This window comes from Acinonyx jubatus, chromosome E1, assembly GCF_027475565.1.
Source record: "Acinonyx jubatus isolate Ajub_Pintada_27869175 chromosome E1, VMU_Ajub_asm_v1.0, whole genome shotgun sequence".
NCBI lineage: Eukaryota > Metazoa > Chordata > Mammalia > Carnivora > Felidae > Acinonyx > Acinonyx jubatus.
Genome location: NC_069397.1, coordinates 35,208,354 through 35,277,712, shown reverse-complemented (window position 1 = coordinate 35,277,712; position 69,359 = coordinate 35,208,354). Strand labels below are relative to the sequence as shown.

General features: G+C 57.6%; 1 protein-coding gene and 1 pseudogene across 1 annotated transcript; both read left to right on the top strand.

The window, feature by feature from the left end:
- The first annotated feature begins 37,305 nt into the window (after positions 1-37,305).
- On the top strand, positions 37,306-56,949 carry NGFR (nerve growth factor receptor). Its single transcript, XM_027034033.2, has 6 exons — positions 37,306-37,514; positions 44,380-44,521; positions 47,936-48,295; positions 51,924-52,176; positions 53,769-53,929; positions 54,586-56,949. Exons 1-6 carry the CDS (start codon positions 37,440-37,442, stop codon positions 54,885-54,887), a joined length of 1,293 nt encoding a protein of 430 aa, XP_026889834.2. The 5' UTR covers positions 37,306-37,439; the 3' UTR covers positions 54,888-56,949.
- Positions 56,950-68,250: 11,301 nt separating this feature from the next.
- On the top strand, positions 68,251-68,743 carry LOC106985159 (60S ribosomal protein L23a-like; annotated as a pseudogene).
- The last annotated feature ends 616 nt before the right edge of the window (positions 68,744-69,359 follow it).

Sequence of the window (69,359 nt, the reverse complement as noted above, 5' to 3'; positions counted from 1 at the left end):
GGGTCCCCTCTTGTGCCCTTGGCTGCACAGCTGGGCTCTTGGTTTAGATTTTCTCCCGGGGCTAGGCAAAACGTCAACTCCCTTTGTCCCCATGCTCATCATCCTTTGTCACCTTGCCCATAGGGCCTGTGGTCCTACCTCTCCCTGAGAATGAACTTCCCCCCACCACACGCATTCTTTTCTCGTCCAGATCTCCCTGCACTTTCATAATCCTCCTCCTCCTGGAAGTCCTCCCTGACCTCCACTTCCATGTCACTCGCCGCTGGCCTGGGTGCAAAGTCCCCTGAGCTGACGGCTGTCAAGCTGCCATCATCCTTTCAGTTAGAAACGTTTTTGAGGACAGGGACCCTGTCTTTTTGTCCTGGAATGTCCACTCCCTGGCTCACAGCAGGGCCCTGTGGAAGGAAGGACCCAGAGGGGAGCACTCAGCTTGGGGCTGGGGGCGAGTGGCCTTGTGTGCGCTCGGCCAAGCAAACGCTCCAGACCGTCAAACTCGCCCGCAAGCACACACGCATCCAGACAGCCCGGCGCGGACACATGCACCCGCGAGCCAGCGCCCTCTCTCACGCTGCAAACCCCCACATGAGGTGGGGGGTGGGATGTGGGGGAGGAGGCGGAGGGGGCTGCCCTCCAGATGTTGTTGGAAATCCAACACGTCCCCTCCCCCCCTCCCTCTCCCACTTCCCGTTCCATTTCCCCTAAATATTTACTGATTTTTATTTACATTCTTTGCCCGAGGTGCCCGGCCCCTGTCAGGTCCCATTTGCTGGGCCTGCTTCCCTCCTGCCAGCTTCCCCCCTCCTCCCTCAAATCCGGAGCCGGGAGTTGTGTGTGGTTGGTAACAGCCTCCTCCTGGCCTGTGGGTGTTGGGGGGCGGTGAAGGCAGGGGCCTGGCAGCTCTGGGCAGAGCTGTGGGGGGAGGAGGGGGATTGGGGACAGGAGCAGCTCACCCACACATTCCCGCCTGCCCCCAGTCTGGGATTGTTTTAGCCCCCCCCCTTTTTTTCACAGGGACTTCTGGAAAGGACTGATGGATGCCAGATGCCAGGAGCACTGGCACCCAGGGAGGACTCTGAAGAGAGAGGAGGGAGCGCTGGGTCAGACGTCACAGGGCGTGGGGCAGGCGTGCTGGGCGACTACTCCCGAGCTGACCAACCACTCTGGGCCGCCTTACCGCCAGCCAGCGGATCAAGGAGCTTGAAGAAGTGATTTCCCGCTCTGTTCTCAGGCTCCCGGCCCCCTTGGACCCTGCCCTCCTCTTAGCCATTTCATCCATCAGTATGGGGCACCTACTACGTGCCAGGCACTGTCCCAGGTGCTGATTAGACAGCAGCAGACTGTCGTCCCTTATTCTTGCCCTGTGGAGTCCGCTTTCTCGGGAGAGAATGAGCGGGCTGTAAGTGCCCCGGGGAGGAAGAAGCAAGGTAAAGGGAATGGAGAGTGCACTGGGGTGGGGGGAGGGCTGTGATTTTAAATAACACCCTCAGGGGAGGCTTCCTGGAGAAGGTGACACCTGAGCAAAGCCTTGCTGGGGGGGGGGGGGCGGCCAGGAGGAGGGAGCCGCCTGAGAGCATGGTGAAGTGTTAGAAGACTGGCGAGGAGCGGTGGGAGTCAGGGTGGGTGGAGACAGGGCATGAAGGCAGGGAGCAGGGTCTCTGGTTTTTGTCCGAATGACATGGGGGCCTCTGGAGGGTTCTGAGAGGACAGTGATATGACCGGACAGATCAAGGTGGAGGGGTGATTCCTACCCCCCTTGTATCCTCCCTTACAGTCTGGTCACCCCACTTCTCCTTGCCGGCTGCCTTCTGCCTCTCAGCTACTCTGCCAGGCTGCCTGTGGCTTCCAGAAAGTTCCTCTGCTCCAGAAAGCCCTCCAGGATTGCTCAGGGGAGGCTGCCAGGCTCTGTCTGGGCAGTAGATGGCCTTTTCTTCATTTCTTCCCTTCCCATAAGAGAGATGCCAAAGAGAGAGATTGTGATCCCCCCCCCCCACTCCCTGGGGCAACCCAAAGACCAGAGTGGATGAGTCGCTTTCCCAAGGTGTCTCCTCCAAAGGCCACTATCCTGCCTCCCATGAGCCCTGCTCCTGTCACCCCAGGTTTTTCACGGATGCTCCGTCTTCTCTTTTCTTCCTTCTCCTTCCCACTGGGTCTGTGCCCTTTCGGCAAGGGACTGAGGTCCCCCCCTCCTCTGCTTTGGCATGGGCCTGGGGAGCACCCTTTCAAGGGTAGCACTGGGCTCCCAAGGCTGAGGGCCAGGCCACTGAGGGGGAGCAGCCGCAGCGGGGACTGTGGTAGGATTCATTGCTCTAGCTGGCACCCTCTTCTGTACCCAGTCCCTGGATACTGCCTGCTGTGTAGCAAACTCTGCTGGCGGAGCAGAGCGATGGAGAAGACGGCGTGGCTTCCCCAGCTAGACCCTGGGAGTTAGCCCCAGGGCTCCGAGTCCCTGGTCCTAGCTTGACTACCGCCTACCAGATGGCTTTCCACCAGGGACTTCCCTCATCCGGGCCTCACTCGTTCAAACGGCAACTGTTTATTGAGAGCCTGCTATGTGTCAGCCACTGCATTAGCCTGAGGATACAGAGGGAGCAAACACCACCTGGCTCTTGCCCCCACAGAACCCGCAATCTTGTGGGGAGCAGACCTCAGGTAAATGGCCACGCCGATGCGGTCAGAAGGACAATGGTCATCAGTGCAGAGGAAAGGGAGAATGTAACGCCCTGAGAGCATATACGGAGCGTTTGAGCAGCCAGGGAAGCTGAGGGGCTTGCCCCAGGGAGGTGATGTCCAAGCTGAAACCTGAGGGAATAGAAGAATAGCCCAGGCAGAGAAAATAGTCCACGCAAAGGCCCTGTGGTAGGAGGGAGCATGTCCAAGGAGCTGCAAGAAATAGACATGGCTACAGTAGAAAGAACAAAGGGAACGAGAAGAGTAAGAGGTGGGCAGAGGCTGACCGCGTGGCGTCTTCTAGGTCATGTTTAAAACCAGATCTAAGGACAGAGGCACCCACTTAGCATTGCAGGGTTGTGTTGGGGACACAGGAGCATCTCAGGTTGGCTGTGGATTGGGGGGTAAGGAGAGGAGAGGTGGGGGAAACCTCGTCAGGAGGTGACGGCAGGGGTCCAGGAGAGGGCTGATGCTGGCTTGAACTAAGCGTTGGCAAAGGATTCGTAAGGGGACGAGGACGGTGTCGAGGGGGAGTCCTGGATTCCTGCCGTCAGGGTTTCCCACCTGTAAAGAGGAAAGACGTGGCTCTACGTTCTCCTGGCAATGAGTGAATTCGTGGAGGCAAAACGTCTCCTCCTCGGGAAGGCACTGGAGTGAACTATACGAACAGCGTAAGAAAACTCCCCTCGACCAGATAGTTCTCCCCTGGATCTACCCCGGGGTCCTTCAGGCTACCCATCCCCCTGCACAACCCTGCACAAAACTGCAGTGAGCATGATTTCGATTAGACTGCTCACTGCCAGCAGGGCTAGAGCAATAATGTGGGTAAGAACCAGAGGCAGGGGATGAAAGAGAAGACAGGATCCAGGCAGAGGGCCATGTGCCAGGAGCGCGGGAGACAGGCTGTAAACACCTGCGGAACAGTCAGGATCCGGTGGAGTTGAAGGTCTCTGAAGCTGGTGCTGGCTTGGGACCCGGGGGAGCTCAGGTGCAGGAAGCTTCGAAGGATGTCGGTACTCTGTACCTGCAGAAGGGGCGCTCTCCGGAAACCTGCACAGTCTCATCGGTGTTGGCCCCCCTCCCAGAGGTCCCCCCACCCCCATGAGATGGAGGGGATAGAGCATGCTCAGGACACAGGAGGGTGTAGATACAGGAGCTGGGCAGACATACAGGGAACACTCTGGTGTCATGCAGATGATCTGAGGGGTCTTTCTGGAGGAGGGGGAGGAGGAGGGGGAAGGGGGAAGGAAAGGGGAGGAGGACGAGGTACTCGGAAGGGGTCTGGGGACTGGATTCGTCAGCCCCGTCTGGCCCAGCTGGGAAATGCTCATTTAAGCTGATGGGAGTTGGGTGTTTGGTGCCCTTATCCCCCCTCCCATGCAGCTCCTCCGTCCAGAATCCCATCTTGCCTTTAGTTCCCAGCCCCCCCGCCCCGTTCCCCGTGAAATGATCATGGGCTCATCACTCTGCCCCCTCACTACTCTTTCTTCCTCTCCTACTCTAGCTGTTAGCCTTCTTGGCTTTGGAAGATCCGCTTGGCTCCCTGCTCCTCCCCTCAGCCCCAGGGGGGCCCATAGTGAACACCTGCTTGGTTGCTGGTGCAGGTCTGCCACGCCTTCGGTTCATATACTGGCATTTGGGGAGAGGCTGCGTTGTTCCGGTCTTCCCTGAGCACTGCTCCACTCAAAAGAGCCCCCACGAGGGACCAGCCTTGGCCTGCAAGGTACAGAAGTTCAAGTGCAGGAAGGATTTCCTGGGCCGTGAAGGAGGACAGCTGAGCAGCTGGAATTCGGGGAATCAGTTCATGTGCACCCTGCTGTGTGAAAGGTCCATGGCTGAGGGCCTGGGGGGGGAGGGTCAGGGTCTCAGAGAGGACGAAGGACCACAGTGACAGGCCGGCAAACAAAGGCTGTCAGCTCCATGCAGCTGGCCTGGACGTTTGCACTGCACCGTGAACACAGCACCTGGCCCAGAGGAGGCCTTCAGTGAATTCCTGCCGAGAGAAGAGAATCTTGGTTCCCGGCTCAGCTTCCCATTTGCTTTTCCTGAACCTGTAGTTCCCTATCTACAAGATGGAGTAGTAACCCCAGTACTTTCTGTCTCGTCACATTGTCACGGGGAACAAATGGAACAACGATGGCAAAAGCGTTCTGCGAACACGATACACAGGCTGCAGCCCAGCACCATGCCTGGCCTGCGGTGGTGGTGGCTCGGTATTGAATAAATGAGCAAATGACTCGATCTCCACCAGATGTGAGCTCCACGTAGGCAGAGACCTGGCTTGTTTTTCCTTGGCATTATTTCCCCAGTGCCTGGCACACTGTAGGTGCCCAATAAATATTTGGGTCGAATGAATGAATGAATGAATGAATGATACGACTTAACCCTACCCTGGGAAACTTCTAGAACTTTGGAGGTGATGAGACAAACCACAGGGCCATGAACCCAAATGGCTTTGGAGGCATCAAGATCTCGGTCTGAACGCTGACTTCACCAACAAGGTTGAAAGCGGCTGTTATTTCCCCATTTTACGCAGGAGGAAACAAGCTCAGAGAGATTGTGTGACTTACCCAAGGCCCCACAGCTCCCAGTAAGTGAGGGGATCAGGATGGGGGCCCAGGATTCTGCCTCCAAAGCCTGTGCTTTTTCCTACCATAGAAGGTTCTTGCTGTAGCTGGTCCGTTGGGACAATGCCTCTATGACTGTCTACTTGACAAGCTGGAATAGTCTGTTGGGGGGAGCTCTCCTAATCGCATACCATCTCAGAGACCCCCCCAGTTGGGGACTGCTGGGACCAATGAGAGGCCAAGATCTATTCAGGGTGTATCAGGTCCAGAAATGCACACACTTTCCCCATGACATCCGTGTTCAGATGCGGAGACAACATATGGAGGGGAGCTGTTGGAGGGCTCTCCTGGCCCAGGGTCTCTGTCATACCCCCTCAAAGCCACACCTCCTCTCTGGCACCCTGGGCCAGTGCTGCTCCCTGAATGCTCCCTGAGTGCTTCCTTAGGCAGGGCCGGGTCGTGTCACAGCTGCCCTTCCCCTCCCTGAATGGACTTGGGGCTTTACCATTCAGTTCCCTGCTTCCCCAGGTATGTTTCATTGAACTGTATTTTGGCTGTTGATAGGTATTTCTTGCAAAAAAGATGGTGTGTGACGGCGTAAGTTTGGGAAGCTGTAAACAAACTGGAACCTTGCAGGACTTCTCAGGGCCTTTATTGTGCTTATGTTGGACTGTGAATCTCCGAGGGGCGGGGAGTTCCAACAAAGAGCATTTTCCCAAGCGTGCTAGCCCCCAAACTCTTTCTTCAGGAGCATCTCGTGGGATTGGTGTGCTCCTGGGCACACTTTGGGGATTATTGCTGTGGCTGTGAAGGGTCCTTGAAGGCTTTTAAGCAGAGTTAGAGGATCCGATTGGTGTTTCTCGGAAGACCACTGGGTGGACCGCGGGAGCCAAGACAGGGGCTGAGGAAGCCCTTAGGAGGCTGAACTGACAGTCTTCGAAAGAGGAGCCTGGGGGCGCCTGGGTGGCTTGGTCGGTTAAACGTCCGACTTCGGCTCAGGTCATGATCTCACGGTCCGTGAGTTCGCGCCCCGCGTCGGGCTCTGTGCTGACAGCTCAGAGCCTGGAGCCTGTTTCCGATTCTGTGTCTCCCTCTCTCTCTGACCCGCCCCTGTTCATGCTCTGTCTCTCTCTGTCTCAAAAATAAATAAACGTTAAAAAAATATATATAAAAAAAAAAAAAAAAAAGAGGAGCCTTGTCCGTGTCCGCCTGCTGTGCCAAACTTAGGTCTCTGTCCCCAGTGAGCTCGCAGTCGGGGTGATGTGGGAGAGGCCAAGGTCCTACCAGGAATTCCGGGGCAGAAGATGCTAAGTGCTATAAGCACCTCCGATCCAAGAAGACTTCCTGGTGACTTCCTCAATTGGCAGCCCAGAGCTCTGGCCGCGCTCCTCTCCTGTCTCTTTTCAAGAATCAGTGAATTATTTGAGATGAGCTCAGAGGGTCCTTTGCTGTTTTTTCACCTTTACTGGGGGAGGGGGGGGCTGATGGTCTCCGCCTTCATCCCCCAAAGTACCATGGAGTCATGCTACCTCCTCACTGGGACACAGAGACCCAAGTCATGAGACTCAGGTCTACGGCGTAAGTGGCAACGCCTAGTTTATTTTTAGTCTATCCTGCTGGCAAAGGTCCCGTCTCTTGGCACCGAGGCCAGCTTAGATGAGGCCAGGCTGGGGCGCAGGGCGCAGTACCACCAGCATCCTCCCCTCTCCCCGCCTCTGCTCTATCTGACTCCTGCTCTGCAGCTCCAGTTCATGGGGAAATGGGCTAATGCCACACCCACTCCGGCTCCCCAGGCAGCTACCAAGTCCCCAGAAAAACTGGACAAAAGCCTAGACTCCCTTCGCCATCCCTCCCAAGAGCCAGCATAGGGGACTGGGAGTTCTGCATAAATCTCAGATCCAGCTTGGGTATTTGTCCAGCTGTTGTGGTGGTTGGGGTTCCCTGGATCTCATGTAGACAAGGGGTACTTGGGTCTTGTCCTCCGATCTGCTGAAATCCTCGAGCCCCCTCCTCCTTGAAGGTCTTCTGTGGGTTCACAGTTGGAAGCATTAGAAACTCCTTTTCCACTCTGTGCCTACAGGCTGAATTTGAATGGAATCCCTCCCCCAAGCTCTCCTCTCTCTTTGGCACTAACCCAGAAAACAGGTCTGTTTTCCAGCGCAAAATCTGATTGGGTCACTCCCCTCTTCAACAACCTTCAGTGGCCTCCTATTGGCTTCAGGATAAAATTATCCTTAGAATGACATAAAAAGCCCTTGGTCATTCAGCTCCTGCTTACTCTTGAAGCGTCTCTCCTCCTTCTCAGCCACTTTAAGCTTCAGGTATTTGGATTGAGTGAATGAGTGAATGACGAGACTTGACCCTGCCCTTGGAAACTTCTAGAACCTCCGAGGTGATGAGACAAACCACAAGAGCAATGACCCCAATGAACTCTTGGCTTCGGAGGCATCGAGATCTGGGTTTGAATCCTGAATCTCGTTGCAATTGCCCCCCCACAATTCCATGGTCCACCCCTGTGCCTGGCTTTTTTTTTTTTTTTTTTTTTTCTGCTTAGAACAATTTCCTCCTACTGGTTTACCCAGCAAATTCCTATCTGGCCTTCAGGTCTAGGCTCAAGTTCTAACTCCTCTGTGAAGCCCTTTCCTGTTCTCTGAGCATTTCCTATGTATGTGCCAGGCCCCTGTGCCAAGCATTCTCTGTGCACCACGATTTAATTTTTCTTGTGCTTCCGTGTCTGTCGTCCCACCGAACTGTCAGCTTCTCAAAGGCAGGGGACAGAGGTGGGCAGTTAATGCTGGGGGAGGAAGTATGGAAGAACTTGGGGGCGGGGCTCCGCAGGGCTCCCCACCCGAGCCACCCCAGCCCTGTGTAGTTAGTAATTCATTAGCAATTAGTTACCGATTGCTGCCGTAACTAATTACCACGGATCTCATGGCTTAGAAAACATACACAGGTCAGAGGTCAGAAATCTGAAATGGGTCAGCAGGACTGGCTCCTTCTGAAGGGGAGAATCGTTTCCTTGCCATTTCCAGTGACTAGAGGTTGCCTGCACGCCTTGGCTCCCGGGTCCTCGCTCACACCCCTCTGATAGCTGCTCTCATTGCCACATCTCTGTGACTCTCCTGCCTCCCTCTTTCCCTTATAAGGACTCTCGTGATTATGCTGAGCTCTGATATGATCATCTTGGATCATCCCCAAAACAAAATCCTGAATTTTTTTTTTATTAAAAAATTTTTTTTAATGTTAATTTATTCTTGAGAGAGAGGCAGACAGAGACAGAGTGTGAGTGGGGGAGGGCCAGAGAGAGAGGGAGACACAGAATCGGAAGCAGGCTCCAGGCTCCGAGGTGTCAGCACAGAGCCCGGCGCGGGGCTCGAACTCATAAACTGTGAGATCGTGACCTGAGCCGAAGTCGGACGCTTAACCGACTGAGGCACCCAGGTGCCCCAGCAAAATCCTTCATTTGATCCCATCTGCAAAGTCCTTTTTGCCATGTAAAGTAATGCCTTTACAGGTTCCAGGGATTAGAACATGGACATCTTTGGGCAGGGGGTGGGGGTGAGGGGGCAGTGCCATGATTCTGCCTGCTCCATGCTGGAAACTGAGAATGGGTCAATTTGGGAAGAAGGAAAGTGTTTGGAGTCTCAAATGACACCCCTGTCTGGCCTGAGTTTCCTCATTTGTAATCAAAGGAATGGTGCCACAGGGTCCCTGATGTACTCTTGGGGACATTTTATGAGCCCAAGATTCTACCTCTGCGGCAGGAGAGGATGAGGTGGGAACACTTCCTCCTGCACAGGTGACATCTGCCCATTCAACTTTGACTCTGACTTATCCTCAAAACCCTCCCCCCCCCCCACCTGCCTGCTCCCGAGACCATGGCTGGTGCCAGGGACCACTCCTTCCCCGGTGCCCTTGCCTTCTTTTCCTGGGACGGGATGGAGGGCTCTGTCTGGGTGCTCTGTGTACCCATGGAGCCCCGACACATGGCTCAAATGGGGGCGCAGGCGCCCCCCCCCCAGGTCAGTCAGGTGCCCTCAGCAGGCAAAGCCACAGGGTTAAAAATGGCACTGCTTCTCACTCACAGCTTTTTCAGGGAAAGGTTAGAGAAATTTAACTGGGAGACCAAATATTTGCATATAGAAGGCCACGGGTGCCTTACGGTGTAGAATACAAAATTGGCTAGAATTTTGGAAACAAAACTGGAGAACTCATCGCGGGACAGCCACTGGAGGAAAAGCTGGAGGAAGCAAGGCAGAGGTCCCTACTGGGGGGCCCTGGAGAGGCTGCGAGGAGGAGTTGAGAGAGAAAACAGGTGTATGTTGCGGGACAACCGGGAGTGAGCGAATAGAGGAGATTAAGGGCAAATCTGTGCTGCGTGGGGCCTGGGGGGAGGCGGGGGATGAGGAAGATGCCCCTCCCACTCTCCCCATCTGTTGCCCCTGCTTCGGCCTTGGCCTCCCCCGGCCCTTCCTCCAGAGCCTTCACCGGGACCTTGTGCAAGAGAGGCAGATGTTTCCAGATGAGGCCAGATGCTGAGACTCGGGGAGCGGGTTGGCCCCTGTGGGCTCGGAGGGGTGGGGGGGAATGAAGGAGGTACAGGAAATGAGCGAGGAGGGAGTGTGATCTCTAGCCAGGGGTCTCCGCTAATCCTCACCACAACTGGGGAGGCAGGTGTCAGGTCCGTTTTTACAGATGAGTCAACTGAGATTCCGCACGACCCACTTTCCCGCCCCACCCCTTACCACTGAGTCCGCCCTTCAGACGGATCAAGCACTCAGGGCCCTCCTGTAAGGCCCCTGTCCCTCTCCTAGTCTCACCATAGACCCTTCCTCTTTACCTTTGGCCCTGCTGCTCTGTCCTCACCTTGCCTCCTCCTCCAGGAAGCCCACCTGAGGCCTCCACTCAGCTCTGTCCCGCTGGACTGCCTGTCCCTTCAATCTGTCAGCCTAGATGTGTGTCCCACCTGCGCCCTCCCCATCAGACTGGGAGCCCATTATGAACTCCAACTGCCCCTCCCATCGGATCACCTAACTCCTCTGAGGTTGAGGGAGGCTCACTTACAGTCCCCGTTGGAGGTGGGGGGGCGGGCCGGTCACCATGGCAGGCGACGGGCAAGAGGAGAAGTACAAAGGCAGCCGCCTGGGGCCCCAGATGAGGTGAGAGCCTTGGCTGTGTCCCAGCTCCATAAAGAAGGATGTTAACGGCCTCTTAGGGAGCAGGCGAGGGTCGATCAAAGGGGTGTGCGGGGGTGGGGGGTGCTGGGCTCACTGCTGAGGGAATGAGGGAACGGCTCCTTCCAGGTTGGGGGGTCAACCCTGGCACCTCCTTTCTGCCCCAGCAAATGGAGTATCTCATCCTAGGAGGCTACTGATTGAAGGAGAATGATTTCTTCCAGTCTCCGATTCCTCCTTCCTGCCGGGGTCTTCATGATCTCGACTACCCCCACCGGGGTCCACCTCTTCCCCTCCCCCACCCCGGGGACACCCAGCAGTGGCTCCTGAGGAGCGAGAGAGGGCTCGGGTGGTATCAGCTGGGAGAGGAGGAGGGGAAAACATAGGAGGTGGGGCCGGCTTACCACAACCTGTGCCCCCACCAGCCTGACTATGAAAATCAAAAGCAGTCGGCCGTCCTGCTGGCTGACTGACTCAGAACCGGGATCTGGGAGCAGCTGGAAGGCCTGCTTGAAAGTAGGAAATAGGGAAACAAACGGTGATTTGGGGAGGAGCCCAGGAGAGCCAGTGTAGACACCCGGGCAGAGGCTCAGATGTGGCAAACAGGTGGGGTGCGGGGGGGCTGAGGCTGCCAAGGCCTTGGTGGGACCACGGGATGAGCCCATGCCAGGCCCATGGTCCTCTGAGCCGGTCAAGAGCAACCTGTTGTTTTGCACATGAGGAAAGAGACGCTCAAAGACAAACAGGGACTTCTTCAAGGTCACACACCCCTGAGTCAGCGGCAAAGCCAGGACCAGACCCCAGGTTACGATTTGAGGTTGGTGGGGTGGGAGGCCTTGCCTCCAGAACCATGTGTTGATTTGAGGTTGGTGGGGTGGGAGGCCTTGCCTCCAGAACCATGTGTTGATTTGAGGTTGGTGGGGTGGGAGGCCTTGCCTCCAGAACCATGTGTCTGCTTGAAGGCGCAGCAATGAAATTTTCTTTAGTTTGCTTATGAGGTCTATGTTCATTGCCCTCCCCCCGCCACCCCATGAAAGTTGGCGCAGAAGGCTGCCGGGCCCCACTCTATTCATTCCCAGGGACTCTCCATGCCCCAGGTCTTTTCCTGTCCCCTGCCTCTGGCCAGACCATTGATTTCCACAATTAACCAAATCGCAAGACCCGAAGCCCTCCTCTCAGTGTGTGCCCGCCCTCCTCTCAGTGTGTGCCTGTCGGGCCTTCTCTCCAACTCCCCTTCTCCCAGGAGCCACCTCCTGGGACAGTTGCTTGTCTACTCTGGGCAGCCCACCCCCAAGGTACAGCTTTTGCTTCTCATCTACCTACCACCTTTCCAGGGTCTTCCGCAGGCCATGGGATCATGAAGCGATACATTTACACAGCCTCAGCGCTGGAGGAGAGAGAGAACCCCAAGCAGGCTCCATGCTGTCAGCACGGGCCCCGACAGGAGGCTCGAATCCACAAACCATGAGATCGTGACCTGAGCCAAAACCAAGAGCCGGGCGCTCAGCCCGCTGAGCCACCCAGGCGCCCCTGGAAGGGGTTTTAGAAATGTCATCTGTCTCTGCCCATACCCTCACTTAACATAAGGACCCGGAGGCACGCAGAAGAGAAATGACCTGTCAAGGTCACGAACTTCAGTTCCGAATCTGGACTGCCTGACTCCAGTCTGTGTTTTCTGGTCCCTGTGGTTCTCCAGATTGGGTACTTGCAGTGACAGGGGTCACATAGATCTTGGCCAACTCCCAGGATCGCCTGCCTTCCATAGGACTCCTTTAACTGGATGGTTTTTTCAGCTTGGGAGCCAGGCCAGAAAAACAGGAAGTTGGAGAATAGAGAAAGAGGAGAGAGAGGGCAGTCCACCCATCTATCAAACCTTTATTGACCGTCTCTGATGTACCAGACCCTACTGGGGAAGCAGAGCTGAACAAGCCACGGCCTCTGCCTCTCAGACGAGGAGGGGCAGACCCCCGCTAACTGTGGTGCTGGTGTGGAATCGCCAGGCTAGCAGTTTGAGCAAAGTGCTGTGGGAGCACAGAGGAGGGAGCACAGCACATCCTCCTGGGGCAGGGCAGGGGAGGCTTCTCGGAGGACACGTACCTGACCTTGGAAGGGGGAGCACAAGCGTGCCAGGTGGAGATGGGGGCATTCCTGACAGAGGGACAGCAGGAGCGAAGGCCAAGAGGAGTGAAAACCTGGGTACGTCCTGGGGACATGAGCCACCCCACGTGGCCATCAGCTCACTGGCTGTTGAGAAGGAAGTGGGTTTACCCAGAGGTGGGTTTAGAAAGGTATGCTGGGCCTGCTGGTAGAGGCCTTGTGATGCTTTATCTTGAAAGCAATGAAGAGCGAACCTGTTTAAGGTAAGAAGTGGGGATTAGCGTGTATTTGGGGAAACACACTCTGGCAGCAATATGGAAGAAGGAATTGACTGGGACGCCCGCTGGAAGAGTTCTGGAACTGTCCAGCGGAGAGAGGCCCAGGGCCCGAGCCACACAAGTGTCAGACAGCTGGGAAGTGAGGGCCCAGAGGGGGCCCATTTCATACAGAACGGATTCTACACTCACAGACCTGGTCACATATGGAGGACGAAGGGGAGAAAGGGGGCAATGTCTCCACGTTGCTGGCTCGGGCAACCAGTGACTGAAGGCACCTTTTACAGGAGAGTGGGCTGGGCTGGGAGGGAGGGACGGATAATGAGCTTTGAGTTCGACACATTGAGTTAGAGGGCCCTGTGGCACAGCTGGTTGGCGACAGCAACTAGGCAGCCGTCCAAATGAGGCTACGTTCGGGACAGAATCAGAGTCGGGCAGCTCAGAGGCCGTATCTGCTCACGCGCTGAAGTCAGCCAGACGGGGGTTCAAATCCCGTTCCCGTGTTCTTGTTCTGGGACCGTGGACAAGTCTCTGAACCTCTCCAAACCTTAGTAGTCTCATCTGTAAAATAGAGAGAGGAGTAGTGAAGATCAGATGAGGCCCGGTCGTTGGCCCGCACTTGTCACGTGGCACCCAAAGTTCTGGATGTTTCCCCCTCCGCCTGCTCTGTCTCCCCCGCTGCAACTTCCAGTTCTCCAACCGTGATGCTGAGTGTCCCCATAGAGGGCCCACCCTTCCTCCTCTGCTGCTGCCCAGCCTGGACTCCAGGCCAACCATCGCCAGAGTTCAGCTTTGGGGCTTCAATTCAGCCTGCTGGGCTCCCAAGAGCCCAGGGAGGCAGCTCTAGGCCCTGGCAAGGCTGACTGGGTGTGTGGTCCACTACAGGCTGAGTTGGGCCCCTGATAAGACCTTTATCTTCTGTGGGCTTCCTCTTCCTCCTCTGTCACCGAGGGGCGGGTTTGGGTGATGGGGGCTGACCTGGGTCATCCCTGAAACTGGGTCCGGGGCAGACAACGCCGGATGTAGCCCTCTGTCCCCGGAGGATGGAAGAGAGGGGCCGGGCTCTGGGGTCACCTGCCAAGTCTTTTCTCAGGTCTGACCAGGTGGGCTGGAGGGGTGGAGGGGGCGCGTCTGGGAGCGTCCAATGCCCTCGTGCCATGCAAATGCCATGCAAATGCCATGCAAATGACTGGCGTGCCCCGCTGCTTTCCCCCCTCCTCCCCCCCCCCCCCCCGCGGCTTCCACGACGTGAGGGTCTTAGCGGCTCTAAGACAGAGGGTCTCTGGGGAGGAGGAGGCCCGTCCGGAGGGAGGAAGGACCCCCGCCCTCCCGGCCAGGACCCCACTTGGGTGGGTGGGGGGAGGGGCGAGCCGGTCCGACTAATGGGCTCATGATTCATCGCTGGGCTCTTGTCTGCGCTAATTGGCTCTGCTGGCCGCCTGATTCATGGCAGGGAGCCGGGCTCTAGGGGACCCCGGTGTCCCTCCCCCGCCTCCCGCGCAGGATGGTTGCGTGAGGCTTTTAGACCCAGGATCCGTTCCAAGGGACTGCTGCCCGGCCATCCATCACTGCTGACAGACTGGGGCTCCAAGGTGGGGGGCGGGGGCGCCGGCACCGAGCTGCCATCTGATGTTTCCGACCCCCCCCCCCCCACCTCCCAGCCACCGAGGGGCATCGGAGGGCAGCAGGCCGTTGGCCTTGGGTCTTAGGGAGCCACGCGGGGTATTCAGGCAGGTGTGAGCGGTGGGGGGGGGGGTGTTTCTAGAGGAGGGGAGAGAGGATGCGGTGGGAGGTGGGAAGGACTTTGGGGGCAGGAGAAAAGGCCGCGGAGGCATGTGAGGGGGGGCCGGGCTTGAAGAGCAGAGACTCGCGACACAGGAGTCTGGTGACTGTGAGCAGAGATCTGTGGCAACAGTACTGACTCCGAAGCTTCCTCTGAGGCTGCCCGGAAGAAGACTAAAGATACCTGAGGCTTTGAGACCTTCTGGACGACCTATGGCAAGTCGCTTAACCAGTCTGAGCCTCCACGTCTTAGGACCTTTAGAAGAGAATCATGCCCAGGCGTGGGCACTCATGGGAAGCAACCTCTGGCAGGGTCTTCGTCTAGGCGTCCAAGATCCCCAGGAGTAGTGTCTGTCATTCATTATAACCTCGATGACAAAAAGTATACATTGGTCCCTGCCCTCCCAGGTACAGGGATTGGTGGGGGCTGTGCTCCCTGAACAGGGACATCTCCCCCCCACCCCCCACCCTACGATCTCCGCCAGAGCATGTCACTGCACAGTTTTTTCAAGCTCTCCAAGGCCCCTCATGTCTACGCCCCTGCATCTGGGCAGAGGCAGTAGAAAAGGCCACACCCACCAGGCTGAGGGGGAAGCAGCTGTCAGCCCTGACTGTCAGAAAAGGGGGCGGGGGTAGTTCAGGGTCAGGGACTGGGGGCTGGAAGGAGCCTAGCCGAAGCTGAAGGAATACCTCCTGCGGGATGAATCCATGAATGAACAACCGTCCCGTAGCCTCCGTAGAGGGAGGCCTGGCCTTGCAGCAGGAGATGAATGGAAAACGGTCCGCAGCGAGGCGCCACCAGCCTCGTGTCTCCACTCCTCCTTTTGACCCGCAGCCACATCCAGGTGTCGGCAGGGCCTATTGGCTCTACTTCTCAGCCAAACCCCGATCGGGCTTTTCTGTCTGTCCGGGCTGTGGGCCGGACGCTGCCGCCAGCGGTGGGTCCCGTCTCCCCTCCCAGCCTCCGTGCTGGCACCTGTAATCCATTCTCCATTCAGCAGCCGGATCTTGTAAAGACATAAATCAGATCTCATCGCTCCCCTACGCAAAACTCTCTCGTGGTTTTCTCTCACATTCAGCAGAAAATTCAGCCTCCTTGCTTTACCTCATGAGGCCCTACGTGATCTGGCCCCCGGCTACTTCTCTGACCACACTCGTTCTGGCCTGCTTGCTCTGGCTCAAAACCATTCCCATTTCAGCGCCGTGGCACTGGGGTTCCTTCCGCCCAGAAGGCTTCCCCCCCCCCCTTCTGCACGTGGCTGACTCCTTCTTGGCCTTCAGATGTCAGCGGAAATGCCACCGCCTCAAAGAGGCCCTCCCTGACCATCCCATCTGTCGCAGCCCCCAGGAACTCCCTACTTATCACGACAATCCATTTGTCTTCGAACCCTTAAAACTACCTGATGAATTCTCATTTATCTGCTTGAAAATCTGTCCTCCCCGGGGCGCTGGGGTGGTGCAGGTCATGATTAGTGAGTTCGAGCCCCGCATCGGGCTCGCAGCTGAAGGATCCTCTGTCTCCTCTTTGCCCCTCCCCCGCTTGCGGGCTCTCTGTCTCAAAAATAAATAAACATTAAAAAAAAAAAAAAATCTGTCCTCCCCCAGAGAGTCCGGTCTCCTGAGGCTTCCCTGCTCCGGCTGCTGTGTCTCCGGGATGTCCGGGTCTCTCCCAGCATTCCAAGGGTTGAAGGAAGGACTCACAGGGCAGGCCTCGCCACCAGCTTTTCCTAATGGAATATTTTTCTTTTTCTGTGTGGAAATATTGTCTGCCTGATGTCCTCCCCCGGTAGTTGGACGGCTGCCCCTCTCCACCATCCTGCTCACGGCCACCTTCTCCCTCCCCACTCATCTCACCCCACTGCCTCCCCTTGGCAGGAAGTCTGGGGTCAGAGCTGCGGTGGGGGGGGGGGGGGAGGGGAGGGGCGATCGCGGGAGGGTGGGGTTGCCCCTCCCCCCACCCCGAAGGGCTCCGTGGCTTTGTAATGGCACAGGTGGTTTGTGGGTTTGTGAAGGTAGTGAGGAGAGACATCCCAGCAGCGTCTGGGAGTCTAGCACCTTCCACCACACCACAGCCTCCCCTGCCCCCAGGGAGGAGGAACAAAAAGAGGCTATGTCTCCTGAGAGAGGATCCCCATCCCAGCGGGGGGGGGGGGGGGAGGGGGGGTTGGGGGGGTGGCTATGCCCAGCAGGGTCACTGCCGCTAGGCCAGGAAGTCCCTCTAACCTAGCATCCATCCACTCTGCAATTTGAGCTCTCGAGTGACCCTCTACTCCTCACGTAGGATTTATTACCCTCCCCCCCACCCCCGCTGCAGAGGAAACTGGAGGTCAGGGGTCAGGAGAGAGGAGGCCAAGTTCATGTCCTCAGTGCTTAGAAGCCGGTGTCCACGGGGAAAAGCTCTGATTTACAATTAGCAGTGGGGCCAGACCGGAAAAACACAGCCCCATTTTCCAGATGGAAAAACTGAGGCCTGGAGTGTTCACTCTACCTGTCTAAAGCCAGGGCGCCAGTTTCCTCCTGCTGCTCCTCCCTCCCCCTTCCTCTGGGGACTCCACCTTCTTCAGGCTTCCACCACAGACCCTGCTGGGGACCCCGCCCTGACAAGGGAAGCCCCTGAGATTTCTGTGCTCCCTCTTCCCTTCCTCCTCCCTCTCTCCTCCTTCCTGAAGGAGTGTGGTGACTGTTAACCCCGATGAGGGCCACTGCTGCCTCTGCCTAGTGCTGGCACCTAGGGAGGGCTCCTTGCCTCTGTAGCTGACTCAGTGGCACCCCGAGGCAAGTGTTGTTCCTTCTCTGAGCCTCAGTTTCTCCATTTGCGCAGTGAGTTTGCCTTTTGTGAAGTCCGTGTGACTGCGGTTTGGGAGAGGGAGGTCGATGCGCTTGACGAGGGGGTGGGGAGTAGTCATAGAGGGGAGTGGGGTGGAGACTGTCCTACCGTTCTGAGACCTGTCACCGTGGCCACTCTCTGCCCTACCTTGCTGCATTTCTTCACTGACCCCCCTCCTCTCCAGGCCTGCCCTGCTAAGCGGGAGAGGAAACCAGGCAGAGGGCTTATGGAGGGAAGCGGCAGAAGGACCCTAAATCACCCCCCATCTTGCTCTAGCTGCCAGCCAGTGACCTTCTCTCCCTCACCACCGTCAGCTGGAGTGGAGGCAGGAGGCGCGGCCCCGTACTGGGGGCTTCCACTTATTGGGACGCCCAGTCCCTGTCCCTTTGCTGTGGGATCCATAGGCACAACCCCTGCCCTCGGGTCCTTTTGAAATGAGAGGTGTCCCCGATCTCAGACAGCTCTTGCCCAAAGTCTACGGATATCAAGACATGAAGGCTGATGTTGCCCCAACATCAGGAGGGACTTGGCACCCGCCCCGGCTCCCGGGGGGGCTCAGAGAGGGTGAGTCAGGGGTCTGAGACCACCCTGCGAGTGAGCCACTAAGGCTGTGGAGGGTAGGATAAGCCCACTCTCGGGGAGCACCAGGAAAGGGGCAAGAAACCCAACAGGTTGAATTTCCGAAAAACGCACCAGGATCACGCGTATTTTCCCCAGCCATCCTAAGTGTGGTTTTAAATGGAAAACACAGCCCATCAGGGCAGAAGCGTGTTTAGATGAAGCGAGCCCTCTCCCTTCCCCACCCGGCTGGAAGCTTTATTTCTGCTGAGGCAAACATGTGATAATATTTATTTCACAGGCCCGGGAGGCCTGACTGTCACCCCTCCCCTCCACCCAGCTGGGGGCATGAAGATTTAGGTTTCCCCGGTCCGTGGTTTCTTCTCCAGGAGCTTGAGGGTGGTAGAAAGTTGCCGGGGGGGGGGAGGGGCGAGGGGTGTAACCAATGGAATATCCTAGAAATGGCAGAGTGTGATTTCATGTAACTTCCTCCTTATTCTCTCCTAGATCACTTAGTTGGGGGGGGGGGGGGGGGGACATTCGCTGCCATGTTGGGAGAACACTCAAGCAGCCCAAAGGAGAGGCCCAGGGGTCGAGCGGCTGAGGCCTCCAGCCAACAGCCGGCGTCACGTGAGTGCGCCATCTTGGAAGCTGGTCCTTCAGTGCCAGTCACGCCTTGGGATGACTGCCGCTACCAGAGGACATCTGACTGGGACCTTTCAAGAGACCTTGAGCCAGAACTACCCAGCTAAACGTCTCCCAACTTCCTGACCCGCAGAAACGATGCGAAATAATACGTGGCTGGTCTTGTTTTAGGCCTCTAAGTTGTGGGGTACTTTGTGACGCAGCAATAGATAACTAACGTAGCCTAACAGTCCCTTTTCCTTCTGGTTTGGGCCGCCCCAGCAGCTGCCTTCCTCATCTGTGAGCTTTGGGTGCCCCTCTCCCAGTCTTGCCACTGGGAGGCGTGGATCGCCCAGCGTTAGAACCGGCCTTCTTTTGGCTTTTGTCCCCTGTTAGTGTTTCCCGTGAGATTAACAATCAGCTGGGACCCTTGTTTGTTTGTTTTTTTTAATTTTTTTTTAACGTTTATTTATTATTGAGAGACAGAGAGAGACAGAGCGTGAGCAGGGGAGGGGCACAGAGAGAGGGAGACAGAATCCGAAGCAGGCTCCAGGCTCCGAGCCATCAGCACAGAGCCCGACGCGGGGCTCGAACGCGCGAACCGCGAGATCGTGACCCGAGCCGAAGTCGGACCCTAATCGACTGAGCCACCCAGGCGCCCCTGGGACCCTTGTTAAAAACATTTTGTCCCCCTAGCGGATCTGGGTCACCCCCAGAGAGTCCTCAGGACCCAGCAACTCTGGAAAACTCTAAGCTGTGTAGAAGCTTCTTATACAGCCCATAGCAGTGGTTCAATAAGTATCTTCTCAAAAGTTGTTTCTACTGTTCGCATGTTCTCCATCGTGAACACACCTGCCGGGGGACACGCTACGTGTTAACCTGCTTACTTCTCACTCCTCTGAGGTGGGGGGGGGTGGGGTGGGGGGTGCCAGACAGCTGGGAACCCGGCTCCTTCCCTCTCTGAAGCCGACCCTAACCACTCTCCCGGGTGAAGCCCAAAGTGTCTGGTGTCCCTCAGGAGCGCCGGCGGACCCTTCCCTTGCTGTCATACCAGTTCACCCCACTCCGGCTCCGTTCCAGCCAATAGGCAGCGAGGCCACCGCCCCTGTGCCGGGTGAGCTCAGCCTATCCGCCAGCGACTGCCCCCCCCCCCCGCCAGGTACTCCCTGCCTCCACCCCTCCTCTGCATCCCAACCAAACTCGTGGCTCCCTCCGTCAGGAAGACTGCCTGGGCTGCCCCTGCCTTCTTGCCCACTGCTTCTCTGTTGCTGCCACGCCCACCGGGTGCCTCAGTCTGGATGCCCCACCCCACCCCTGTCTTTCACAGGGGCCAGGGACTCCTCACTGGGTTTACTCAGTTCAGACGCATTCGGTTAATCTGACCCCTAGCAGCAGATGAACTCGGGGTCAATCGCTTGACTTCTCCGAGCTTCCGCTTCCCCGTTCGTATATCTTGCCCCCCTGCCCCCCCTGCTTGGGGTGAAGGTTTGATGAGATTGTGACTTTGGAGAGCACCCTGCAGATTATAAAGTGCTGTGTAAACGTGAAGGGTTGGTAAGTATGAGCTTTTTCCAACACCTCCTCTGCCCACCCCACCCTGCACACGTTATCACAGCCTTTGCTACCGTCCAGGGGTTACATTGGTCCCCCCCCCACCCCCAAATCTGTGCTTGTGTTGCTCTGTTGCCTGGAAGGTTCTGGAAGGCTCTTCCCCCTTTCTCTCTGCCCGGCTTGCTCATAGTCACCCTTCGCAGCCCAGCTCAAGTGTTTCCGCCTCCATGAAGCCCTCTGCTTCTCTCCCTGGTGGGATTGATGCCTTCCATCCACGGCATTCGTGGGTGCCTTTACTGTCCTTGTCACCATGCGTATGTCTGCTTGTATGTCTGCCTGCCCCAGTGGACCATCTCATTCACCTTGGTATATATGCATGCAGCAGGCGCTCAATAAATGCACGTTAGCTTTGCATTCCCTGCTCTCTGTTCCAGTCCTACTTAATAGCAGTTTGCTGCCCTTCCTAGCTATCCACAGACACTTCCTCTTCCAGATGAGTCTTTAGCATCCACTCCCTGCCTCCCCGCCCTCCAAAATCTTGATCAATTACCTGCCCTCCGCAAAAAGAACCAAAATGAGGCATGACTGTGGTCTGGCGCTGAGCCTCTCTCCTAGGGCCTGGGACAGACAAGAAAGGCATGGGGAGGGGTGCGGGTGGGTAGGAGGCTCCAGCACCCCACCCCCCACTCATGGGGAATTGGCTTTGGCTCCACTGCTGTGGGGAGGGGGGTGGGGTAGGGTCAGGGTTTGGTTTTCTGGCATTTCATTTATGCCTTGGAAGTTGGTTTGGGCTGTCAGGGGATCTGGGGAGGGGAGCCAGGCTGGTGGCAGGGGGTGGCTCCATGAGCAGTCTCTGCCATCTCATTGGCTTCTTCCCTGCACTGAAGGCAAGATCAAACATCAAACGCAGCCGGCTGGTGCCTGGGCTAATGGAGGGAGCTGGGCAAGCATCTTCCAGATGTGTGCAGCTGTTTTCTCCCACTCCCCGTCCGGGTCTTGGATTGGAGACCCATGTCAGCTGCTCCGTGGGTCCCAGGGCCCCGGGTTTGGGGCTGAGGGGGCTGGCCTCCTCCTCTCCCACCCATGACCACAGTTTTCCACTGACAGAGTCTCTCTCACCTTCCTCCACGCCTTTCCTTCTTTCTAAGGAGTGTTTTCATGCCCTACCCACCCGGAAGTCCTTCTTGCTGTATAGCCTACATCTTTCCTGATCTCAGGGACTATCTTCTGGGACTGGACAAAGGTTGGGGGGGGGGGGAACTCTCTCAAGCAGAGAGGAAGGAAAGGGAGACGCTCTGGATGATTCGACAGGGGGAAATGTGGGGAGATAATGAAATATGTGAAGCCCAAGTTAATTTGAAAATGGGAGCACTCCACTCCCAGGCACTCAAGCAGTCAGGGAGGATATCAGCCTCTTAGCCGCCCGAGTCCCTCTTCCCAAATGCTATCAGCTTCTAATAAGGATGTAATACAATTGAATCTATTACGAACTGAATTGTTTACAGAAATTTACCCAGCTGCAGACATGGTCAGGGAAGACTGGCCCAGTGGGAAGGCAGGAGGGCTGGAGAAACAGATGAGGAGCAGGGAAAGGAACGGCGGACGATGGAGAGATGGGAAGGGAAGGGGTAGAGAAGAACAGAGGAGAGGGATGCAAGGAGGAGAAGGAAGGAGGGACGGTGTCTCGGGGCGGAGTGAGGCAGTCCTCATCGCTCCGGGCGGCCCCGGTACCATGTTGGTGAGAGAGAGCTGTGTGCAAGATGGGCCAATGAGCCTCAGAGGGACAGGCTGCAGTGACACCTCGCACAGGTCCAGGTAGTGGCCGGGGGGGCGGGGGGGGGGACACCATGGGCGGGGCTTGCGGCAGGGCAGAGTTTCCGGCATTCGTGCAGAGACACGGATGCCTGTGGTTCGACTGTGTGGAATGCTTCTGCAGGAAGGCTCATGGGACTGAGCGGGGCAGTGGGCTGGCTTTTCTGGATCTAGGACTCCCCAGGTCCCTCTGCTCTACATCCTGTTGTACCTTTCCTTGGCTGCCTGCTGCCTCAACGCTCGCAAACACCGGAGAGATAAGCACTCGCTTATTCATTCAAAACGAATGCAAGCAAGAAGCAGGTGTCGGGCGCTGCCCTAGGTACTGGGGATTCACCAGCATGGCGCCCATCGTCAAAGAGCTCACGGTTTAAGAGGCAGAGGTAGGGACAGATGTAGACATAGCCCAGGACATTAGGACGGTAGGAAGAACCACAGAGCCCCATATGTAATAGGTGGCCACGGAATATGAGCCTACCTCCAGGAGCAGAGAGGAGGAGGGGACTCACTGTCTGTGGAAGCTGGCCATAGCACAGAGGGGCAGCATTTGGAAGATCTCAGGTGACTCTGAGCCCCTTGAAGGCAGGGGGCTGTGCCTCAGTTCCCCCCCCCCCCCCCCGCCTTGGATTCCACCACCCAGTTCCTGGCACAGAGCAGGAGCGCAGTGACAAATTAATGATGCGTTAGTCAGGAGCTCTTGGGTTGTAAGTGACAGAAAGTCATCGCAAACTTTTTAAGGGAAAAAAAAAAGGGAGAGAGAATATTGTTCAACATCATGGAAATTTCCTGGAGGAGGCAAAGTCCGGCAAAGCCAGGCACAGGTGCTACCTGTTGTCACTGAGCACCTCTTGCCTCTGTCTTCTTCTTACATGAGCTTCTCTCAGACCATCTCAGTCAGGCTTTTGTTCTTAGTCAGGGTCTCCCCAAGGGATGGTAAGAAGGCTTACAGTAGTCTAGGTCAGCATCCCCAGCACAAAGAAAGCACTTCTTTCCCTGTAGTCCCAGAGGAAGCCCAGGACTGACTGTCACTGGGTGGATTCAGTGATATGCTCATCCTTGAGCCAATCACATGACAGGGGCATTGTATACACTAATTTACCAGGTTTGGGTCATAGGACCCCTCCCAGAGTGGCCAGGGGGGTAAAAGCAGAACGAAGGTAACCCTCTCCCTACAAGAGAGTTGGGGAGAGGAGATTTCCCATAAGCTAAAAAGAGCAAAGTGGTGCTAGGCAACAGGTGGCCGTGAAGAATGAATACATGAATGATTGGATAAATGAATTGGGCCTTGAAGGGTGAATAGGAGTTCACCAAGCAGTGAGAAGAGAGAGGGTCACCTTATACGTGTGTGTATACGCACAGAGCCTGCTTTAACATTCTCTTTTATTTTTGTTCCTGGCTGCCCATCCATGTCTGTTCCCATCTGTGTGTTTGGAACATTCTGGAAGCCCCAGAGGGCAGGCATGATGTCCGCCACACTCCATCTGGGCACTGCCCAGGCCTGTCCGTTGAGACACTTAATTAGGGCTGTTTAGGCTCTGTGGCCACCCTCCCCTGCAAGCAGGGTGCTCTCCTCCTCCTCCAGCAGATATGGGCTAGGCCAGGCCACCAGCCAGTCCTGGACGAGCAGGTGGGAACAGTGAGGAGCCAGAGACACAAGACGGGGAATGATGGGGAACCCCCTGCCCACAATCTCTCCTGTTCATCTGGGGGTTTCTCCCTGTCCCTGACGGCATCGGAAAGTCCTTAAACAGCCATCTGTGAATTGTAAACACGAGAATCTGACATGAAAGGAGGATTCTTAAAAAAGGAAAAAACACACAATACAATTGCTCCCTTCTGGCCCTTGGGCGCGTGGCATATTGGGTCGCGTGAGTCGCGATTCTGCTTTTTCCCACTTACTCCTCTCCCTGGGCTGCCCCTTGCTTGCCAATCACGGCGTTTGACAGTCGCTTGAAGTTCATAGAGGGGCGTGTCTTTGACCTCCCCGACCCTCCGCTAGCTGGTGTTTAGGCGGTCAGTACGTCTGCTCCTTCCTTCATTCATTCCTTTGTGTGTGCATTCGTTCATCGGCAGTGATCGCATACTTGTCACCCAGGCCAGGAGGACACCAGATGGATAACAGACGCAATCACGGCCGTCCCCAAGGGGCTCAGCGCCCAGATGGAGGGAAAAGGCAGTCCCCAACCCCCCCTCCGCGGCACATTGTGCTGGTGGCCGGGAGGGAAGCAGGGTGCCTGGGGTCCACGCGGGGGTCACTCAGACTGGAATAAAAGGGAGGGCTTCCCAGAAGAGGTGATTTCGTGTGCTGACGAGTAGGAGAGAGGGAGATAGTTCCGGAAGGGGACATGGTGGGGTGATGAGGCTGGAGAAATACCCAGGGGTGATGAACTGAACGTCATTGGCGTCAGGTTTTTTCTTTGGCTGAGTTCTTTCCCCTCCCCTGCTGCACCGTCTCGGTTCATTTGTTAGCTTGACCATTCGTGCCACTTACGTATTCCTGCCTGCCTCCCTCAGTGCCAGGCACAGGGCTTAGGCTGCAGCAACCCCTTCACCCTGCCCGGGACTCTGGGGTGTATCCTGCAAGAGGGGGAGGGAAGGACAGGGGGCCCAAGCAGAAGGAAGGGGTGAGAACGGAGTTAATTTTTTTAAGTTTATTTATTTATTTTGAGAGAGACAGAGAATGCACACGAGTGGGGGAGGGGCAGAGAGAGAGAGGGAGACGGAGAGTTCCAAGCAGGCTCTGCGAGAGCAGTGTGCAGCTGGCCCCGGGGCTCGAACCCACGAACCGTGAGATCATGGCCTGAGCTAAAACCGAAAGTCAGACGCTCAACCGACTGAGCCATCCAGGCACCCCAGGGTTATTTTTTAAATTGATTTCTTATTATTTTATTTTAATGTTTTTAAGTTTGTTACTTTGAGAGCGAGCGAGCAGGGGAGGGGCAGACAGGGAGCGCAAGCGGGCCCTGCCCTGTCAGGACGGAGCCCCACGTGGGGCTCGAACCCACCGACATGAGAACGTAACCCGAGCCAAAACCAAGAGTGAGACGCTTAACAGACCGAGCCACCCAGGCACCCCACCCCCCCTTCTCCAGAGTTATTTTTTATTTAGGAAGAAAGGCAGCATTCTGCTCCTTGAGGGTCCGGAGCTGGGCTGAGATTGAAGGTCACATCGTAACCCCCTCCCCATAGTGCTTCGGTGACTCTGTGCTCCCAATGCCTGTCCACTAGAGGAGAGGTCTCCAGAGAAGACTGGGGTGGTTTGGGGCACCTAGGTGGCTCAGTCGGTTGAGCGTCCGACTTCGGCTCAGGTCGTGATCTCGCTGTCTGTGAGTTCGAGCCCCGCGTCGGGCTCTGTGCCGACCGCTCAGAGCCTGGAGCCTGCTTTGGATTCTGTGTGTGTGTGTCTCTCTCTCTGCCCCTCCCCCGCTCATGCTCGCTCGCTCTCTCTCTCTCTGTCATAAATAAACATTAAAAAAAAAAAAAAAGAAGAAGACTGGGGTGGTAGAGGGACCTCAAAAGGCAGAGGCAGGAGAGAAAAGCCGCCGGGAAATTACACGTTTCCGAAGCCTCCGGGGCTGCAGTAATGAGAACCAGAGAAGGGTCTAATGGAGATCAGATTGCCCGGGGGCTGGCTCCCAGCAGCCCCCTCCCCAGCCTGCGGAAAGGAGAGGCCCGGGGACAGGATGTAGGTGGGAAAGGGGCCACTCTCCCCACCTGGTCCCTCCCTTAATCTCAGCTGGAGTGGAGGGGGTCGAAGCTGGAGGAGTAGGACCAGGTGGGGAAAGAGGCCGGCCAAAGGCAACCCCCCTAGGGCCTGGGGTTCCGTGGTTTCCCCAGGCCACTCGGTCAACCACCTGCCCCACACGTGGAGCCCTCTGGCCGGGAAGGACCAGGGCAGGGCACTTGGAGGGAGAAGAAAGCCCGGGCTGCCCCCCCCCCCCCCCGGAGGCATTCCCAGTCTGAGGGAAGAGACACAGTCCAGCAAAGCCCCCGGCCTGGGGGGCGGGCCACAGCCCTGCTCTCTGGACCCCAGTCTGGTGGCTGGGCCAAAGCTCCACTGCGGGGGGGAAGGGGGAGAGAAGACTATGCGTCCGCGGCGGGGTGGGGGGCGCTCACAACCAGGGGTGAGACAAGGAAGGGGACACCAGCCCTACTGCAGGACCCCTCTCTCCGCGTACCACTAGGAGTAATGACATAGCCTAATGAGGGTAGTAACAGCAGCCATCTTGAGGCGAGCACTCCTTTCCCACCAGGCCCGTGGGTGAGATTTTCGTGCATATTAAGTTTTTTTTTAACGTTTATTTATTTTTTTTCAACGTTTATTTATTTATTTTTTGGGGACAGAGAGAGACAGAGCGTGAACGGGGGAGGGGCAGAGAGAGAGAGGGAGACACAGAATCGGAAACAGGCTCCAGGCTCTGAGCCGTCAGCCCAGAGCCTGACGCGGGGCTCGAACTCACGGACCGCGAGATCGTGACCTGGCTGAAGTCGGACGCTTAACCGACTGCGGCACCCAAGCGCCCCTTAACGTTTATTTATTTTTGAGAGAGAGAGGGACAGAGCACGAGCAGGGGAGAGGCGGGGGGGGGGGGCAGAGAGAGAGGGGGAGACACAGAATCCGAAGCAGGTTCCAGGCTCCTTCTGAGCTGTTAGCACAGAGCCCGACGCGGGGCTCGAACTCACGAACCACGAGATCATGACCTGAGCCGAAGCCCGGCGCCCAACCGATGGAGCCACCCAGGTGCCCTGAGTTTCATGCATATTTACTCTCGTTCAATCTTCACAACCACCTTGCGGGGTGGAAAGGGCTGACCTTAAGGCCATTTTGCGGGGAGGGAAGCCGGAGCTCAAGAGGAGCGAAATCCAGTGCTCCCAGCCCTGGCCTCCCAGGCCTCAGCACGCCCTCTCCTTCCACCTCTGTCCCTCTCTCTGTCTGTCTCTCAGTCCTGCTTTTTACTCCTTCCTCTTGTCTCTTCACTGACTTAGTGCCTCTTTCCCCTTTCCTGAGTCCCTCCTCCTCTGACTCAGTTCTGTCCCCTACCCCCCCCCCCCCGCCCTGTCCAGCGGGGCATTTGGTCCTGGAAGGTCATGCGCAGCCTGCCCCTTCCCCTACAGCAGGGAGCCAGGCTGCTGGGGGCTGCTGGGGGACCTGGGTGGGGCACACAGACCACAAAGGTCACCGACACCCAGGCAGAAGAGGCGCAGAGGATCTTGACAGGAGGCCGCTGGACACAAGGCTGGAGCAGGTCGGTGGGTCTCCGGCGAGGGTCTCTTGCAAGGTGGGGATGAAAATGCCTCTCCCCCCACCCCGCCCCCACCTTCTCCTCCCTGACACTTTCCCTAGACTTGCATTTTCTCTCTTTCTCTCTCTCTCTCCCCCCTTCCCCACCCCTCCTCCTCTATCGATCAGTCTCCCCGGCCCTAGCCAACACGGAGGCCTTGGATGGTGCTCACGGTCTTGCTTTAAATTTATTGCCCAGTAAAGGAGGCAGCAGGTTGGAAGCCTCCATCACCCGGCCCCCACCGTCTGCGTCTCCTCATCCCAACAAAAGCCAATCGAGACGCGAACGTCGTCCATCAAATGCACCAATATGGGGTTATTTACAGGCTACCCCCTTCCAAGAAAGCAGAGTGTTTTTCCTCCTCTCTTTTCTCTTTGAGCTTTCGCGTCTCAGGAGCGAGGGGACGGTTGGGTTCGTTATTTGAAAAGGCTGCACAATGAGATTCCCATGCCTCGGATTCTAGGGGAGGGGGGCCTAGAAGTGTCTTGATTGGAAATGAATTAATTAGAAGCGAGGCTCTTCAAGTCTCTGAGTTGGGTTATTTATAGTGTTCGGTTAATTTTGATAATTAACACCGGGGAGGAAAAGCGAGTTCCGGGCAAAGCGGGGCCCGCCAACAGAGACACGCTTCCCGCCCCGTCTGCTCCCCTCCCCACGCTGCTCCATTTGGGCTCTGTCTAAATAGGCTACTCCCTGCCGTGGAGTCCCTGGGTTTTCTAAAAGTAGAAGGAAGGAGACAAAGCCCAAAGCTGGGGGGCTGCTTCGGTGAATAGCTCTCTCTGAGAAGTGGGGGACTCAGGCTGTTGGGGAGCCAGGCGTCCCGTCCACCTGGCATCAGGCCAGCACCGCCCCCCCCCCATCCTCTCCCGGCCACGTGTCCTTCCTGGAGGAGCAGGTGCCAGGCTGAGGGTCTGGGTGGCATTCGGCAGGGTAGCCCGTGGAACTGAGAGAGCGGGGAGGGCTGCGCCCAAGAGCTGGGCAAAGACGCCCATTCTACCAAAACGGGCAGGGAGGGAGAAGCCGGGGGACAAGGGCGAAACAGAGACAGCCATTCTCCAGCCGCCTGGTCTGGAAGGAGAGAAAGGGTGGATTAGGAAGATTTTTGGAGAAGCAGGAGGTTCGGACTATGATCCTGCCAACTGCCCCCCCCCCCCCCCCGCCAGGAGCAGGACGGGCATTTCAACAAGGAAGGGTGGTCTATCACTAACAATGGAAATGGGACTTCTGAGTGCCCCCAACCGGTGTGGCCAGCTCCATCTGGGCCCATTTGCTCCCCCATCCCTCGCACAACCCCCACACTGATCGCTCCCTGTCACCCCCCTATACCCCCTGTTCAGAATGTCCTCCCCTCCCTGCCCTGGGAAGGTCCTTTCCTTGGGCATGGCTCATGGTGCACGGGACCTCCCCGGGGCACCTTCGCCGAGTTGGTGGTTCTCGCTGCGCCTGCTCCCCCGACTTCGTCAGGTGCCATCCTCAGTGGTGGCAGGGGGCTGGGGCCAAAAGACGGGGGGGGGGGGGGAGGCGACTCTGAAGCACCCAGCTGGGACCCTCTCACCAGAGCTGAGCAGCGGGATGGGTTCTGGGCTGCCCCCAGACACCCAGGGGGTTCACCAGGAAGAGAGTGCTTTTCTTCCCCGGGATGAGGACCAAGTGCTGTCCCCTGAGTGGAGGGCAGGTGGGACCACCCAGCACAGGTACCGGAAGCGGTGGGAGGCCTTCCTCCCCGGGTCTGGCGGCTACTTCGGCAGCCTGGCCTCTTTAGCGCAGAGGCGGTCTGGAACACGAGAGGAACTTCAATGCAACCGTCCTCTCGGAGGGGAGCTCTGCTCCAGGGCTTGCCAGGGGCTGGGGCCAGACCGGAAATGGGATCGGTGACCGAGGGCTGTGGGCTCCTGTTGTTCCCGAAGCCTGTGCCAGCTCCCCCCGCCCCCACCCGCCTTCCTCCTCCCCTGCGGATGTTCTCAGGTGTCTCTACCAAATCCCTTCCTCTGCCACTCCTTCCCTTCTCTCCAGCTCCTGATCCCTGATAGGAGGGAGAGAGAGAGAGAGAAGGGTTGAGTTCTTCTGCTGGCTTCTCCCTGCTCTCTATCTCCCCATCTTCTTAACAAAGTGCACCGTGTCCTGGTCTGGCTCCCCTTCCCGAAGCCTTCCCAGCCTTCCCACCACTGTAGGCTCCCCTCCCACACGCGTGCACCCCATTGTTCTTTTCCGTATGCTGGGCCCCTGCTGCGTTTGCCTCTGGGTTGTTGGGAAGCTACTAACCCATCTCTCTCTCTCTTTATTTTTTTATTAAAAAAAATTTTTTTTTAATGTTTATTTATTTTTGAGAGAGACAGAGACAGAATGCGAGTGGGGTAGGGGCAGAGAGAGAGGGAGACACAGAAGCAGCAGCAGGCTCCAGGCTCAGAGCAAGCAGCCAGCATGAAGCCCGATGTGGGGCTCGAACCCACAAACTGTGAGATCATGACCTGAGCCGAAGTCAGACGCTCAACCGACTGAGCCACCCAGGCGCCTCTAACCCATTTCTTATTTTCTATCCTGTGTTCTCTGGGTCAGACTCCACCCCTTCTTGAAGGCATGTTCCCACCCCAGACCAGGGCGGGGGGGGGGGGGGGTTACAATCGTGAGGGTTTATGGGAATGGAGTCCCTTCTGCTTCCCAGCCCATCCCCACCCTAGATATGAGGAGCTCAGCTCCCCTGCTTGTTCACCCACCTGCCTGTGTCCCTGCTCTGTTCCTGGGCCTAGGGGACTCCAGGCCCCCCTCTGTCCTCTACAGGCAGGGCCTGTGGGCGTGTGGTGGCTGTGCAGGCCAGGCCCCTGACCCCAGGCCACCGCAGGCCAACCTTCAGACATCTCTTGAGTGTTTTTCCCTCACTTTTTCAGCCCAGGGGCCTTCGGGGAGCTGCTGTTCTGTCTCCAGCTTCCTCTGAACAGAGAGCCCATTTTTAATTAAAGTGGAAAAAGAGCTGAAAATCTGTTCGCATTTAATCATCTTGACGACCTTTTCGCTTAAGAGTTTCCAGCTGAGGGGGGACGTTGGGGGGTGGGCAAAGGCATTCCTGGAGACTGGGCCTGGGTCAGAAAGGAGGCGGGAGAGCCTCTTACACGGATGAATAATGGAACAGGAGCGGAGGTGGCTGAGGCTCTGAGTGCCGACTCAGCACTTTCCTCCGCCTGCTGGCTCCTCCAGGAGATCCCCCCTCCTCATCCCCCCTGCACCGCCCACACCTGCCTCCCCTCCTCCGGGCACCGTGGGCTGGACCAGGCTGGGGCTGGACAGGAACCTGGCTTCAGATTCCCTAGAGAGGGGGAGCAGGGGTGGTCTGGGAAGGACCACTTTCCTCTCATGACAGGTGGGGAAACAGGTCTGGAGAGGCCCTGGGAGTGCTCTCAGGTCACGGAAGTAGGGGCAAGCGGAGGGGACAACCCTCACCTCCTGCCTCCTCCAGCTGAAACTGCCAAAACGGGTTCTCGTAATCCCCTTCTTTGCAATGGACCCACTGAGCGACTTGGAATACATCGTGCGCTTCTCGGGGCCTCAGTTTCCCCAATTGTAGACGGCCTGGGGGGGGGGGCGGTGGTGGCTTCCACTCCTGAGATCCGAGTCCTGGCCTAGAGTGGGTAACTAGGAGCGTTCTTCCAGGTGTGAATCACTGTTTGACTGGGAGCCCCTTAGACTGGGAGATCCCTAAGGCCATGAGCTGCCCCCGCCCGCCGCACCCCTGTCCAGCCCAGCATAGGAGTGGAAAGTGGCGTTGAAGTTCCTCTCCATGTTCCAGACCCACCTCTCCGCTCCCTTGGGCCAGCAGATTGCAGCCTAGAGACCACGTCTCTCTCTCTTTAGAGCAGGGGGACTTCCAGGGTGAGGGCTCGGTCTCCTGCCTCAGCAGGAGCTGTCCCCAGGGCAGGGTGGTCTCTTCTCTTTCCTCCGAGGGAGGGGGCGCTCATGGCCAGTGGATATGATAAGACTGAGAGAGGAGGCGGGCGTAGGGAGAGCTGGCTGCCCGGGGCCCTCTGTTCTTACACGTTCAGCCTCGTCTCAGGGCCCCCCCCACCAGCCTTGGAAGGGTGGGACAGAGAAGGGATACTCCTGCCTCAGCTCCTCCCCCTTCCTGGGCCCTCTTGGGGGTCTTCCCTTGACTGAGAGACTTGCCAGACTGTGCATTCCTCCCCTTTACCCTCCCCTGCTAGGAACCAACCCAGACAATTGCACTTGACCCTACTTCCCAGACGCGCCAGGGAGAAGATAAGCTCGAGCCTGGGATAGGTCCTCCCCCCAGTGATTCCCGTGGGAATTGTGCGGAGCCCAAGGCCCTGTCACAGGTCTGGCTTTTATCTGCAGCAGGAAGGCCCCGGAGCCTGGGTCTCCAGTGCTGACATGTCATCTCACCCCTCATCCGGTCCCCAGCCTGCAGGCCAGAAGCCACCACCAGCAGCAGCAAATAGAACGAGAGTAATTGACATCTCACAAGCCCCCTTGACTTTCGGAGCACCCTCACTCAACACCGCTTTGACTCCTTGCAGCAGCTCTGGGAGACTGGGATCTCACACCCATTTTTACAGATGAGGAAACTGAGGCTGAGGGGAGGGGATGTGGGAGGGGACTGGGGCCAGGGCACCAGCAAATAATAGTAGACTGGTACCTGGGTCTTCTGATGCCCCATCCTCTTACCTTCCCACCTGCTGGCTTTGCCTGGCTCCAGCCATGGTGTAAGCCTGCTTAGTTTTTCTTTAAAATGTCTTGACTGTCTTTGGATGCAGGATAAAAAGTAGACGGACGACTGAGTCCTTCAGAACTGCAGGACAGCGCTGCGATCCTTGAGGGCTGGCACGGAGGAACTTTCTGGAGGATAGCCACCCACAGGGGAGTGGGTGCTGCAGAGACGACGGCAGAGGCTCGAACAAAAGGCCAGGGAGGCTTGGGCCCTGGAGTTAGCAAAATAGACCGCCTCCCTGGGGCTTGGGGTACCTGAATCTCTCCCCCGTGCCCTTACCACAAGGCCTGGAACACTCCACCAAGCACTCAGGTAGAGCCTTGCCCTCTCGGGGCACCCCTTCTCCCAGTCCCAAAGTCTGGGGGAAGTAAGTCCCTACTGCGGATGATGTCTGATGAATGGATCGGATCTGTGATTCCTTGATGGGAGATATGGATGCGAAACAGGGCACAGGAGAGAGGGTGGTTTCTGAAGGAGAAGACTCCAGATGGGAAGGTAGAAGCCTTGACCAATTTCGCTGTTATGTCAAAGGAAGAGAGAAGACCATTCTGAAGGAAGCAGAACCCAGGCAAGGTCTTGGGGTGGGGGGTAGGGGGCGGCTGATGAATGTGGGTCAGGCGGCGCCCTTGCGGGGGGACGAGTGGAGGCCTCTGAGGCTGGGGCAGGAGGTGAGGGAGGGCGCCATGAACTGGCCCGCTTTGACACTTGGGTTAACCCAACTGGACTCGGAAACTGGCTAATTTCTCCCACCCCCTCGCATTTACTGACGCTGCTCCAGAATCAAACTGCACTGACCCAAACCAGTCCCAGGGCCCCCACCCTCCCCCTTTGTGGGTCAGGGTCCCCCTTGCAGCCCAGAAGGAGTCAGCTCAGAGGTGATCACTGCATCACGCTTCAAAGCCACCACTGAGCCAGCTCCTAATGGGGGACAGCAGGTTTCACTTACCTTGCCTGGCCGCCTGCCCAGGGCAGATGGGCTGCAGCTGGGGGGGCGGGGGGGGGAGGCCCCGCACCTCCTCTCCCCTCCCCTCCCCCGCAGAAATTGTTGTCTTCTTGCTCATCTCCCTTCACCCCTTCCCTGGCTGGATTTTGGAACCGGGGGTGGTGGTGGTGGGGGCGTGAGTAGGGGAGGCGATTCCCCCAAAGCAGGAAAAGTGAGCGCTCACTGAGAGAGCTTGAAAATCATGCCTTGATGCAAATGACAAAGATCGTCCCCGGGCTTACCTCCATTCCTCCCACCTGGGCCCCCAAGCCCAGATTCCATGAACGGGTGTCAGGAGGGGGCTCCTGAGTGATAGCATGGAAGGACAGAGTACAGTCTCTCTGACATGGCAGGTTCTATCCCCCCAACTCAGGGTGAGGGCTGGAGGGGCAGGGATGGAGGGAAAGAGTGACAGGGAGAAGTGTGGCTGTGGGGGCCTTGTGTATTACACTGGCCACTTACCCACTGCTTCCTGCCTGGGGTGGGGGCAGGGGTGGTTCCTTGGGCCAGTGGCTTACCCTCTTCGAACCTCAATTTCTTATCTGTAGAATGTCAATCCCAGCACCTCCTTCAGGGGGACCCAGTGAGGATTCGAGGAGGTAATGTGTGGATCTCCCTGCCCATAGGACGTCTCCACAGATGCGAGTTCTCATAGTCTGGCTGGGGCTTCAGGCTGGTTCCCCAGGGACTGCTGGGGATGGGCACAGGGAGCTGTGAGTGGTGTCTTTCAGGGGGCCTGAGATGAGGGGTCCCCGCGGGACGGGAGGACAGGGGGTGTGTATTAGGAGCTTGCCTCCCGGTGCGGGGGGGGGGCGGGTGACGGAGGGGTGGCCAGGTGCATGCGGGGGAGGGCCACACATGTTGACTTCTGAAGATGGCGCTTGACCCCCGATGCTACTCCCAGCTCCACGTAGGAGTGCACTGATATCCTCACCTTCGCACCTCAGGGTCACTATCAGGTCCGGGAAACCTCAGAGAGTGTGTGGTGGGGGTGGGGGCGCAGAAGCAGGAAGGCGGTTGGCCCAGCAGTCATGGCGATGATGGTGACGGTGGTGGTGATTGTCCCACTGTCACGGTAGTGATGGGGGTGATTGTGGGTGTGGCCGCGGTGGCCGCGATGGCCGTGCTGGTTCTGGTAGTGGTGCTGGTGTCACGGGGATGGTGGTCATAGTATGGGGATGGTTTTGGCACAGGAGGCCGTGATGGTGACAGTCGCAGTGACGGTCATGGTCCCAGCGAAGGAACGTCCCGATCACAGCCACGCTATCTACAGGATGGTCGAGTCAAGGTGCCACCTCATAGAATAGTACTTCACATCAAACACCTAGAACCTGGAAGCCTCCACGAGGGCAGCTGCTATTCACCGCTGCGTCCCCAGGGCCTCCAACAAGCGTGTGGCACGTAGTAGGTGCTCAATAAATATGTGCTGAGTGAGTAAAATGAGATCAAGTCTTTCCTTGTGGTGGACACTGTATTACCTCATTTATTCTTCACCAAGCCCATTTCAGACTTTTTTAAGTGTTTATTCATTTTGAGAGAGAGAGAGAGAGAGAGAGAGAACCTGAGCAGAGCAGGAGCAGAGAGAGATGGAGAGAGAGCATCTCAAGCAGGCTCTGTGCCTTCAGCTCAGAGCCCCATGCAGAGCTCCATTTCATGAGCCACACACACCATCATGACCTGAGGCGAAATCAAGAGTCAGATGCTTAACTGACTGAGCCACCCCAGCCCTCACCCACGGAGCTTTTTATTTTTTTATTTTTATTAAAAAAAATTGTTCTTTAATGTTTGTTTATTTTTGAGAGAGAGAGCGAGTGGGGGAGGGGCAGAGAGAGAGGGAGACACAGAATCTGAAACAGGCTCCAGGCTCCGAGCTGTCAGCACAGAGCCCGACGCGGGGCTCGAACTCACAAACCATGAGATCATGACCTGAGCTGAAGTCCGACGCTCAACCGCTCAACCGCTCAACCGACTGAACCACCCAGGCGCCCCCCACGGAGCTTTTAAAAAAATTCCCACTTGAGGGGTGCCTGGGTGGCTCAGTCAGTTAAGCAACCGACTCTTGAGCTCAGCTCAGTTCTTGATCTCAGGGTCATGAGTTCAAGCCCCACATTGGGTTCCGCGCTGGGCGCGAAGCCTACTTACAAAAAAAAAAAAAAAAGAAAAAAAATCCCACTTGATAGGTGAGGAAACTGAGGCCGAGAGAGATGACATAACCCACCTAAGACACCCGGGAGTGCGTGGTGGGGATGGGGTAGGGTGCGTAGGCATGCACAGCCAGGCCTACCTGACTCTCATTTCAGTGCTCTTCCATCTACATACTTTGTGGCCCCTCCCCCCGCGGGTTCTCAGCACTGCATTGTGGTCTTGCGCTCAGGCTTAATCATAGAAATGCCGCTAATAATAGTAACAATTGCTGTGTGTAATTGTTGAAGTAAGGCTTAAATGATCAAGACCATGGAAATTATTAATAACCCAGGGCCCAGCCATGGTAGTGTGGGTCATATTAAATCGTGTTGAGATGGATAACCTTAGCAATAGTAGTAACCGGCATCATAAATTAATAACAGGAGTATTTAAATTAATGCCACATTGTCGATACCCTTGGTAGTAAGCAGCTCGATGCCCCTTCCTGCATCCAGGCCCCTTCCTGCCTTCCATGAACTTGGAAAGGAGAGGCAGGGCTGTGAAAAGCTGCCAGAGGAGGAGACAGTTTGGAGGTGGTCCCTGTTGGGGAGGAGGGATTCCTCAGGGATCTCTGGAGATGGGCTAACCGCCTGGCCTCTCCTGCCCAGCCATGGAGGTGGTGGCTTATCCACACTCATGCTCAAGGACCCAGGGATGCCCACCTGTTCTTTCTGAGGCTGTCCCCTGGACTTTGTTGGATACACGGGAAAGATGCTCCCAGGGCAGATGCCCCCCCTCAGCCCCCCGATGAAGAAATTAGCTTCAGCTGATCTAGGGAGTCACCTACCAACTGTTTAGATACTCTCTTCCCAAGTGTACTTGATCTTCCCCCCTCTTCCTGTCATGTGGGAGGGCAGTACTATTTTTTTTTTTTTTTCTGAGTCAAAACTGAGGTGGACACATGGCCAAGATCAGGGTGTGGGGATGGGCTTTGTAGATTTGCTCCTTACAGGCTCTCTGTTCGGTGGCCTCCTTGTCTGGGAATCAGGAATGTGTGGGGACAAGCAACGAGTAGGAATTGAGGTGGGGTGCTTCCCCTCAAAAGACTGGTGGCACCCTCCCTGGGTTGCTGGGGGGGGGGGGGGAGGCTGCGATTGGGACCTGCTATGGTTTGTAGGGCACGGTGAGTGTGGTCCTGGGGTTGCTTATGTAGTCCGTGGTATGTAGGTGTGAGCGTATCCAACCCCCTTTCCTCGTAAACCCTTCTACAGACCTTTCCTGAACCAGGCATTCAGATAAGAAACCGAAGTCCCCGCTGGCAGGCAGCTCATAAGCTAATGGAAACACTCACAGTCTAGTGAGGATACACGTGTGCTTGCATATGGGTGTGCATGTGTGTTCATGAATGTGTGAGCACCCGGCTGGAAGACTGCACCTGCGAGGGCTGGTGTGGTGACTTGCACGGAAGTGTGAGTGTGCAGGTGAGCATGTGTGTTTGCACGTTATGACCACAAGTGCAATGAGTGTGCACCGCGCACGAGTGGGTAGGTGCACATGCATGTGTAGAATGCACAGGTTTACACGAGTGCCGGAGGGTGGTGTGGACACGTGCGTAAGCACGTGTATACGTGAGCTTGAGGGTGTGTGTATTCCTGCGATCTTGTGTGCACACCTGATACCCCCCCCAACCCATCTTTTGCGAATTCAGAAACATCAGGATGGACTCCAACTTGAATGCCCCTGCTGCACGCTGTTGGACTCAGACCACCTTGCTACCCCTCCCCTCCCCTTCCCCTACGCCTTTGCCCGGGGAAGGGGCAGAGGTAGGGATCGGGTGTGGACCAGGAGGTGAAGGGCCGGCCGGGCCTTCCTGCTGAGAACGGCTGGGAAGGGAGCAGAGCCCCGGGGAAAGAAGCCGAAGCTGGAGGCAGAGGAAGACGGGTTAGAGAGTGAACCCGGCGGGGTCTGCAGCCCAGAGGAATGGGAGCCGCGGTGGGGACGCCCCCGTCCCTGAGCCCACAGCATCCGGGAGCGACACGCCGTAGCGCGGACCGGGCACTGGGTACCGGGGCGGAGTCGGGAGAGGTTCTGAGGGCCCGGGCGCGGAAAAGCGGCCGCGGGGCGCGCGGGCGCGCAGCTCCCCGCAAGCCCTCCCTTCTCCTCCTCTCCCCTCCCGGAGGCGGCGGGGCGGGCGGGCGCGGTTCCGGGGGTGGGCGGGCTGGGCGGGGGAGGAGGCGGGGCCGCCGCACTGGCTTCTCCCGGCCCCTCCCGCCCGCAGCCAGAGCGAGCGGAGCCGCGGCCAGCTCTGGGGGGCGGGCGCTGGAGCGCAGCGCCGCGCAGCCCTATCCGTCCGCGGAGCGGACTCAACTGGAAGCCGAGCGCTGCCGCGGGAGGCGGGCGATGGGGGCAGGTGCCGCGGGCCGCGCCATGGACGGGCCGCGCCCGCTGCTGCTGCTGTTGCCGCTGCTCCTGGGGGTGAGTGCTAGCCGGAGGGGAGCCCGCGCCCTCTCCCCGGACGGGAACCCCAATGGGCTCAGGTTCCGCCAAGGGAAAACAGAACAGAGCGAGGGGGTCCCAGATGCTGGGGGTGGATGGCGGGCGGGGAGTTCCGATGCCAGGATCCACGGAGGAGCGTCTAGGGTTCTCAGAGCGCAGAGGCGACCCTGAGACCGAGGATAGAGATGCGCGAGACAGGGGCGCGGGGATGCGGGTCCTCGGGTACCGCGGAGGGTGTGTACGGCAGAGCCGAGAGGGGCTCTCTCGGATGCCTGGGTTCTTCTGAAGAGGACGCTTGGGTGCTGGGATCTCGAGGCGACTTTCCCCCTGAGCATCTTGATCTCTGGAGGGTCGTGGGACGGAAGGAAGAGGAATGGGACGGGGATTGGAGATATGAGGGACAAGCGGGGCTGGGGAGGGGAACCGGAGACGAGGAGATAGAACAATGGGGGAGGAGGTTGGAGGGACTGGAGGCAGAGGGGACCGGGCATCGGACAATGAGGGCCAGGCAGACAATGGGGGGGAGGGGCGTGGGAGGGTGAGCTTCGGGGAGCGGGGGTCGGTTGCAGAGAGAGAAGTGGGTTAGGGAGGGCAGAAAAAGGACGACGGCGAGGGAGATAGATGCAAGCAAATTGAAAGAGGACGGAGAAGGGAGAGCGGACCCTGAAGTGGTCGGGGCCCCGCCTTCTCGCCGAGGGACAGTGAGACCAGCAGACAGCGGAGGGACGGACGTTTCCCGCGCCTGTCGCGTGCTCTTTCTCGCGGCCTCGCCCAGTCTGGGAAATGAGGCTGGGGATCCGAGGCTGGGAAGGGAGCGCCCACTTCGCCGGGGCGAACCCGTTCCCTGGTTCCCCCGCGACCCGCGGGCTCCTCCGACGCGCTGATGTTCGCGGTTTGAAGCAGCGCCTAGGACCGACAGGGATGGAGCAGACACCGCGCGACCCGGTCTGGCCACAGCCAAGTCTCAGGGCGCAGAGCGCTGGGACTCGCAAAGCGGGGAAGGTCCCGGCGGCGCGCAGCCCCGGGTCGCGCTGGCCGAGGTGGCCGGCAGGGGGCGCTGAGATGCGACGGCTGTGCCACCCGCAGCTTCGGGCGCGCCGCGCCCGCATTCCGACCCCGTCAAGTTAAGCAACCCGAGCGCCGCGCCCGCGGTTCGCTGGGCTCCAGCGCCCAAGCGGGTCTGGATACCGCCCGTGCCCCGCCCAGCTTTCGGTGGAAGACGCTGGGCACCGAACCAGACGGAGGCGCTCAGGTGCCTCGGATCCTGCCTCCGCCCAGGACTGCGGGTCCTCTTGAGCATCTAAGTCCGTCCGGTAGTCCCAAGATACTCAGGAGATGTGACCTGTGCGGGCCCCTGAACGGCACCGAAGAGGTGTCATCACTCTCCCTGCCATTTTCATCTCTCATCTGACCACTGCATCCCCAACCCCCATCTTACAGGAAGGGAGACAGAGGCTCTGGGAGTGTAAACGACTTGGCCAAGATCTCACAAGCAAGTTAACTCCCCAGTGCTTGCTAGGCCGTCCCTCACCTGATTCCCAGCTCGGTACCCCCAATACCTCGGAAGGAGGCAGCGCGGCGTCCCAGCTCGTTTCTCCGAGGGGGCGGGCTTGAGGCCATGCCCAGAGTGGGCGGGCGGTGGAATGTGGGGGCCAGGGTGGGCAGAGACCCTCTCCGGGCACTGGCCCCATCCCCGAAGCTCAGCCCGTTGGAGCTGTCAGCACCTGTGGCTTCGCCGGAGATCTGGGAGTGACCGTGGGCATGGTTGCTGACTAACGCGGCGGCTTAGAGAGGCATCTTGACTCGGGGGGTGGGACTGGGGTGGCCAGGAGTGCAGAGCTCAGAGGGGCGAGGGCGTGGGCTCCAGACCAAGGCTGGAGAGAGTCCTCCCCCCACCACCCCAGTAGAGAAGGGGCGAGGAAGGAGGGGAGCTGGGCGCGGAGCGCCTGGGAGCTCGGGAAGGTGGATCCCGCGCAGAACGCGGCCCCCAAGCGCCTGCGGCTCTGGCCTCCGCCTCGCCGCGGGTCTGCTGTCTATGCGCTCGCTCTGCGCGCCGCGGCGGTCCGAGGTTCTTCCTGGGCCGCGGCGAGAGAGGGCTGAAACCAGAGCGCGTCCCGGCGGCTCGGCTGGCCGGCCGCGCCGGTAATGGAGGCACTTTGTCATTCAGACGTCTGTAACCGGAGCCGCCGGGCTGGCTAATGCGCCTAATAGGGATGCAACGAGCGCAGCAAATGAGAGGACAGGGCGGGGGAGGCGGCTCGGGGATGGAAGGGGTCCCCGCTCCCCTGTACCCGCCGGGGTCCATTCACACGCCTAGATTCCGCCCTGGGGGTGGGGGGTGGGGTGGGGAGGTGGGAATAATAAAATCGGGCGAGTGCCTACTATGTGCCACGCACTGCCCTGGGTAATTTCTACTGTGTCATTTAATCCTTATAAGATCCCCGCAGAGTAAATCTAGTTATTCCCCTCATACAGTTGAGGGAGTTGAACCTCCCAGACTTTCAGGCATGAAACCAGGCTCCCCCAGTTCGGAAGGGGTGGCGCCCCTGTTGGAACCCGGGATGCTTGGCTTCGAGTTTATTCTGTCCTCCGTGTGCCATCACCACCCCACTTCCCGCCCCCCCCCCGCCCCCGCCAGCCTTCTAGATCACGGAGGGACACGAGGTCCTTGACCATCACTAGCCCTCAATATTAGATCTATGTCCTATGTCCTTGGCGCCACAAATTTGGAACTGAGCCCCTGCCCCCCACCCATGGTCTCCCCCCCCGCCCCCTCCCGTAGCCTTCATGCAGCATCATCCTCAGTAATTAGCTCTTGTCTCCTACCCTAAATTCAACCTCTCTCTAAAGGAGTGGCACGCATGTGGCAGTGTCTCTCCTGGGTTTGCATCGACCTCAAAAGACCCTCCACGTATTTGAAAACTCTCCAGCCCCCTGGCGGTGGTTAATGGCTCCATTCACCTAAGGACCCCTTTGCGGAGACTGTTGTGAATGGTTAGGGCTCATCCCACTGAAGCAGTCATACAGTTTCAAATTCTTTCACCTATTTAGTGTGTTTTCTAGTTTGTCCAATTAAAAAAAAAAAACGTTTTTAAAAAGTCCGTTCATCTGAGGATGGGTCTACCTTAGTTTTTTGAAAGCCTTGAGATGGCGACAAGATTGCAAAACATTCTCAAAAAATGGGATGAAATCACTCCATTAAGTTGGAAGTGAATGAGTGTAATAGATGTACATTTCAGGCCGATGTACATTTCAGGCCAATGTGGCTATCATTTTGGTAAATTGATCATTTTGGAGCAAGAAGCCTGAATCCTGGTCATCCCTCCTTGCTTCCCGATATTGCCCCACTTTGGACCGAGCAAAGGTGCGACACAGGCCATGAGTCAAGCCACTTGGCAGAACGGCCTCTGTGAGCCTCAGTTTCCCCATCTGTCAGAGAGGAGATGAAGGCAGTCCCTCAAGTCTTTCCCCTTCAGCATCTTGGCTTCTGATGTCACTGTTTGAAGTGGTATTTTCTCTCCCTCAAGGGACTGTGACTTCCCCCAGGGGTCAGTGACCATGTCGCATTGGAAACTCTTAGTTTAGCGCTCAGTAAATAGTTGTTGACTAGCGAATAGTTGTTAATTAGTCAGTTATCTGTAAGGAGAACAACTCCCATCCTCCTTTGGTCCCTGTGCCCTCTTCAGACTCTTCCTGGTGGGTAAGTCTATCTTCGTGCCTATCCCGCCCCCTCCTCTTAGATAGTTTCCTCTCTCTGGGGCTGACTACAACTCTCCCCTCCCACTTGGGCTCAGCAGCTCAGCCTCAGACAAGACACTTCTCTGACGACCAACATCTATCGAACTCCTACTACACACCGGACGGACTCGCATAAATTATTTCCTGTAATTTTCATGGCGACCCTGAGCCGTAAATATTACGAAGCCAGACTTTTAGGTGGGAAAATGGAGGGCTCAGAGAGACTGCGGCTTGCTCCCAGAGTAGCATACTGTTAAGTAGCAGATCTGGGGTGTTTTGAAATAGGACACACAAAACAAGCACAGGAAACGCCTGGGTACTAATTATGTGGCCTGGTGTCCAAATGCAAGACTTGGGAGAAGAGAGAGGATCGCAGGGAGGGCAGGCCTCGAGGAAGAGGGGGCTTGTATGGGATGCGCAACTGCCATCGACAGACCCCCTCAGCGGGCCCAGCTCTCTGCTGACCTCAACCAACTGGAACCCAGCCAAAAGCCACAAAAGCAGCAGGAAAGACCTTGGGGGGGGTGGGGGGTGGGGAAGAGGGATCTTGAAATGTATAAACACCTTCTTCGCTTAATGCCTACAGCAATGTTAGGAGACAGGTATTGTCACCATCACCTAAAGATGAAGAAACTGAGGCCCAGAGACACTTCAGCCTGGCCCAGGTCACCCAGCTCTAAGTGATGAGCCAGGATTCAGAGCAATGGACACCTCTGAGGAGGAAGGCAGTGTAGCTTGCCCCTTTTCCCCGGAGAATGGCCCCCTCCTGGTTCAGATCCTACCTACACTCCCGTTTTATCCCTCCCGACCCAGGCTAGTTACATGCTTTCTACAGATTCAATTAGGTCTGGTAAGTTAGGGCGGTGGGGGAGGGGCTGCTCAGGTCACACTCTGGTAGCAGCGAAATTGACAACTGATATCTTGACAGGAAGGAGGGAGGCAGAAACACTTTAAAAAAAAAAACAAAAGGGCTGACAGAAGAACTCAGACACAAGAGTGTGATAGTTCGGGGTAAAGACACAAGGGCTTCACTGCACGGCAGCCCAGAATAATCACTGGGGTTCAGCACTGAGTCCCTGAGTCCTGGGGAAACTGGGCAGGCATGTTCTGGAGTCAGAAGGGCGCAACCATGATGCTTTGCAACGAAAAGCATTAGAGCGGCAAGTCCTCTAGTTCATATTGTATTTTCATATTCTTAAATTCCATAAACATACGTTTTGAGTCCCTACTATGTACCAGGTGCAGGGGCAACCACAGCGCTGCCCCCGGGTAGCTGACGGTCCGGTAGGGGACTCTGCGGACAAGAGCAGTGACCAGGGAGAACTGTAACAGGGCACCTCCACCTGATCTGAGAGGGGTGGGGGCCACAGGACCACTTCCTTGAAGAAGTGACATTTAATCAGAGCCCTCGAGGATGAAAAGAAATCCAAACAGACCTTTCTGGAATCTCGCTCTCCTCCTGGGGGAAAGCCTGCATCTGGGACACCACCCACTCCCACCCCTCATGGCTTCCGGTCTGTAGAGATGTTCCCAGGTTGGTGTTCCTACCACCTGGGAGGGGATGGTGGCAATACCCAAGGCCCCCCTCCTGTGCTGCCTGCACCCTCCCTGCTGGTCACTTGAGGACCATGAGCCCCCTCCCAGACTGATCCCACCTGTCCATCCCCCTCCATCCCCCAAACCCTAGGGAGACCTCAGAGTACTTTATTTATTTATGTTTGAGAGAGAGCGAGTGGGGTGGGGCCGAGAGAAGGGGAGACAGAGAATTCAGGCACTGTCAGCACCGAGCCCGAGGAAGGACTCGAACTCACGCACCGGGAGATCATGACCTGAGCGGAAATCAAGAGTTGGCCGCTCAGCCGCCCGAGCCACCCAGGCACCCCTAGACCTCAGAATATTTTAAAGGGCTGGAGGGAAAGGGAGTATTCTTGGCTCTGATCTGGCCAGTGTGGAAGCAGAGGGATATCCAAAATGACCTTTAACACTCCCCTCTGGTCCCATGACCCCAGAGCCCATACTTCCTCTTGGCATCAAAGGAGGGCTGCATGGTCTGAGGCCAGGGAAACAGGCTTTGGAGTTTTATTAGACATGAAGAATTTTTTTTTTTTGGTAAGGAATAGAAACATAAAGCAAGCGGCCAGCACTCCCCCCTCCCCCCACCCCAGGGAATCTGGTGCTAAATCGTTCCATCCATGAGCAAAGAGCAAAGATGCCTCCGTGGCAGGAATCTGACTCCCCTTTCCCCCGGTTCCAGCGCTGTTCCCACTGGCTGCGTGGGGGGCAGGGAGAGGGGAGGGCTGGTGGCTGGAAATCAAACCCTGGTGGAGCAGGGTGGCCGGATGGTGAGAGCAGCCCCGTTTTCATCATTGATAACAGGCGTCCCTTTCTCCCTTCTTGGCTCCAGACTCTTGCTAATTGGCCCGTTCTCTGCTCTGGCCCTGAGTGGTCTCTGTTGCCATCCACGAGGAGAGGCAGACTCAGAGAGGGAAGGCAGAGATGGTCAGAACTCCAGTGCAGAGTCAGGATTCGAACCCAAGACCCTACCCCCTCTGCCTTCTGTTCTTGGGTACAGACACCTCCCATCTAATATTCAGGATGTGGAAAGGTAGAATTAAGGCCCTGGAGCAGGGCCCTGCTAGCCTTTGTTAGAAAAGGGCTCCCCTCTGGGTAGATGGGGTGCAGGTGCACAGCTTTAGCAAGTGGCATGTGGGCTAGAATTTAGCTTCCAGTTGCCCCGTTGGCTGGGAGCCCTGTGCCAGCTGCAATCTGTACCTGCCCAAAGGCCCGCTGCTGGGTCTCAGGCCGCCTTCCCCAGGTGGCGCATCCTTGGGATTCCAGAAGCTGCCGTAACCCCAAGATGAACTCTGCACAAAGTCAGCCTCCGGGGCTCTGACCTCACACCCCCAGCAGCCGGCAGGGGCGCACTGTCCCCCCCACCGCCTTGCTTCCCCGCCAGCTTTGATGTGCCTGATGCCTCCGTGGTGAGCTCATCCCCAGCCCAGGTGGTTCCAATAGAAGGCTCTAGGAGGGGGGGTGTTGGATCCCCCGGAAGACCCCCTCTCTCCCTTCTCTTGCCAGTCTGACCTTCTGATCTCCCCCCACCCAGGTGTCCCTTGGAGGTGCCAAGGAGGCATGTCCCACGGGCCTGTTCACCCACAGCGGCGAGTGCTGTAAAGCCTGCAACCTGGGAGAGGGCGTAGCCCAGCCTTGCGGAGCCAACCAGACCGTGTGTGAGCCCTGCCTGGACAGTGAGTACAGGGTGGGGGTGGGGGGAGGGGCGGAAGGGCACATCGGCCGGGAGGAACGGAGGAACATGCCCGCTAGAAGCCTTATGCGCGTTCTGCCTCCAGGCAGGGTCTCCGGCCCACCTCCGTGTGGTCTGACCCCATAGAGGAAGCCAGGGGGGAAGCAGAGAAGGGATGCGGGGAAGTATGTGGAGGACCTGATGAGGGATCCCCAGGGGGTGCCCCTTCCCAGCCCCCAGGCAGAGAGGCCTGGTAGAAGAATGTGGCCAGGTGGGAGGAGTAGCTGATGCTAAGACCAGCTAAAAATATCATCCGCACTGCAAAATCAATGGCTGCCACTTACCCTCACCGGGTTTGGGGGGAGTGGGGGAGGATCACATCCTGGCTGCCCTGGAAACTGACCTTGGGGGATCCTGGGAAGGTGTGGCTACCCTTCCCCCCCAGGCCAACTGTTCTCCAGCTCTGACCAAGGAAGCAGAGCTTTCCAGAGGGGGCGGGAATGGGGGCTGAATCAATGTCAGGATGTCCTCCTCGCTGTGGGCTGGTGTCAGAGGGGAGAGGGCTGCTGTGGCCTGTCCTACCTGGGGCTTCCTTGGGGAGAGGGGAGAACCCCATTTTCCAGGGCTGCTGGATAGGGGATGCAGAAGGATGGCAGGTCTGGGGTCTGAATTCTGGGTGCTTTTGACCCAGGAGTCTCTGTCCCTGCGGGATGCCCCCGGCCTCAGTTGCTGCCTTCAGGCCATGGGCTCAGTGCTCTCTCCCTGCCCAGAAACCTTTCCTCTCTGCCTAGATTCACATCCTGCCTTCTACCTGGCACTCACTGCCCGCCTGGAGGGCCGGTGGGAACCATCCTAGATTAGGCTTTTAAAAAAAAGTGTATTTATTTTGAGAGAGAGAGCGAGCGAGCGAGCAGAGGAAGGCAGAGAGAGGGAGAGAGAGTCCCAACAGGCTCTGCACTGTCAGCGTGGAGTCCAACAACGGGGCTCGGTCTCACGAACTGTGAGACCATGACCTGAGCCGAAATCCAGAGTTGGCTTAACCAACTGAGCCACCGAGGTGCCCTCAGATTATTCTTCAATCGTGATGGAAACAAGAGTATAGGAACCGGGAACCCTGAACCCACCCGCCTAGTCTGACCTCTGGATGCCTCTCCACCACCACCATGCAGGTGCACACACACACACACACACACACACGCACGCAGCCGATCGGCAACACCAACTCCTTGGTGTCCCAGAATACAGTTTTCCTCTCTCTGTGCCTGTGGATCCTGTAATTCTATCCTGCAGCAGAGAGATGCCTGGACCTCAGGTGGAGAGGCTACACACGCTGTAATGCCTTTTGCCACCTTGCCTTCTGGCCACTGGCCCTGGCCTAACGGGGTTTCCATCCCAGGGTGGGGGTTGGCCAACCATTGGTTACCTGGAACCTCCCGAGTTTGCCTCTCTCGTTTCCTAGACCCCTGCCTAGTGCCTCTCCTCCCTGGACCCTAAGTCTCCCAGGATGGGACCCTACCCCCTTCTGTCAGAGCAGGAGGTAGGGGAGAGGAGCCTGGGAGAGAGGGAGGCTCTGGCATCTGCAGGGAAGGGGAGACAGGAGCAGAGCCCAGCCAGGAGGTGGTGGCAGGAGGAGTCCCTCCCGCACGTCTGCTTCCTCTGTTCCCCTCCCCCCCCCTCCCCCACCGCTCCAGCTGTGTTAACAGGCCGCCTTTATAAGCTCACTTTATGGGATGGAGACCCCAGCGGACTTTCCCTCTGTCCTCAAAACGTTTCCACAAGGAAACCCATTAAGCGCCCGCCTTCATTCTGTGCCAAAAAAGGCCACATTTTCCCCACCCCTTAAAACCCCCTCCCAGGAGTTTTCTACTACTCATTTTCTGTATTTTCCCATGGGCAGGGCCCCCCTTCCCCTCCCCCCTCCAGTGTGATTGAAACCCACGCCCCCTGCCACATGCCAACCAGACAGGATCCTTCTGTTTGCATAAACTGGACATCCTGCTTGACTGTGTATGTTTGGAAGTCCCTTCTGCTGACTATATCCTTGCTACTGAAGTTCACGGGGCTTACCACTGCCCACCCCAGGGGGCCCAACCTTTGTAGGGTCCCTGCTGTGTGGCTAGTGCTTTATGGTAGAATTTCATGTATTCCTCACCACAACCCTGTGAGCGGAGATATTATTCTCCATTTGACAGAGAAAGAAAAAAGCTCAGAGAGGTTAAGTAAAACACCCGGAGTCACACAGCTAATAAGTGACAGACGCAGGTTTTGGGTCCAGGTCTGCCTGATCCCCGGGAAGAGAAACACAGGAGTTCCTCTGCCAGAACAGACTTGACACTGGTCTCCTTTCAGGCTTGTCTTGTCTTCTGTGTTGTCTTCCCCCCTCAGTTTCTCTCCCTTTCATTCGGCTCTGCTTTTCTTTCTGTGCTTCTGCCAAAGATCGTGACCCTGTGCTCCATCTGGACTCTGGATTCCTTTAGACAAGGTTAAGCTCAGAATTGCAGGCCTCGATTTCCCTCCCCCAGTGGGGAAACCCTAGTTTACTTCCGCCTCCACATTCTGAACACCCCCTCCTTCCCTGGTTCGCGGTTCCTAAATTCTACTCTTTCTGCCCTTGAAGCCAGGATGAATCCTCTTGGATTCGGACTGGCACAGAGTTCTGCACCTGGGCGAGCAGGGGTGAAGGATCTGTGCCTTCCCCGCTCCTCGCACACGGAGGAGAGGACCCTGGCATCCCCTGGCGTCCCTCTCCTTATTAGATCAGAGCTCACATCCATTACGAGAGGACTCTACGGGCAAGTCCTTCTTGCTGTCTAGCGTCAATCCCTCCTATTATTGCCTTGTCAGGGAGACCATCCCCACCCTCAAGAGCCCAGCCCTTATGCAGCGTGGGGTAGCGCCACGGGTGGACATTCTGCAGTCTCACCCTAGTCAGGTCACACCTGGGCCCCCCACCTGCGCACAAAGGAATGGAAGGGCAGCGGGGGCGGGAGGCTCCCTAAGCGGAGGCCCGCCCGTGCCTGGGTTGGGTTCGCAGGCCAGCTCTGGCCCGCGGGGAGGGCTGGATGGGAACCACGCTCAGATTATTCCTTAATCATGCTGGGAACAAGGGTACTGGGCCGGGAACTCTCTAAGAGAATTTAACAAGAAATTTACCGGCTCCAGGCGGGTTACCCCGCCTAGCCTCGGGGGTCCGTGCTTCCGGCCCTGGGGCACTGGGCTGGGGGGTGGGGAGGGGCCCTTCCCAGGAGGCCTGGGACCCCTGAGAAGGAGGGTGGGGCTCAGGGAGGGGCCCCTGCGGGAGGATACGGGAGGGAGGGAGCGCCTCCAGCCCCCACGTCCCGGACTCCCGGAGGGCAGGTGCCGAACTTCCGTGCCCACCCCCAGCCCGCCCCCACCCTGCCCTTCCATCTGCCCTCAGGCGTGACCTTCTCGGACGTGGTGAGCGCCACGGAGCCGTGCAAGCCGTGCACCGAGTGCGTGGGCCTGCAGAGCATGTCGGCGCCGTGCGTGGAGGCCGACGACGCCGTGTGTCGCTGCGCCTACGGCTACTACCAGGATGAGACGACGGGCCGCTGCGAGGCGTGCCGCGTGTGCGAGGCGGGCTCCGGCCTGGTGTTCTCGTGCCAGGACCGGCAAAACACCGTGTGCGAGGAGTGTCCCGACGGCACGTACTCGGACGAGGCCAACCACGTGGACCCGTGCCTGCCCTGCACCGTGTGCGAGGACACCGAGCGCCAGCTGCGCGAGTGCACGCGCTGGGCCGACGCCGAGTGCGAGGGTGAGCGCGCCGCGGGCAAGGGCGCCCCCTGGGGGTCGAGACGGGCCGGGCCTGCTGGGTGGCCTTGAGCCCGCCGCCACCCTCCCTGAAACCCCCAGGCCCAAAGGACCCCCTCCCACTATTTCCTTCCTTGGGCTGAGTGCTTAGAAAACCCTCGTCTGGCCCCCAGGCCGCAGCTACTACCCTGGAACTCAGTTCCCGCGGCTTATTCATCTGTGGGACTGGATGGGCAACAGACAAGCAACTCAAAGGTGGCCTGAGGGTCAGAGCCCAGTGCGGGACATGTTTGGTCCTTGAGCAGCCTCTCTGGCCTGGACGAGGGGCTTGAGGACCCTCAGGAGTTGGGGCCCTTTGGCTCTGAGGCCTGGTCTCAGTCCAGAGTGGTTTATAGCCTTGGGGAATGGAATCTTCGCTGTCGCTCTTGGAGTGACGGTTGGGAGGTCACCCTTGTCTCTGGACCTCAGTTTCCTCATTGGTCATACAGCTTCCAGGGATGCTGTGGGTTAGGGAAGGTGGCTGGCCCTCTTTAACTTGCGGTATCTGGGGGAGGGGTCAACAGTCATTGTTACCGTTAGCCGAGGAGGACATCGGACTCAGGGGACACTAAGGAGGTGGTGGGGGCAGAGGAAGCAGGCCTGGGGCTCAGGAGCCCAGGGATAAGACAGAGCACTCCTGGAGAGCTGTGGGTCTCCAGGGTGGCTGGGAACTGGGTGCACCCACCTTAGTCAGGCATGGCGCCCCATGGAGATGAGACAGTTCCCCGGATGGGAGGAGGAAGCGCTGTGGCAGCCAGGGCAGACCCATTTTGGTTTCTGGTTGGTGACATCCATCTCCGGGGAGAGGTTGTCAGTGCCTTTCCTTTCCGTCCATCGCCCTGTGGCTGGGTACCTCGTTAGCTACTTGCCTTTGGCTGCTCTCCCCTGAACAGCCTCCTTTGGGGAACCCCAGGTCTCACGGGGGAGAGACAGCCTTTGCCCCATTCCGATGGGACAGATAGGGTCCCAGGATTTAGTTTCCAGAAAGCCCCCCCCCCCCCATTCTGGGGGAGGCAGCACAGCCCCTGCCTTCAGTCAGCCCCCAGTCATTTGTGGGGGGGGGATAGATTCCCCTGCTCATGGGGAGCACGCCTGCCTTCCACATCCTGTCATCCCTGGCTCGGGGAGCACACGGTGGGGAGGGTGGTTAAACATGGGCTGAGGCCAGGTATGTGTGTGAAGCTTCACGCACTGGGGTTGGGAGGGGGTGTTGGGGGGGGAGGAGTGGGGCGCAGAGCAGAGTGATTCCGGTGGCGATTGCCCTCGGCTAGGAGACAGGCAAGTGGCGTCAGGCACAGGGCAGAGCAGGGAGGGGGTTCCAGCAGCGGGCAGCAGGCAGGCGGGCAGCACGATTCAGGGGCAAGTCTGGACCAGCCAGTGGGGGGACTTAGTCAGGGGTGCGGTGACAGCAAAGAGAGGTGGTGGCTGTGGGAGGGGTAGGCTCTCCCTTCCCAGGCGTTCACGCATTCCTCCCAGATACCACCCTACTTTCCCAGCCAGCCTGAAGGAAGAGGGTGCCCCTGAGGGCTGTGTTTATCCCTGCCCCTCTTCCCTTCTCTGAGTTTCCGAAGGGTTAAGTGTCAGCTTGGAACAGAAGGAACATTTCAGGAAATGGAATCGGATTGTGGTTTGGTCACCACCCCCCCCCCCCCCCCCAGTGCATTGTACTTTCTTGCATATACATTTCAGGTGTCAACATGGTGACTCACTCAGCCTTGGGGCAGAAGGACACCCCCCCCTTCACCCCCTTGTTCCAGTGAAATTTGGATTTAGGAGTAACCTGCTCCCTCTTTCCACCCCCAAGTCTGACAGCTCCCATTCCGGAAATGGCTGTCAGGACTTGCCAGGGGCTTAGCGGGTTGGAATGCTGGTGGACATGGCCACATCTGGATTTCATCCTGCTGTCCTCCCCCCACCCCCGCTAGAGGGGATCAGAGAGATGAGGAGAAAGTGCCCTGGACAGCCCTGTCTTAGCCCGGTCTGTCCCCTTAATGCCACTATCAACCGGTCCCATTTGAGATTTCTCGAATCTCTGTGATGGCCTGATTCACCAACACCCCCCCCCCCCACCCCTTCCACCCCCGCCAAAACCTTCAGCCTCTGGAGTGGGGTCGGTCCTAGCCAAGTGGTATCTCAGCCTCAGGGTTCAGGCTGCCCCGCCAGTTTGCCCAGTCTCGCAGGGCAAGAGAAGACCCTCCCCAGTCCCAACACCCTGTCTGGAGCTGCCAAAGGACAGGGCCGTGTCTCTTCCACTTCCCACCCTCCCCCCTCCCCGGACCGAGCTAGGGGAGAGGGACGATGGGGCAACAGATGGCAACCCCCTCCCTAATGCCAGCCAGATGGATTCCAGATTCACATCTGGGGGCCTTACCCCTCAGAAGGTGCTGAAAATGGGGGCCTTTGAACCATCCACATCTTGAGCCAAAGAGGCCCAAGGGACCAATGGGCAGCCTCAGCTCCGACTTGGGTGGGCAAACTGGGGGTTGGGGGGGGGGGCAGAACCAGGGAGCAAAGTGCCTCTCCTTCACCCCACTGGCATGTTCCGTCTGGTTTCCCTCCGTGCCCCAGGCGTAGGAAGCGAGGACGGATAGGGTAGGCAACTCTGCCCAGACAGGTACCCCCCGGGCACTCTGGAGCCCACAGCCCCTGGTCCTGGCCCTGGCTGGGTGGCAGAATGGAAAATCCCACCCACTAGTGCCCGGAGGTGCCAAGTCCCCTGTCAGGGAGGCTGGCAGTGCCCTGCTGGCATGTTCGGGCCAGGTGGGGGGCAAGCCCCCCCCCCCCCCCCCGGCAGCGGGCAGTATCTTCTTTGTAGATCTTTTCTCCACCAACAGTCTGCTTCTGCCCAGGGAAGGGGTGGGCTACCCAACACCATCTTCTCTGGGTGGCGAGATCAGAAGGTTTGGTTTGGGGGCCGCACAGGGCAGGAAACGGAGGCTAGCCACTAGGCGGTTTAAGGACTGGCTGGAGGGGAGCAAGCCAGCTGGGCACCCCCTCCCCTGCCCAAGCTGAGAGCTAGGACATCAGACACCGGGAGGGAGGCTGAGTGCCAGCTCCTGGGGAGGTGGTTTGCAGGGAGGTATCTCTCTGTCCAGGCCTGGGTGTCTTCATCCTTCCCAAGGACCGGGATGACTGGGGCACTGGGACCAACTGGGACCGGAGACGTTCCAACATTTCCCCAGCGGGCTTCCCGCTAGAAGCTTCCTGGCGCTCACTCTCTTTTCTTTGTGTGTTTACTTCCCTGCCAGGCTTTTGGGTACCCAGGGCAGGCAAAATAGATTCCTAGGATGGCGGCTACAGCTCAGATGGATGGGCGCCTAGAGACCATCTCTCTTAATATCCCCCTTCTAGAGATGGGGGAATTGAGGTCCTGAGCGGTGTGTGCAGAGTCCCATAGTAAGTCAGTGACAGAGCTGAAGGGGACCCCGGTCCGTCTTTTCCACCGTCATGACTCATATGCACGATGTCAGCTCTCACCCCTGTGTGCAGCTGGGCACCCTAGCACCTGGAGCCCGGCCAGGGCTGGGGAAGAAGTGGAGGGGAGGGGTGTGGGTGGGGGGACGGGCCCTCACTCCTGTAGTTCCTTCTCCCAGAGATCCCTGGCCGTTGGATTACTCGGTCTACACCTTCGGAGGGCTCGGACAGCACCTCCCCCAGCACGGAGGAGCCAGAGGTACCTCCAGAGCAAGACCTCATAGGCAGCACGGTGGCAGATGTGGTGACCACAGTGATGGGCAGCTCTCAGCCCGTAGTGACCCGAGGCACCGCCGACAACCTCATCCCTGTCTATTGTTCCATCCTGGCCGCTGTGGTTGTGGGCCTGGTGGCCTACATTGCCTTCAAGAGGTGAGAGAGGGGATGGGGGACAAAGAGCCGGGTCTTTGCTCTCAAGTAGGGCTTAACTGTGACCTTGACCTGAAAATTCATCCCCTTTTTATTTTTTTTATTTTAAAAAAAATTTTTTTTAATGTCTATTTATTTTTGAGAGAGACAGACAGAATGCGAATGGGTTGGGACAGAGAGAGAGGGAGACGAATCTGAAACAGGCTCCAGGCTCTGAGCTGTCAGCACAGAGCCCGACGTGGGGCTCGAACTCACGGACCGCGAGATCATGACCTGAGCCGAAGTCGGCCACTTAACTGACTGAGCCACCCAGGCGCCCCTTCATCCCCTTTTTAAACTCAACCCCAAACCATGGTCATCGTCACCAGCAGCTGCCCCATGCCAGGGTGTGGCAGGTCAGCAGGACGCAGGCAGGGGACGGTCTCTGACCTGTTCTGCCACCAGCCCCACCCCCCTTCTCATGCTGCTCCCCTCCCTGACTCCCCAGGCCCCCGCTGCACACAGAGTTTTCTTCACCAGCCACCTGTGCCTCATCCCTCAAACCCTATTTACCCACAGTCACCTGTGTGTGCCTGTGTCTCTTCCTTCCCATGGCACACCTGGGAAGTTGTGGCACCCACACCCAGAAATTCAGGATGTGCAAGCACTTCTGGAAAGTGCTTGAAAGGTTTAAGTGCATTTTCCATTCGTGGAAAAAAAAAAAATCATCCAAGGAATACATGCTTGTTTGGGTAAATGCAATACAAGGCCAAGGTCTTGTAAAGGAAAAAAGTAAAAGCCTTCTTTTATCTCCTCAAGTCCCACCTCTCTTCTCATTGGAATCTGTTTGGAATGGATCCTTTCCAACCGTTTTGTGTGCCTTTGTAAACACACGTACGGGAAACTTTTTATAGTTATGTGTAAACACACAGAGGGTTTTTTGGGTTTTTTTTTGTTTTGTTTTTTTTAGGGATCAGCGGGATCACACTATACATGCACCACAACTTACGGTTTCACTTAATCTCCCTTGGGAGAGCTTTTCGCGGGACATAGGGATCATCTGATTGCTTGTAACCACTCATTCAGTGTATGCGTGGATCATAATTTAGTGGAACAGTCTTCTATTGATCCACCATCCATTCCATGAACGTTCTTTAAATTTTTTTTAACGTTTATTTGTTTTTGAGAGAGAGAGAGAGACACAGAGACAGAGCGCAAGTGGGGGAGGGGCAGAGGGAGAGGGAGACACAGAATCCGAAGCAGGCTCCAGGCTCCGAGCTGCCAGCCCAGAGCCTGAGGCAGGGCTCGAAGCCACGAACCGCGAGCCCATGACCTGAGCTGAAGTCGGACGCTCGACCGACTGAGCCGCCCAGGTGCCCCTCCATGAATGTGCATTGGACGTTGGCGCTTTCAGTGCGAGGCCGGTGGGGGCGGGGAGGTTGGGGGTGGGGGGCGAACATCGAGAGAAAGGAGAACCTTAGGTACCATGGTGGGGGGGGGGTTGTAGCTGGGTACCTACCGTGGCCCCGGCCCCACGCATCAGAGCACAGATCCCTTAGCCGCCCGGCCAGTGTGGCCCCTCACCTGCTGACACTGGGCCCGTCCTCTGGCTCCAGGTGGAACAGCTGCAAACAGGACAAGCAAGGCGCCAACAGCCGGCCCGTGAACCAGACGCCCCCGCCCGAGGGAGAAAAGCTCCACAGTGACAGTGGCATCTCTGTGGACAGCCAGAGCCTGCATGACCAGCAGTCCCACACGCAGACGGCCGCCAGCCAGGGTGAGCAGTGAGGCTGGGCGGGGTGAGGCCGGGAGGAAGGTTAGACCGCAGGAAGGACCGCCCGAGGGGCCGGTTCCCAGGGAGCAGGGCCTCTGCAGAGGACAGGAGACGCGGGTAAGAGAGGTCTTTCCAGCGGAGAGATGTGGGAGATGGGAGCTTTGACAGACTGGAGCATCCAGACTCATCAAGCTAATTGTCCCTCCTAGGGCTAATTACTCCCCAAAGTGGCTGCAATTAGCCTCCTGCTCCGGACTTCTGGGGAACACGTAGTTAATTATGGACCCTAATTAGTGGCCCAGAGCCCAGCTCCAAGATATTTGCTGCAGTTGAGTCTGGGGCTAAGCCCTGTCCCGGCTCATCGTCGAGGGGCAGGGACGGGGTTACACGGTGGGGTTGGTGCCAAAGCTGTGGGGCGACAGGGGATGTGAGTCCGCACCCCTGGGCCCCTCCGCAGCCCTGCCCCACCCCCCTCCATCCAGGACCTCATCTTGGACTCCTCTGCCTCTAGGCCCTTGGGGCTTCCCTACATTGGGAGGAGAAATGCCTCAGCCCTTCTTGGGTCTTACTCCAGGCCCCCCATGCCCACTGGGGAAAAGGGGGTCTGGAGGGTAGCCCCTAACTCCCCCACCCCCACCCCCACCCCGGGTTCTTGGCAGCCCTCAAGGGGGACGGAGGTCTCTACAGCAGCCTGCCGTCAGCCAAGCGGGAGGAGGTAGAGAAACTGCTCAACGGCTCTGCGGGGGACACGTGGCGGCACCTGGCGGGCGAGCTGGGCTACCAGCCTGAGCACATAGACTCCTTCACCCGCGAGGCCTGCCCAGCCCGGGCCCTGCTCGCCAGCTGGGCCGCCCAGGACAGCGCGACGCTCGACGCCCTCCTGGCTGCCCTGCGCCGCATCCAGCGGGCCGACATCGTCGAGAGCCTGTGCAGCGAGTCCACGGCCACGTCCCCGGTGTGAGCCGACCCGGAGCCCCCCCGCCCTGCCCCCACATTCCGACGACTGATGCTCCAGCCAACCCCCACGGGCCAGCGTCAGAGCTGAGCTCCTCTGGGCAGGGCCTCGGAGCCCGGACCCCTCCACCACAGCCCTGTCCTTGCTCCCGTGGGGCCCCCCTCGCTTCTGCTCACTCTCTCCAGTGCCAGAAGTGCCCCTGCTGCCTCTCCCGCCCTGGCCCTGCTCGTCACCTCTCAAACCTTCTGCTCCCTTCTTCTCCTGGCGCTTCTAGAGGTGGGCCAGCTCCCCCCCCCCCCCCGCCCCGCCGCCCCCGACCTCGACCTCAGCAGGTGTCGGGCCTGGGGGGCTGACACCAAGGACGGTGTTGGGGGTGACGACAAAGCCCCAGAGACTCAAAGGGAGAGACTGAGGAACCAGAGCCGTGGGCTCAACACTGTGAACTTGGGGAATGAGGGACCATCATTGTGGCCCACATCCTCCCTCAGCCCCCTCACTCCCCTCTCTGGCCCAAGACGAAGATGGTCAGAGGCTTGTTAGAGCTGGAAGGGGGGTTTTGAAATCTGGTCCGCCCCACCCCTTGTTTTTTATACAGGACAGTCGGGCCCAGAGAGGGAGTGGCTTGTCCAAAGCGCCCCAGCAATGGAGAGGCCAAATGTGGGCTGCCCCCCCCCCCACCCCACTCTCTGAATTAGGGGGTGTGGCCCTCAGGTTTACGTGAGCCTGAGAGCCGGGGGCAGGCGACCCTCTGGGAAATGTCTCAAAGCCAAATCCAGCCTGCCCTCCGCCATCTCCAGGCCCGTCCAACCCCCGTGGAGATGGGATGCTGTGCCCAAGGCCTGGCCCGTTGATCCGTCTCGATCGGTGATGGATTTGATTGAGCGTGCTTTGGGGTTTGTGCTTCCCTTTGCTGATCCCCCGCTCAGGCATGTCCGTGTGGCACCCGTGGTGCGGCCCAGCCTGCCGGGTGCCCTCCATGCGGGCACAGACCAAAGCCAACGGAGGCAGTGTCTTCTAGAGCCGGGCCCGGGGGCCAGGGACTAAGGACCCCCCACCTGCAACAAACAGATACAGAGACACAGAGAGGATGAGAAGTCCCGCTTTTCTCCACAAGTTCTTTCCCTTGGGCCGGGGCCGGCTCCTGCCCAGGGCAGCTGCCAGAGAAGCACGGGGAGGGGGGATTTGGGAGTCAGCTTGCTCCGTTCCCTCGCCCCTGGTCTGGCGGGCCAAAGACGGCTGAGGCCCGAGCTGGCGTCTGCCTTCCGAGGGCCTGCACGCGGAGGAATGCACCCCCATCCTCCCCTTTCCTGCAAGTGTGGGTTTGGCTGGGCTCCGAAGGTTGCAGTGGAGAAGAGTGGCCCCGGGTGGGAATGCAGCAAGAAGGAACAGAGGTCGCCTGCGGCCCCGCACAGGGCCTCTCCCGAGTTCAAAGGACCCCGCAAAGGACTGTTTGTTCCCTAGCTTGGTGCCAGAAAGGGGCCATGAGGTCTCCTGAGGTCCCTCCTGGCCTGTTCTGTTTTGCTTGATGTTGGAATGAGTGTGGCGCCCCCTCTATTTAGCATGAACGAGCCCCCACCACCCATCCCCGAGCCCCAGGCAGGCTGTGCGCTGACAGGCACCCCTCTGCTGCCCAGGGTTCTCCCGACTCCGTGTAAGGGACTGGGGGCATTGTAAGTAGATGGCATTTCTCCGACCTCAACCTGATGGGAGGAGGAAACTCCCCTGCTGGCCCCTCACCTGTGCACCTGGAGAGCGGGACAGAATCTGAGTGTATTTATTTTCTTCCCCAGCAGCTGGGGAGGGGGTTGGGGTACCGCAAGTATGTTTTAGCATGTGTTTGGTTCTGGGGCCCCTCCTGCCTCCCTTTGGGCTGAGATGAAACCCTTTTGCCCTTCTCCGCCCCCCCCCCCCCCGCCAACCTCCGCCACCAGCTGGGGGCTGTGAGCTCCAGACTCCCTGTCCTGTCCCCCTTGCATCCTGTGTAATCATTTCTTGGGCCTTCCTAAACCTACACATAAAACATAAATGATGAGCATTAAATAGCAAAGAAAGAAAAACCGCGCCAAGAGATTTTTCTGGAAACGCACGTGATCTGAGCCAGTGGGGGCTGCATGTGCGGCGGGGACCCGGGTATCCTTTCTCATTGCGTGAGCTCCTGTCCTATTGTTCCCGCCAACCCCCCCCCCCCCCGAAACGGGGAGTTTTCGCAGAAATCAAGCAAATTCACATGGGTAGCCACGGAGTAAATTTAAGTGGGACAGGGAAGGAGTGGGGGCCCTTTGCCCCCAGGTTTGGGAGAGGAAAAGTGAAAACAGCCACGCAGGAAGCTCGACCGCTGTGAACTTGACCAGATGTCAGAAGTGAAAGTGACCACAAGGGAGCCAGAGGCTTGCGGGGAGTGGGGGGGGGGAGCGGGCGAGGTCACCACCCCGCAGCTCCCAGCCACCCACGTGGCCTGGGAGACACACACTCACACCCACACACATGCACATACACAGGGTCTGGCTCCAGATGGCCTGGCAGGAGCTGGGACTGTTTGGCCTGCAGTTAGGCAGACCCCTCCCTTGGCAGCTCTCCGGGGCAGGTCCTAACCTCGGCTCCTGGCAGCCTGGCTCCGAGCTGTGCCTGGCCCAGGAGCTGCAGGGCCTGCGCTCCTCGCCGAGGCTGGCCCGGGAGCAGGTCAGAGCTGCTTGGCCTCTGCTGGTCACTTGGCCAGGTCTTCCGGCGGGGCTGGCTTGTGGTTGCTGGGGAGGGCCACGGGAGGCTTGCTGTTCCCAGAAAGGACAGCAAACAAGCCTTCCTGGTCTCGAGATCCTGGCTGGGGCAGCCGAGTAGAGGGGTGGTGGGGGGAGGCCGTCTTCCATTCCCACCCCCAGCCTGTGAGGACCGTGGGGAGGGCATGTGGAAAGGGGTGGCTCGGAGTAGGTAAGAGGGATGGTCCCGGTGCTTGGATAACCCCCAGGGTGATGGGGGAGACCGTCGCTGTCTCAAGGGAGCCTCTTCTCGTCTGCTGGAGAGAACACAGTCCAGGACTTTGGGTGCCTCTAATCTGATGAGGGAGGCACAATTCCTGTCCTAACAGAGCCCCATTCTGACAGCGGCGGGGCGGGGGGGGGGGGGATGCTTCTAATTTGGTGGGGGGAGAGCCAGATGCTGCCCGCGGGAACAAGGGAGACGGCAGACAGGCCTTGCGTGATGTGCAGAGCCGTGAGTGGGGGCGCCCCAGCCCAGACCCACCCCTACTGGGGGTTAGGGAAGACTTGCCAGAAAAGGGACATTGAAGCGACCTTGCGTGGAGTCAACAAGCTGGGGGCGGAGAGTATTCCTGGCAGAGGGACGCAGCTCAGCCAAGGCCCAGAGCACATAGGATTGGGGAGTGGGGAGGAAGCTGGCCTAGGCTCCCTGGGTATAGGAGCAGGGAGCCTTACAGACGTCATACCAGACATTTGCACCCTCTCCCTCAGCAATTGTGAAGAAACCCTCTCTGCCCTCTGCCCAATCTCCATCCCTCCTTCTCTAATCCCCCCCGCAAGGGTAAAAATGCTTCATCAGCTTCCCATTTTTAATGTCGCCCTCAGAGGGCTGTGTGAGGCCTCTGCCGACTCCCCCAGATTCACTGCCTTCTGTGTTCTCCCAAACCAGCCTTTTTACAATTCTTCAAGCTTCAATGTTCCCTTTAGCCACAGGGCCCTTGCACATGCTGTCCTTTCTGTCTGGAACCCTTTCTCCTTTCCTAAGTTACTTCGCAGTCCAGTGCTTCCCTGGGGAAGCTCTCACGTACTGTGGACACAAATCAGGTTTCTTGATTCCACGTCCAGAGGACATCGTCTTCCACTCCTTTTCTTCAGAATTCTTTGCAATCGGGCACCATCTGAGTGAATTTTTGATTATTGTAAATGCCAGGAATCCAGAGACAGGGTCTGGTTTTGCTCACCTTCTAATCTTCAGCACCTCACCTGGCATATAGCTGGCACCCAATAAAAATGTGTTGAATAAATGAATGAATGAATGAATGTGCTCTAAAACAGCCCTGTCCAATAGAAATATTGGAACATACGTGATTTTTAAAAATTTTCTAGTAGCTACATTACAAGAGTGAAAAGGACCGGGTGAAATGAACTTTAGCCCAACATAACCAAAGCATTATTTTACCATATAATCAATATTTTTAAATTATTAATGACACAGGATACATTTTTTTTTCCCCTTACTTGGTTTTCAAAATTCGGTGTGTATTTTCTTCTTACAGCATACCTCAGTTTGGACTAGCCCCATTTCAAGTGCTCGTAGCTGTATGTGGCTAGTGGTTATTATGTTGGGCAGCTCAGCTTTAGAGAGTCATACCCCCTAGAGTAGGGATGCGTTTGGAACCCCCAGTGGGCTCAGGGGACAGATAGATGCTTCTTCTTGTGTCATCAGTATCCTTAGGCCTGAAGCCTAGGGCTCCCCCCTCCCACCCCCGCTGCCCATCTCCATGGCCTCTCTGTTCTCTGCTCAGGCTGGGAAACCTCCCTTTATCTCTTTCATTCTCTGGGCTGGAGGATGAGACCCTTCATCTTTGCCCACCCATCGGGGCCCCTTGTCTTCCCTCAGTGCCTCCTTCGTCTCTTTTCCACGAAGCTGAGATCAGATTAGAACCATGTGAAAGGCCTCTTCATCCAGTGCAGAGGGGTGTGGTGGGGCCACAGAGCCCATAGCCCAGTGCTCCAGGGGGCTGGGCCAGAGCTGGGGTCAGGAGAAGACATTTCCCATGATGCTCCAGGCTGGGGGGGGGGGTTTCTGCTGACCATATGCCTGGGGGAGGCGGCTCCTCTGATAATGCAAAGCAGATTCCTCTCCAGCTTGGTGGCAGCTGGTGGGCAGAAGGCCAGGGGACAAGACTGAGCCCCCCGGGCTTCTGGGGCATAGAAGAACAGAGGCAAGAGGGGGACCTGCCCCCTCTTTTCTGACTCCCCCCAACACCCCTGCCCTCCTGCCGACCCTCCCAGCTACACCAGGCTCCCTGCAGCAATCTGCCTGCCCGGCCCTGCCCTAGCCTCCAGAGCCCTCTCCAGCCCCAGCAAAGCCCCCTAGTTGTCAGCACATGCCCAGGCCAGTCTCTGGGGCAGCACCTTCATCATATAGGCACCCGGTTGTCCCCCTGGGGGAGACGCTGGGAGGCTCTCTGCGTCCCTGCGGGCAGGGGGAGTCCTCCCAGGCCCCACTGAAAGTTAGGGCTTTGCACAGGACTCCCCATTTCCACACCCCAATTCTCTCTGCTCCAGTCCCCCAACCGTGTTAGAGGATGCCAGGAACGTTCTCCTAGGGCTCTTTCATGGAAGAATACTCAGGAACAGTCCAACCCTCACCCCCCAGCCCTCCCAGGGCACTGCGTGCATCCAGCCCTCTTCCCACAGCATCCGGGCACATCCCAATCCCTGTGCTTCCTTCCCGGCAATCCCTGCTCCCGGCTGCTTCCAGCAACATTCCCAAAGGGCTCCTGGGAAAGGTAGAATCGGGTCTCCTCCCTGCTCTGATGCTCTCTTTGGAAAAGTCTGGGAATACTCCCACCCCCCTCCCATATTTTAGTGACTCATAGAAGCCGGTTGTCCTCCTGCTTGACGCCCCCCTGAGAAGTCCGCAACATTCTCTGGCCTGGGCTTGGGGCTCAGTGTCCACATTCCAGGGGCCCAGCCCTACCCCGAGGCCTAAGGCTTCCATCAACAGTCCAGATGGTTCTCATTCTACTCCTACGGACCTTGGGATGGCAGCAGTCCGCACCGGATGTGCGGGCCAGGGGCACGGAGCAGCCACGCTTCCATTGGTCAACCTCGGAGCCGAGGGAGGTCACACGATGACCTCCTGGAAGGTGGTGCTGACGGCCGGGAAGCCAGCCACCTGGGATCTCCCCTCTCCTCACCCCGGGTACCAGTTCAGATTCTCTGTGTTGCAAGAGGGCGAAAATCCCGCCCCGGGTGGTTTAAGGGAATGCACTGTCCATCCGAAGTCAAAGGTCCTGGGGTAGGGCCGGCTCTAGGCACAGCTTGACTCAGAGGCTCCAATGGCATCCCAGGGCCTAGCTTCTCTGTCTCTTATCTCTTGCCTTCACTTCCTTCCCCAGACGATTCCCTGGTGGTGAGACGATGGCTGCACAGCTTCAGGTCTGTGGCAATGAGAACATGCCTTCGTTCTAGAAGCTCTGTGAAAGTCTCCAGGCATCCTTGGTTCTAACTGGCCTATCCCTGTGGCCATGGAATGGCCACCACTGACGGGCTACGGTGGAGGTCACACGCCCCACCCCCGAGGCAGGAGGGTCGCCCCACTGGAAGCATGGGGACCGAGAGTGAGGGACATTGAGATACAGTTACCCAAAGGGGGCCCGAAAGGACAAACGTAGCCCCCATCCTAGACCAACATTTGAGTTCCTTCCTCCTCACCAGGCAACCCGAGCGAGACCGCACCCCCAGACCCAAGTGGTTCTTTCTAGTAATAATCGCCGTGAAACACCACGGGCGTCAAGATTCGAGGGCAACCAAGAGGCACTGGGGTTCTGAAGATGGAGGGAGTCCTCGTGGCTGCAGGAACCCGAGGAGGATCCCTTGCAGAGACCCGAGTCTTGAACCATGGTCAGGATTTGGATCGTGGGGGGATGGGGGGAAAAAGGTGGGAAGAATGTTCCAGGCAGAGGAACCGGGTAGAACAAAGACAAAAGAATGAAGGACAAGGAGGAGTCCCCTTTGACCGGCATGAATAACAGTGGCAATAAGGTGAAAATCGGCCCGGGTCTAGAGGGGACCCCAATGCCGGGCTGGGGAATTTGGACTGAACGGGGAGCTACCGGAGTTATCTAAGCAGGAGAGTGTTCTGGAAGGAGAGGCAGGAAGCCCAGCTGGGAGGCTGGTGCTTCAGGCAAAAAAACTAGCAGTGGGGAGGAAGAGAGGGAAGCAACTCAGGAAATATTAAGGAGGGGGGAATGAGCCGGCTCTGGCACCGGATCAGATGGGAAACGGCACAGCGGAGAGGAGTCTACACGACTCCCGGTCTCCGGCTGTGACAGCCAAGGGCATGATGGTGCTGTTCGTAGAGTCGGGAGCCCTGGAGGAGGAGCGGGCTTTCACTCACTGTTAAGTGTGCAGGAGGAACAGGTGATCCCCGATGCCAGAACTGCGGGGACGCCTGGGAGGGAGGGGGCTGGGATGAGCCTCTGGGCTGGAGGAGGGGGTGCAGGAGACAGATGGCAGTGGCCCAAGGAAAAGGTGGCAGGTGAGACGAGGGAGCCCGCGTATAAGTCTCTTAGAAGCTTTGCTGGGAGGGGAAGGAGATGGGGTTTGCCTGGAGGAAGGAGGGGATCTCCATGGTCAAGGAGGGCTGACCTTGAGCCATCCCTCTCCTCTTGGACTCCCTCTTGGGCCCGGCTCCATCAGCCCAGCCCCTCTGTGTGATATTCCACACCCTCGACAGTCCAGGCCAGCAAAGGGGACTGCGCTGTGGTCCTCGGGGCCCTCCCCGTCTCGTCCCCCACCCGTGCCAGGATCACGTCAGATTCATGCGGAAGCCACCTGGACAGCTCTGGGCACCAAGTCCCGCCTCTTCCTGGGGCCACACACGGGCCGAGCACGTGCCCACAGAGTGCCACACGCCTATCAGGCTGAGACCTGCCTCACGCCTCTCCAAGGAGGCTGCCAGAAACCCCGGGGCAAGACAAACCCCCGAACAGTGACTCAGGCGAGGGGGGGGCCTGGGGTGGGAAGGCTGCCTCCAGGCCAGATTGTGGCACCCCCACCCCCAGCCCACCCACAATACCAGGTGCAGGCTGCTCAAGGGACGAGGGGGGCAGGGAGGGTGCCAGGGGTGGGGGCTTAGCTCCCAATCTGGGAGCATGCTTCCCTTAACAGCAGGCAAGCCGGCATGGCAGACTGGCATGGAAGCCGTTTCAGACGGACCCGCACTTGGAGCGGGTGCCCCGATGCCCGGCAACCCTCTGTCAGCAGAGTCTCCATCGAGGAAGGGCTGGGGCAAGGGGCAGGGCTGGGGAGGCAGGGAGCTGGGAGCGGGGACTGGAATTCAGACAAAAGGATGGAGGGTGAAAATAAGACGACCCCATTCAAATACTTCCGAAGTCTCGTTCCCCTTCTAGAATCCCCTGCCCCCCTCCCGCAGAGTGGCAGGGACAGCTGGAACCCACCAGGGGAAGAAGAAAGGGGATCCCAGTTCAGAGCCCGGTGTCTTAACCTCGATGCCGCCACCGCCACCCCCTCCCCTCTGCTCCCAGCCCCCCACCCAGGCGGCAGGAGGCTGGCGCCACGGGGAGCCTGGCACAGAGCCACATAGGCCAGGCCTGGTGGAGGGGGCAAGAAGACCACCGTGGCCAGCCTGCAACCCTGTGCCCGGACCCCTCTGCGCGTCCTCAGCTGCCCACCACTCTGCCCGTCCGAGACCTCAATCTGGGGTCCAGCTAAGTCTGCCGTTTCAAGACATCCCGGTCCTCCGTCTACCCTGGGCTCTTGCTGGATCCCCCTGGGCAGCCCCACAGGGACCGTCCCTGGACCCCTAAAATGAAGGCTCCACGGCTCTGCCAGAACACTCCTCCCACCCTTCCTGCTGGGTGTTTCGCCTCCATCCCCCAAGGGACGCAAGTAGAAAGAGCGTAAGGTTTAGAGTCACGCAGTGCTCGGTTCAAACCCCAGCCTTGCTGCTTCCTAGCTCTGGGGTCTCAGGCCCGGCGAGCCTTTGTTTCTCAGCTGTAAAATGGGAATCGACAAAGCTCCCCGGAAGGTGTGCTGTGAAACGTAAAGTTAACATATGGGAGGCTAGAGCTGGCACACCCCAAGGTCACGGTGGATATCTGAGTCGTTGTCGTCACCCGCACCCTGGCGTCGGAGATCCCATAGGAACCCCGCCCTGCCTTTCCAGCCTCTCCCCCTGAAGCCAGACGATGTGGCTTGCGTTTCCTGAGGACAGGCCAGACTCCCCATTTGAGGTCTTTCCGGCTGCACCTGCAGCCTGTGGGGCCCCGTCTGTAGCCTGGTCCCTTTTCCAGCTCCTCCAGGAAGCCCTCCCAGACCGGCCTCTCACGTTGCCTAGAAAGGGCTCTACTCCGCTTGGGGGGGGGTCCTCACTTCACATCTTTTATTAGATTTTTATCTTGATAGCTTTGAAGAACTCTTCTATGAGATTATAAGCTGATTCCTCTCTGCAACCCTTTCCCATCCTTACCATGTTCCCCTTTCTCCAGCACCTGGGCGACCACTAGGTTCTCAAAAGCCCGTGGGAGGCTGATCGCCTCCCTTTTCCCTGGAGGGAGCTCAGCCCATCTCCCTCCGGTCTGCTCGTACCCACTTCCACATGGAGACTTCACTCCACCCAGCGAGGACACTGCCACTCCAGGGAAAACCCGAATGGCGCTTGGCGGGGGGGGGGGGGGGGGGGGGGGGGAGGGGGGAGAGAAACGGATTAACGCAGGCCAGCCCTGTGATTTAATCCAGCTTGACACGGTTTGGCAAAAGCCATTCACCGTCGTCCCTCTGGCTCCAGCCAGGCCGGCAGCTCTCGCCTTCCCCCGTTCTTGGCTGACGATGTGGAGAAGGAGAAGCCACCCACAGACACCAGCCTGCAAGACAGACATAGCCTGGCCCTCCGGACGGGAGCTGGAAGGAAGGCTGTGGGTGGGGGGTGGGGGGTGGGGGAAGGAAAGTCAGGGGGACGATGGCTGAGTTTGGCCGCAGCTGACACGGGACCGGAGACTAATGCATCAGACACCTGTCTGCTTTCTGGGCTGCTGTCCTCCATCTATCCCCCCACACAACCCCTCTTAGACTTCTGGTAAAGTCCCTTCTGCCTTTCACCCGAACCGTAAGCTCAGGAACAAGGGTCTGGCTCTTACTGATTAGTCCCCCACACCTAGCGCTGTGCCTGATGGACAACCATTAGCACAACCGCCCCACTGTACAGATGAGGAAACTGAGGCTCCAGGAGGTAGAGCGACTCTCGCAAGGTCACACCATGGAGATACAGCAGAGGTGGGAACCCGTTTCGAGACCTCGTGACTCTTGTCACAATCCCCTTGGGGCAGGGATCTCCAGGGCAAGATGTTTCTACCCACAGACCCACGAAGCTCAACACGTTCTGGAGGATTCTGGGGGCAGAAGCCGGCTCCTTCTGCATGCGCCTGCCCTCGCCAGCATGCACCCCAGGGCTCAACTGACCTAGCTTAGAAGGACCCGAGCGAGGTCACTCACCACCGACCGGGGGAGCCTGTCTCTTGGTTTTACAGCAAACCTCAACCTCTCCCCATTCGCTTGCTGCCCTGGTTCTGTGGAGAGGACCCAGATGCCCGGGGAAGGCTGCCCAGGGGTCTGGGCCCGAGGTTCCAGTCTGTCCCACACTCTGAGCCCTCCCAGTGCAAACAGCACAGCAAAGCTCTGCACGCTCCCTCCTGCCTTAGACCCAACCTCAGCGTCTTCTGTCCTTTAGAGAAGATTTTCCAACCGTGTAGAGCAACCGCTAAGAAGCCCCCAGACTGATGGGAAAGGCATGATTCTGGTCTCTGGTCACCTCCCCTTCTGATGGCAGAAGCAGGCCCCACATGGAGGACAGCACGGAGACAAAGAGCGCTGGGCATCCTCCCAGGGGTGATGGGGGAGGCGGGGGGAGGCCGAGGGGAGGCCACGCGGATGGACTGGTCAGCGGCAAAGAAGGGCTGCGTTGGGGGGGAGCGTTTTTGGCCAGGGGAGAGCCCGGGGGGAGAAGGGGAAGCTTGCGTGGGTGGGGGACGGAGGCTGCCTGCCAGGACCAGCAGAGGGAGCTGAGGTGGGGGGGGGGGGCGGACCCTGGCCCTGGGGGCCCCAGATCCTGGACTGGGCCCCCGCTGAGAAACCTAAGCCTGGGGGCCCTCCCCCTTCCCCAGGCTCCGGTGCTAAAAAGCCCACGACATTTACGACTTCAGGAGGGTAAAGAGCCTGAGAAAAGAATCGCAGACCATATGGATTTGTTTCCTGGGTTTAAAAAAAAAAAATCCCTCTAATTAGGCCGGGAAAAGCCATTGGCCTCTGTCTGGAGGCCCCTGGATTCAATTACGGCCAGCTTCCCCCACTCGCGCCACGACCCTCCCCACGTCCTCCACGCGCGGGGGTCAGGGCTGGGCGTGTTGAGCAGGGCGGCCACAAGGACGTCGGGGAGGACACAGGGTTTGGAGTCATTTCTGATGATTCTGTATTAAATCCCAGCCTGGCACCCCCGGTCCCCTGCTCCCCCCCCACCCCGCAGCCCCCCTGTGTCCCCCCAATTCCCTCCCCCATTCCAGCCTTCTCCTCCCCCCATCCAGCCCCCGCATCCACTAGGCTCTGGGAAGGCCAAGGTCTTGGGACAGGACCTCCTTGGATTCCCTTCCCTTCTGCCAGGAAAAACTTCTTCACATTAGAAGAAAAGGAATCTTTGAGCGAGTCGAGGGGTGTGATTATGGGAGTTTTCCCAAAAAAATGTTTTAAGAGTTGGTGTAATACCTTTTCCACAATAAATCGGAATAAGCCATGAAAGTCCCTTACTCCTCCACCTGTGCTCTGGATTCTCTCAGAGTCTGTCCCCTAGTCTATAAACACGCTCCCACTTCCCTCACCCTATAAACACCTTCTCTGAGCCCTGCCGCCCTCCCAGGCCTCTGCCCTCTCACCCTCCCCGGCAAGTTCCAGATTCGGGGAGAAAGCCGTTCACTCCCTTCTCCCACCCCCACCCACTCCCACCCTGGTTGGCCCCCTCCTTGTGGGACCCAGTGGGGCCCCCTGAGACTCACCCTCCGGTCGTCTGAGGGCCTCAGCTTGCCTGAGCCACTGTCTCCCCTGTATTGCCCGAACATGGTTACCTGGGCCACCGCCCCAAGGCCAGAGCTTCCGGGTCCCCTTCTGGGCCTGTTCCTCCCTCCCTGTCTTCCCGGCTCATGTGACTTACTGCCACGGTGGCCCCCACGGCTCTGTCATCCCCTCTCTCCTATGCCCGATTTTCTGGTTACCTAAAAATGCCAACATCTCAGACTCGATGCGCTCAAAATGCAACAAGGACTCATTCTTCATCTGCGCTATCCCTCCGTAACCCAAACGGCGAGGACAAAAGTTCTTCCCTTAGTGCTCTCTTCTCTTCTTGTCAATTAAATAAGCTTTGTTTTTTTTAGAGCAGTTTTAGGTCCGCAGCAAAATTAAGGAGGAAATACCAGGTTCCCCCATATCCTCTGTGCTGGTCACACGCATCCTTCCCCACCAACTCCATCCCACACTACACCTGCGCTATAGTGGGTAAAACTACACAGACACATCGTGTCCCCTAAAGTCCATTATCTACCCTAGAATTCACCTTCAGTGGGTTTGGACGAATGTGTAAATGACACAAAGCCACCGCTGTAAGTATCAAGAAACCGCCAAATTATCTTCCAGAGTGGCTGTACCGTTTGTGCATCCCACCAGCAGTGACTGAGAGTCCCTGCCACTGCACGTCCTCGCCAGCATTTGGTGCTGGCAGTGCTTTGGGTTGGGGCCGTTCCAATAGGTGGGTAGCGGTATGTCACTATTGTTTTGATTCGCGATTTCCTGATGACATAGGCTGTTGAACATCTTTTCGTATGCTTCCTTGCCATCTGGATAGCTTCTCTGAAGAGGTGTCTGTTCAGGTCTTTTGCCCATTTTTGGATCAGGTTGTTCATTTTCTTATTGTTGACTTTTTTTTTTTTTAATTTATTGATTTTTGAGACAGAGAGAGAGAGCATGAACAGGGGAGGGGCAGAGAGAGAGGGAGACACAGAATCCGAAACAGGCTCCAGGCTCTGAGTTGTCAGCACAGAGCCCGACACAGGGCTCGAAACCACGGACCGCGAGATCATGACCTGAGCCGAAGTCGGACGCTCCACCGACTGAGCCACCCAGGCGCCCCTTCTTATTGTTGACTTTTAAGAGTTCTTGGTATATTCTGGGCCACAGTTCTTTGTCACATGTGTCCTTTGCAAGTATTTTCTCCCAGTCTGTGGCTGGTCTCCTTGTTCTCCTGACATCGCCTTTCACAGAGCAGAAGTTTTAAATTTATTTAGTTATTTTTTATTTAAAAATTTTTCTTTTAATGTTTTTATTTATTTTGAGAGAGAGAGAGAGAGAGAGAGTGCAAGCAGGGGCAGAGAGAGAGGGAGACACAGAATCTGAAGCAGGCTCCAGGCTTTGAACTGTCAGCACAGAGCCCAACGTGGGACTCAAAGCCACAAACCGTGAGATCATGACGTGAGCCGAAGTGGGACACTTCATGGACTGAGGCACCCAGGTACCCCGGAAGTTTTAAATTTTAATCAAATCCAGCTCATCAATGATTTCTTTCTTGGGTTGTGCTTTTGGTGTTGTATCTAAAAAGTCATCATTTCATGAAGATGGTGCTGAAGGCAAAGAAGGAAGCCCCTGCCCCTCCCAAACCCGAAGCCAAAGGAAAGGCTTTGAAGGCCAAGAAAGCGGTGCTGAAAGGCGTCCACAGTCATAGAAAAAAGATCTGCACGTCACCAACATTCTGATGGCCCAAGACACCGCATCTCCAAAGGCAGCCCAAATATCCTGGAAAAGACCACCCACAAGAGAAACAAGCTTGGCCACTATGCCATCATCAAGTTCCCCATGACTACTAAGTCACCCATGAAAAAAATGGAAGACAGCAACACACTTGTGTTCATTGTAGATGTCAAGGCCAATAAGCACCAGATCAAACAGGCTGTGAAGAAGCTCTATGACATTGATGTGGCCAAGGTCAACACTCTGATGAGGCCCGATGGAGAAAAGAAGGCCTATATCCGACTGGCTCCTGACTATGATGCTTTGGATGTGGCCGACAAAATTGGGATCACTAAGCTGAGTCTAGCTGGCTAAACCTACATACGCATTTTCTCACTATAAAAAAAAAAGGATAATAAAAAATAAAAAGTCATCAGCGGGGTGCCTGTCTGGCTCAGTTGGTGGAGCATGCAACTCCTGATCTTGGGGTTGTAGGTTCGAGCCCTATGCTGGGTGGAGACATTACTCAAATCTTAGAAAAAGCTAGAAATAAATAAAAAGTCATCACCATACTCAAGGTCAACTAGATTTTCTCCTGTGTTATCTTCTAGGAGTTTTACAGTTTTGCGCTTTACATTTAGATCTTTGATCCACTTTGGGTCAATTTTTGCGAAGCACCTAATAGATTCTGTCTGGATGCAGGTTTTTGCAGGTGGATGTCTACGTTGTTCCAGTACCATTTGTTGAAAAGACGATCTTTCTGCCATTGTATTGCGTTTGGTCCTTTGTCAAAGATCATTCGACTGTATTCATTTGGCTCCGTTTCTGGGCTCTCTATTCTTTTCCTTCATTTATTTGTCTATTCCTTTGCCAATACCACAGTTGCTTTGATTACTGTGGTTTTATGGTAAGTCTTGAAGACAAGTAGCATGAGTCGTCTGACTTTGTCTTTCTCCTTCAGTACCAAGTTGGCTACTCTGGGGCTTTTGCT

Excerpts from the sequence above, each read along its gene's own strand:
- NGFR (XM_027034033.2), top strand. The coding sequence starts at position 37,440 with ATGGGGGCAGGTGCCGCGGGCCGCGCCATGGACGGGCCGCGCCCGCTG. Across the intron at positions 48,296-51,923 it reads GGCCGACGCCGAGTGCGAGG|AGATCCCTGGCCGTTGGATT; the intron begins GTGAGCGCGCCG and ends TCCTTCTCCCAG. Across the intron at positions 53,930-54,585 it reads GCAGACGGCCGCCAGCCAGG|CCCTCAAGGGGGACGGAGGT; the intron begins GTGAGCAGTGAG and ends GGTTCTTGGCAG.